At 38.5% G+C, this 72089-nt stretch overlaps 1 protein-coding gene across 1 annotated transcript; it reads left to right on the forward strand.

Moving 5' to 3' along the window:
• The first annotated feature begins 217 nt into the window (after window positions 1-217).
• KIF20B (kinesin family member 20B) lies at window positions 218-31620 on the forward strand. Its single transcript, XM_071439101.1, has 33 exons — window positions 218-292; window positions 1755-1911; window positions 2374-2460; window positions 2608-2724; window positions 2917-3055; window positions 3416-3600; window positions 5531-5579; window positions 6240-6434; window positions 7308-7419; window positions 7859-7930; window positions 8277-8423; window positions 8865-9027; window positions 10004-10258; window positions 11012-11151; window positions 11756-11906; window positions 12749-12974; window positions 13534-13595; window positions 13777-13896; window positions 15473-15638; window positions 18713-19907; window positions 21226-21364; window positions 21637-21759; window positions 22219-22279; window positions 22900-23025; window positions 23286-23422; window positions 24360-24515; window positions 25407-25583; window positions 26140-26304; window positions 26998-27201; window positions 27576-27653; window positions 28401-28548; window positions 29911-30053; window positions 31392-31620. The coding sequence occupies exons 2-33, from the start codon at window positions 1756-1758 to the stop codon at window positions 31467-31469; spliced, it is 5472 nt and encodes a 1823-aa protein (XP_071295202.1). The 5' UTR covers window positions 218-292; window position 1755; the 3' UTR covers window positions 31470-31620.
• The last annotated feature ends 40469 nt before the right edge of the window (window positions 31621-72089 follow it).

A 72089-nucleotide genomic window follows, 5' to 3' on the forward strand; every position in this document is an offset into this window, starting at 1 on the left:
CAGCCGAGGGCCCGCTGGCGCTGCAGGGCCGGGCGCTGGCGGCCCCGTGTGGCCGCGGCCTCCGCACAGACGCCCCGGGCGCTGCGACCCAGCGGGGCGCGGCCGCCGCCCGAGGGCAAACCGGGACAAGCTGCCCCGCCCCTCCGGGACTACACTTCCCATCGAGCCCTGCGCCGCGGCAGCGCCGTACGCCCAGGAGGCCGCGCGGCGCCGTACGCTGCCATTGGCCGGATTCGAAAAGAAGCCGCGGCCGGAGCAGAGCGCGAGTTCAGCAGCGGCCGGGGCCGGGCGGGTGAGCGGGGCTGGGACCGGGCCGGGGCCATCGCCATCGCCGGCAGAGGGGTCGCGGTGCTTGGGGTTCGGGGTTCGTGGGGCCATGAAGCAGCGTGGGTGGTCTCTGTGGCGGGGGCCGTTTCCCCAGCTCGCCCCGCTGCCATCCCGGTTACGCGGGAGGGGCTGTGGCGTGTGAGCAGTTTTCGGTAGGGCCTGGGTAACTCCCGCTGGGCTGCTGCCAAAGCCGCGCTGGTTGTGTCCCGTAAGAACAGGCAAATAGCGCAAAGCCTGCAAGTGAAAGGTTGATACCTAAAGTTTCCTTTATTTTATTTTATTTAGGTGCTAGGGCTGTTGCTTTAGCTTTTAGGCAAGCTGCCAGCCTCACTGTGTTTGGAGCTCGTTCTGCCTTTTGTTGTGCTTGCAGCACCACGGGCCATGTGTGAGCTGTCTGCTTTGCTGTGTGGGCCTCTGGGGACCCCCTTCTTTGAGGCGGTCTTCTACAGCTCTAAATTCTATTGCCACGGTTAGCAGGCTTGCAATAACACATCCCGAGACACGAGTACCTTTTAGTGCCTGCAGCTGGGCAGTACAGTTGTTCGCATGTAAATACCTGCAGTATTTACAGGGCTGTGTGACTCAACGAGGAATTCTGCACCTTGGGCTGGGCACCCTGTAAGGGCTTGAACCTCGCTCTTCTGACCGCTGGGCTGTGTGAACGCTTACAGTTCTGGCCTTGTGTACACAGCTTAATGTTTGTCTTGGACTTCTTAAGGAAAAAGATTTAGAATGAGAGCATAATCTTGACAAATCACACTTTAAGCTTAGATTTAAAGCAATTAAGATGCCAGTCATCTAATAAGTATGTTTCCTGTAAAGGACTGATAAGAGTTTTGCAGTGTGGCTTTGTGTAGCTGCTGAATAAGACCTCCAGACTGTGACAGCACAGGTATGTTTCTTTCCAACTGTGGCTTATTCACAGGTCAGTCTTTGTTCAAGCCATGATGAAAGCTCAGGCCAAGTTTTTGCTGGTTTTGATACACATGCTAGGCCAAAAATAAATTATGCTAGAAGAAACTTTCATTTAGAAAGTAAACATTGGTGCTTAGTTTATGTATAGCTTTATCTCATTTGCAGCCTGGTGGCATTTGTCTAACTGCTTAAAGTTGTGTCTGGCTTTTACATAGGAAAACTGAGCTCTTAAGTGTTTTGACACTGAAATGCAGACACATGTCAGCTTTTATGCTGGGGGAAATTGAAATGGGACTGCATTATAGGCCAACACTTTTCCTGAGCAAAAGAGTTGAACCAATCCTACTCTGCCCATTCCTTTAATGAACACTGCATGTTCTCCATTAGTATTTAGTAAAACAATTTATATGCTTTGCTGTAACCTAGGCATGGCAATGTATATTTTATATATATAAAGTATATTATATGTTATATTATCAGAGAGAACAAAATAGTTTTATGTTATTTTGCAGAATGGACCCGGTTTTGGATAATGGGAAGTTCTACAGACCATCCTATATTGCCAGCATTGAGCCATCTCCAAGAGCAGGACCAGTAAGTGTGGAAGACATTAAAACAGATCTCTCCTCTGAATTTTCTTTGGTTTCTTCAGGCTCAGACACAAGCCAGGTAAGAAAACTTTACTGTTTGGATATTTATTTTTTAAAACCTAAGTTTAATCCTTCCATAGATAGGAATAGTCAGAATTTTACTGAGAAGATTAAAAGCTTCTTTGATATTTTTTAGTTTGAAAGAGATGGTTAGGATTTAGACTAAGTTGTGTGGCAGTGCATTGATGCCCTATTGGGCACATCAGTTTTCTGTGAATGAGGCTGATTGCCAGTTTATAGAATGTTTTTGTTGGTCTGAATGCAGTGTTTACATAAATGTGCTGCAAGATTAACTTACCACATCAAGCTTCTGCAGGGGCTGAAGCACTTGTCAAAGCTGATCTAGTGAAGTAGTTTTGATTCCCATGTTATCAAATAAGTCTGTTAAAAACATCTGGATTCAATAAAACTGGTTTCATGTGCTAATTATCAAGACAATAACCAAATTTCTAACTGTTTTTTTCTGGTGTTTTCTTTTAAGAGGAGCAGTTTGGATTCTAAGGGACACATACAAGTTTGCCTGCGTATCAGGCCATTTACATCATTGGAAAAAGAAAATGGATCACAGGTGTGACATTTATTTAGTTTAAAAATACTTAAAATTTGTTTAAATACTTAAAATTTGTTTAAAATTGGGGTTTTTGTGTTTGTTTTTCCTGTAAGCTGAGCGCTTTATAGTCTCTTCATCCCTGTATTGCTTGTTTCCTTTTAATAGGACTGTGTTTCACTTGAAGACTCAACAAATATTGTACTGAAGCCCCCCCAACACTATTTGAGTCGACTGAGTGAAAAAACTTCAGGACCAACGTTACAGAAGTTCACTTTTTCACAAGTAAATAAGTTGCCTTTAAATGTTTGTAAATTCTTTCTAGTACAGATTGTTTTAACTTAAATTATTGAATACCAAGCAAACTGTATTTTTTAACTTTATAGTCTTCAAGATTATAAACTAACAGAATTTAAAAGATTCTTTAAAAGTCTCTGATAATTGCTCAAAATATAAGTATTTCTTGGTAATACTCAGGTGTTTGGACCTGAAACAACCCAAGAAGAGTTCTTTGAAGGTACCATGAAGCAACCAGTGCAAGATTTCCTAGATGGATATAATCGTCTAGTTTTTACATATGGTGTAACAAATGCTGGGAAAACTTACACTTTCCAAGGTAAAAGTAGATAATGCAAAAAAATAGCAAGTCTTTATCAAATGTCTGTTGGCCATGGGTGTTTTTTTTTTGTTTTGTTTTCCCTTAAGGCTAAGCTTGTGCAAAATACTCCAGTAGTTTTTCTTTTATGTTATACCCATTACTGATACAGAGCATGAACTGTTCCTGAAAGCCAAATACTTTTCAAAACTCTCTAATGATATTTCTGTTACCTTGAGACTAAAAAGTAAACTCCACTGCTTCATGCTGTAAGTTGTCTTCAAACTCTTTGTGTATGCCTTGAGATTTATATTATCTTTCTATCCTCATTTATCTGTATACCTTGTAATAACTGGATTTTTCTTTTGTATGTTCTTTCAGGGACAGAAGATGATGGTGGTATTCTGCCAAGGACTATGGATATGTTGTTTAAAAGCATTCAAGGAAAGCTGTACACAGCAATGGATCTCAAACCCTATCGGTGTAGAGATTATATAAAGCTGACTGAAAACCAAGTGAGAGAAGAAACTGCTATTAAAAATTCATTACTTCGTCTAATAAAAGAGGTAGAGGAGCCCTTCTTTCTATATTGATGGGTGCATGCATCTTTAGATAGCTCCATGTTCTTCATTTGCAGTGGGAAGAGAATACTGGCTGTATTTAACCATGGATGTGTCTATTTTCTGGCAGCCAACCATTCAGACTAGCAGTAAAATAAGCATTAGAGCTGATGGCCCCTGTTCCTGGGGACTTTTGTCTTGTGGCTCAGTATTTCATGGGCATGTAAACTCAGTGCCTCTTTTTTTTTCCTGTACCTTGGGCACTTGATAATTTATCCTCTGGGATTACTGGTCCTTAATAAATAAGGGACTGTTTTCATATCTGTGGGAATGCTAGTAGGTCTGATCCTTTAAAGAACATAGGGTCTTTCAGGATATTTGGAAGAAATTAATAATTTTGTGGTTGTTGCCCTTTCAGTTGGACAAATATCCTTAAAGGAAGCAAAAATCTGTTTGAAGCAGTGGAGAGATAAGGCTGGTGGACTTAACAGTTTGAATTAAAAGCCCAGCAGAAACCCATCTTTTTCTTAGTTCACTGTTGAGCAGTCCAGAAATACACTCCAGTTTTACAAGCTGACTGAAATTCTAAAGCTGTTAAGTCCAGTTACAGTTAAGGGGAATTTTTACTTTTTATAACCATACCTTTTTCTTGATGTCCTCTAATCCTGAAATGAGTGGAATAATGTAAAATAAAACTCAGCATATATGGGAATTTGGCACTAGAAAAGTACTTTTTTTTTTCTTTAGAAAAAGAATTAAGCATTTCCCTTGTGGTATGCTAAGTTATAATAGCTAGTGTTGAAAGGAAAAAAGAATGTGTGTATTTGTTGCCATGGTTTTTATCCATTGGGCTCCAGTCTGGAAGGTAGGTGGCAGCAAAATTCTGTGACTTCACTTCAGAAGCACAGGAGTAAGTTAAATCTAGCTTTGTCAGCCTTCAGAAGGGACTTGAGAAAAACTTTTTGTGTATGTTTGAATGCACCTTCTAGTTTCTGAAACTGTTCATAAGAGCAGCACTTAAACTTACAAATTTGCTGGCAAAGTTTTCATCTGCTGCAACAGAGGTTTGTGTGGGTGTTTTATATGTGTAAAACCTAATACCTAAAATTTTTATTTGAAAAATTTATTATGAAATATACCCTTGACAGAGCACTAAAGAAACATGAACCAAACCATACCTGTTTTTTATTTCATGTTAGGTCTCTTAAGCATACTTATTTCAGTAGATGAAGTGCCTAAGAAATGAAATCCAATTTGCGGTTCTATGTCTAAAAAAGTCCTAACTAACCAAAACCAAGACTGGGAAGGGAGTGTATGTATGAAGCTCCAAAGCTCTAGCTATAGTTATTTGGTTTACTTTTTTAATAGCAAAAGAAAATTGTCTTTCTCTTAGTAAACCTGGGCTTTATTTCAACTCTGTCATTTATTTCGAACATGTATCATGAAGCAGTGAGTTGCTCATTTCAGTTTTTGAGTGAATGAGTGTTCTACATTTACTTCTTACTTCTAAGGGTTAGCCAAGTAAGCCCAAAAAATATGAAATCCAATATTAGCAAAATTCCATTAGTAAAATATATTTCAGGTCCAAGGTTAAGACTAATGTTTAAACTGCAACTGGAGTCCTGAAATTATCCTCTTGAATCACCCTGTTTATGTGAGGAGTTCTTACCCCTCTTGTTTTCTGTGGCTAGAGTGTTTCCAAGTCAGCAAGCTGAACTGCTATATTCTGATGTAAGGGAAGAGGCAGGGCTGGGTGTGAGGTCAGAGCAGCCCTGTCAATAGCAGTGTGCAGGTGCACTAGACCTGGTGTGTAACCAGGGCCTTGCCATTGGCATACTGCACCCAAGCTGTATTCCCATCTAGTAATACTATAGAGCTGTTAGAAATAACTTTCCTGTCAAAGTTAGTGTATTTCAAAGTTTGTTTTCTTTTGCAGGTAGACCACCAGATTAAGACTAGGGACAAAGCACCTATGGATTCTAAGGGTATGTTTTATATCAAAGTTTTGCAGTTGAAGCTGGCACATAAGCCTTCTTAAGGTCAATAACTGACTTCTGGCGTATGCTAATAAAATGACTTCTTGTCATTTTCTTCTGTGAATTGGATAGTGAGCAAATAATCTGGGCAGAAAACAAGGATAAAATGGTTAGAAGAGTATCTGAACAGGCATTAAATGAGCTGAAGTTCTAGCAAAGAAATGTAGTACCTCTTATGCTGTGGGTCCTAGTGGTATCCTGACAGGCTTTTGGAGGACCTCTATGTAATTGTATAAACTTAATTCTAGCATTTAAAAAACTACCTAAATACCATGTTTACTTTAAAAAGTCAAAATAAAGTGTCTTGTCAGTTTAGTTTAGCTTAAAGATGTTGAAGAGATTTGACTAATTTTAACCAAGTTTTATTTGGTTGATAGAATTTAAAAGTGGAAAAGGAAGCAGTAGAGTAGGTGTCTCTTGAAAATATGTAAGTTAAGCATATGAGTTCCAGATATTTAAGAAATGGAGTGGGAACTTAAATGGATTTTTTGAATGAATTTTAGATTTTTGAGTGGTTTTTAGAAGGCTTCTTATATCAGTTTTTACTTATTAATTTTTTAATGAAGCTCACTAGGTTTATATGGGTTTGTAATATTTTGTACTTGGCAGATTTGGAAGATGTCTCACAAGACTTGGAACAATCTATCTCAACTGCAAGAAACTACATCAAGTTTTCTGTCTGGGTGTCATTTTTTGAGATTTACAACGAATGTTTTTATGATCTACTGATTCCTATGTCAAATGATAAGAAAAGAAAAACGTTACGCCTTGCTCAAGACATCAAGGGATGTTCTTTTGTAAAAGGTGAATAGAATACCTTGCAAATTGCCAAATGTAATTTGAAAAGTTGGTCTACATGTAATGATCTTTAGATTAGAAAACTCAATAACAAAATTATTACAATCTACTTACAGAGAAGTATCCCTGCTTTCAATACTATTTTGTCTTTTCTCTTGACTAAAACTGTTAAAAGCCTCTGCACTTCACTGCCTTGATATTTCTTTGAAATGGGAGAAATATTGGAAACAAACGGCAAATTTTTAGGGGTTTGCTTATTTCCGTTTTCTTAAAAAAAGAGGTCAGTGGTTCTTAACAGTATTTATAATTGGCTCAAACGTTTTTTAGAGTTTTGTTTCTGGGATTTTTTTCAGTATTCGCTGGTAGAGAAGCAGACTTTAGACATATGGTCATCATATTGCAGGCAAAAAGCTTTTGATTTTTTTCAGTTTAGTTGATGGTCCTGAAAGATATTCATATGACTTCCCCTTCCTCCCTTCCCCCCCTCAAGTGTGGTATAAATTGAAGAGGCTGTTCTTTATTTTACGATTTAGAAGGTAGAATTCTGCCTTGCTGAATATGACTATAGGGCTTTCTACTCATATTAGACCTTACTTTTTTGACTTCTCTGTGCTCAGGCTGAGGTTGCTCACTTAATTTGAATGGAACATATTTAACATGCTAATAGAATGATGAAATTATGTGATGTACTTGCCCTTCCTTTCCTATGAGAGGAGGCATTTTGATCTGATTTGTCATCACATAACTTCTGTCTGAAGCAGATGCAGTAAAATGTTTCTATGCCTCAAGTAAATGTCTCGTTGCTGTGCATACATTATCCCCATAATACTTATTTTGGTAATGTTATCTAAAAAATTGTCATATTTGTTCTTCCTGAAGATCTCCAGTGGGTTCAGATTTCTGACTCTAAAGAAGCTTTTAGACTTCTAAAACTGGGGTTGAAACACCAGAGTATTGCAAGCACGAAACTAAATAATTGCTCCAGCAGAAGGTAAGAAACATTTTGAATAGCACTGGGTACAGGATGATGGGTGGGAGGAAGGAGAAACTAAAACATGGCTTATGGTTTCTAGGAAAGGAAGAGGCTTTAACAAGGTCTAGATTTCTAGCCTCAGGTTTGGTGTTCTTTAGAGTAGTGTGTGGCACAATGGCTTAAGCTAAAGGGATTAAATTCTTAAGTAGGGTGAATGTGTACTCAAGCTCACACTATTTTATCAAATACTATACAAAAGCACTTATCTAAATATCTGAGGAAAAATCAAAATACATGCTACATAAACATCTCTTTAAAAGTTTGTATTTGGTTGTGTATGCTTAGATGTATTGACAGATCAAACAACATTTTGAACAGAAGTTGTGGAGGCTAAAAATACTTTGAAAGTATTGATCTACTTTATCACTTCTCTGCTGATTTCAATTTCTCCTTTTAGTCACAGCATATTCACAGTTAAACTACTGAAAATTGAAGATTCAGGAATACCAAGGGTGACCCGAGTCAATGAGTAAGTTCAGTCTGTCTCTCATGGTGCAGTTGTCAGTTACTCCATGTTGGTGTGTTGGTGCTGCACCCAGTGCTCACTGGCAGAGCCTCCTGCATGCTGCTCAGCACAAGGTTCTGCCAGACTTCTTTACTCCTGAACTCATGCAAGTCCCCAGAAGGAAGAGGAGGAAGAGGTGGTGGCTGAGGTGGAATAGGAAGCATGTTAGGCAAATATTTAGCGGAAAATAGTGGGAAATTTTTTTAGGGAAGCAAACTTAAGAGGGATAAGGAAAAGTGATCATTTTTACAAGTGAATAATTAGTGCATCTTTAGGGTAAATACAGTGATTTTTCCTTGTCTGCTTTCAGATTGTCATTGTGTGATCTTGCTGGTTCTGAAAGATATACCAAGACCCGCAATGAGGGTGACAGATTGAAGGAGAGTGGAAATATAAATACCTCTCTCCTGACTCTGGGCAAGTGTATTAATGCACTCAAGAACTGTCAGCAGTCAAAGTAAGTCCTTTTATGAATTGCCAACTGGTTGTGTTTTTTAGGTGTTGCCTGCATTGTTTAAAAGCTATTGTTTAAAATATACAATAGTAACACTTAAATTTTTGGTAGAAAAAAGTATAGATTTCTGATGTCTATACTGTAGTCTTGTTGATATACAAAAGTTATCTTTAAACTTGCCTTGTTTTGCTTTTTAATTAAATCACTTAAATGATAACATCCTTTAAACATGCTATCATAGAGGTTAGTGATTTTACTTACTTGTTCTGAGCTTGGCTTATCAAAGAAACTTTGGAATAAATATAAATTTTAAATTTATATTTAAAACACCTTTGTCACTAGTGCCATAGTAAGAGTGAAACTTTGAAGTCTTCAAGCTGGATAGTGCCTACACTGACTGGAATTTACTCAATTTCTGATCACCTGTTCTTTTGTCTTTCAAAGGTTGCAGCAGCACATACCCTTTCGGGAAAGTAAGTTAACTCATTTCCTTCAAGGATTTTTCAGTGGAAAGGGGAAGGTGTACATGATAGTAAACATCAGCAAATGTGCATCAGCATACGAGGAAACACTCAATGTGCTGAAGTTTTCAGCCATAGCACAAAAAGTAAGTGTGTTGTAGTCTATCTTGTTGATCAGTAACTTTGATTTGCTTTAAAAAGCAAGTTCTCTCCCCTTTAGGAATATAAATTTAGTTATGAGATTTGTCTCATTCTGCAGTCGTATTTCTAATTACACTGGATTGAGCTTTCTCTCCAACAGCTTTTAAAAAGACTTTATTGGGACTTTGTTTTCCTTTGGAGTATGGGAGTGGAAGCATCTACTGAAAATTTGTAACTCCTATGAAACATCCAGCCTAATAACAAACTTACTGTATTTGGAAGAATTTTCCTGAGATCTGAGTACATTTCTCCTGTACATACAACATGCTCTTACTTCTAGCTGTCCTATATGCTACTGCTATCTTAACTTGGAATATTGCTCATCTGAAGTACTGATAAAATAGATTGAGCACCAAAGTGTGAAAGGTCATCTTTATGTTCAGAGACTTCAGTGGGAAGGTGGAAGCAGAGTCAGTAGGAGTAAGTGCAGTGATGTAACTCTGGTAAAGTTGGAAGATGTAAGTGTGGAAGATCAGTGCTGTAGCTTTAAAGGAAGCTGTGGAAGAGTCTTGTTGGCAGTCAAGTCCATGCCTTTGGAATTTGGGCAGGTTAAGTACAATACCAGAAGGAGCAGACTGTAGTGGTTATAGAGCTGTGAAAGAAATGGATTTTGTGGGATGGTGTTCATGTAATGCAACTGGAAACTCAAAGTGCAGGAAATGAACAATCTGTTGCTGCCTCTTGTAGGTTATCCAGTGAGTGAGACTTGGTGTTCCTGGGATCCAAAGAAGAGTTAGGCTATAATGTGACAACTTTGTACTCTAGCTGGAAACTGGTCTAAGAGTGACTCTGAACAGAGGATAGATAAGCTGGGAGAGTGCTCTGCTCAGGAAACCTTTAGGAGAGTGCAGCAGGTCTTCACAGTGCTAATGGAGCTTTAAAAAATACCAATAACTTTTTGTTCTTGATTTTTCTGGGTAGGTTTTAGTTATGGACACATCTGTTCTTCCCCAAGATCAGTCATTTGGCCAGAAATTGGCAGGAGAATCATCACTGCTTAATGTCACTAGAATGCCAATCCCAAGGAAAAGAGCTACAATCCTATGGGACAGAACCTTGGAAGATGTGTTTGAAGATGATGATGATGAGATGGAGGAACAGCTCAGTGTGTCAAGAGAGGAAGCAGTGCAGGAAAGTGAAGGAAATGAAGTTGTTATTGCAAAAGAAAAATACATGGTATGTGCTGGGGCTACTTTAAGAATAATTATAGCATGGAGCCTTGAGGCAGTATATTCTTCTGGTTTCCTCCATCTCACCCTTATTTTTTTTCTTCCCCCCTCATTACCTAATTCTACCTAAATCCAGTGTTTGGAACTACAGATGGGATTGCTTGGTGCTTATTGTGGGGAAAATATGAAATTTGTCAAAGTGCAAACTGAGCAGTAAGAATTGCAGATTTGGCTTTCTCTTCTTTTGGTGTCCTGTGGTCAATACACAGAAGATATTACCTATTTTTGAGCAACACAAGATTGTTCCTTTGTTACTTTATACACAAGAAAACTCTGGACACTCTTCTTCAAGAAACAGCAATTTTAACCACTTCTGGGCAAGACAAGGAGCAGGGGAAGAGAGGACTAGATACCATTTTGTGGAGGTTTCATTAATGCCCAAAAAGGGGCATCTGGAAAAATGAAGGCCAGGTTGTGTGGATTTTAAGTCTATCTTTAAAGATAACTTGATGAATTTTTGTTATAAACTTGGCATTCTTTGGAAATACCCCCACTGTGCTAACCTAAATTGCTGTGTTAGTACCAAACAGGTAGTGCAATCTACTCATAAATCCTTCTGTTTATGGATAAGCTAATAAAAGAACCAGAAAAACTATTCCCAGCTGCAGAGTAAAGTGTTGTAATGTTTGAGGAATGGGGAAAATCTCACTTGTGGTAAAGGATTTCTTTATGAAAAGCATAATGCTACTTGTAATTCTAGATGCTGGTGAATCTGGTAGAAGAGCTGAGGAACAGACTTATTACTGAAAAGAAAAATAAGTTACTGCTGGAAATAAAAATTCGTGAAGAAGTAGTACAAGAATTTACTGATTATTTTGCTCAACGGGAAATAAATTTCAAGTAAGCTGACTTTGTGATTTTAAAGTTACTTGTTAACAAAGTGAAAGTAAATTTACTTATTTCATAAATCTCTGTTGTAAGACACCACAATCTTCTGCTAGATCTGATCTTCCACTGCATCAGTTAGTGTGTTGGTTTCTGTTTGGATTATGAGCTCAGGAAAAATGCTCTTTAGAAAAGGCTTTGATTTTTTTCTGTGGGATGAGTAGGAATGTGTTTGTGTATCATTTTTAAATAGTGGGTTTTTTCCTGTAGAACTCTTTCTAAGGGAAGAGCTGCTTTGGTAAGTTGTAGAAAGAGTGGCATTTACAAATTCTTTGGTTCCTTTTTGTTTTAGTGATACTCCAAACATTGCTGTCTCAAGCAGCTTAGAAAAAATGCTTTTTGTTTAGTGCTATCCATAATCTGTGTACTTGTATCCCTCTTAGTCTTCTGGTGTATGTGAAAAATACTTCTGGTTTAGGGTAGCAGCATTATTTTGTGTATTGTTTTGTTGTGCCAAAATAAAGAAGAAAGCATCTCTTTTAGTAGGCAACTGTGCTAATAACTTTGTAGCCTCTCTCATGGCTAGATTTCAGCTGACTTTGTTTTTTCTCTACTCTAGTAAGTGCCTTTCTAATGAACGAGAGCAGCTTGAAGAAAATGCTGAAAAACGCCTGGAAATCTTCAAGGAACTTGTAAACAGTTGTGCTAAAAATGCAGATGAAAAATGTGAATTACAAGATTGGCCTTGCAGTGAGCAAGCTGGACCTCTGGTATTTTTATCTGTCTGCCCCAAATGTCCCTTTTACTAACTACCTGTTATGGTCATGGTATTTCTCAAGAAATACCAGGGATGGTTTCAAGGAATTGCACACAATATGACTGTGTCCTCAGCAAGATATATTTATCTTACTTAATATAGATGAGACTGCTGAGCCTTGGGATTCAGGAATTTTTGGGGTTTTCTGTATTTCTCCAGCACAAAAGTGACAATTACACTATACAAAGAAATTGGGAGAAAAGCTGCAAATTTTTCTCTCTTAGGACAGTAGTAGCTACAACTGGAGCAATGAGAATTTTTCATCCACCTAAGCCATATCGAGACTCTTAACTTGAGTCTGTCTCTTGAGAGTTTGAAACCCTTTTAAAAAAACAGAGGCAAGATGTAAAGTCAGTCTTTTGGGTATAACTTACTATGATAAGTTACCACAGACTTACTTGACCTCACAAACTTTTCCTGCCATATAAAAATTTCAGATATATTCTTTCTAAAACAGTTTGCTTGCTCTGTTCATTCAATGTTCTCATTGGTTTAAAATGTGCTAACTTTTATAGTAAACTTGGAGGGGATGTTTATGTGGAAATACAAGGGGAAATGTAATGGTAGGTAATTAAATGTTATGAAAATAAAGCAGCTCTAGCTTGATACTGGAAACTGGTGTGTGAAGGTAGACAAACTGGCAGTCAGTGCATATGGACCCACAAGATGGTTTTGAAGTCAGAATTATAACTGTACTTATATATTAGGATTCCTAACAATGTTCCATATTTTCTGTAGAAATAATGGCTTTTGTATAATCCTTCACCATTTGTAAATGAATCTAAATTCTTTCAGAATGAAGAAAACAGCACAGGCACAGATGCCTGCATTGATTTTGGGGGTGTTATTGATTCCCTGCAAAATGATATCACCGATATCAAAAATCAGGCAGAAGCAGCACACCAGTACATTGTGTCCTTAGAAGACCCACAGGAAACAATTGGTTGCCTTGAGAAACAGCTGGCAAAAATAACTGCTGAACTAGTTGAGACCAAGGAAGAGCTGGAAAGGAAAACCAAAGGTAAACTGGGTCTAAGTGTGATATGAAAGGCACAAAAAAAGAAATTAAGTACTGTAACATAGAAATATTAATCTCATTGTATGGGACTGTGTAACCAAATCATATGTCTAATGGTGGTAACCCATTGTTTTGTGTATGTTCAGGTTAAATAATTCTATAGGCCTTATTTCATTTTTAAGATTAAACTTAAAATTGTCAACTGCAGACTTGAGAATTGTGGGGTAAAGCATTAAGGTTATTGATCTCCTTGTTGTATTGTAATCCCTGTACTTCATGTTTTGATGATGCAGTGTATTCAGGCATCATGTGCAACTTTGGAGAAAAAACTAGCAGCACCTCATAATGATCTCAGCAGAGATCTTGTGATGTGATCTGTATTTGAATGGGTTGCAAGTCTCAGTTGTCCAGTTCAGAAAATGTAAAGAACTTTTGAAATGTCCTAGTAGAAGTCAACTTGAAAATAAGTGTATTCAAAAACTACTGAAGTACCACAAAGACATGGATTACTGAGTAAACTGTGATGGCTGATGAGGTTATGCAGGCTTTTTTCCTGTTACAGGTTTTGAAACACAGAGGATTAAGTTGGATGAGTCTGCTGAGCAACTTAAAGAAGCAAGTGAGGTAACTTTCTCAAAAAAAACTTGTGCAGAATTATTTACTTTAATACAAAATTCAAATGACTTAAAATGCTATTAGACTATGCTTCTAGCCCTTTTTTTATATCAAGCATAGTTTAACTGATCTTGCTTCTAAAAAGCATGATAGAGTTCAATGTAACGCTGAACTTTCTTTCTTTTTCAAGAAAATGAGTATACAAAATGAAAGGATTCAAGAACTGATTGACATTGTGAAGCAAAAAGATGAAATGATTATGAAACTACAAGGTCAGATAGCCCGTTCAGAAGAAACCATAAAAGACTATGTAAGTCTTAGACATCTTAATTGTATTGATACAAAAAAATCTTAACATGTGTTTATAATGGACTTGACTTTGGAAAATTGGAATTTCTTTAAATAATTGCTATTTACTTCAAGTGATAGCAGGTCAGTTGGCATTGAAACTAAAGCCACAGCAAAATATTAGCAAGGGTGTGTGTAAATAATGAGACTTTCAGAAGTATTGATCTGAATTTATTATTGGAGGACTCCAGATGAGACTCTGAAGAGCCATTAAAAAAAAAAGACCTCAAACTCTGAGGACATAAAATAGTGGAAATAGAGGAAGTGCATCACTGTCTGAATAAGAGGAAGAAAATGAGGTTTTGGTACAACAAAAGGTCAATTTTAGTTTAAGTTAGAATTTAATAATGTAACAAAAGACAATAATTATGTAAATTGGGGGGGGGGAAAAATCAGTGCATTCCACCCACCCCCAACATGCTTGCACACTTTCAAGGGAAGGGTGTTAATGTGAATATTTTGAGCAGAGTTTGAATTAAGAAGGTATGACATGGGTATCTCTGTTTTTGATGTGATTAATAAAACTTGAAATTGTATGGTCTAATGATATCTGCTGAATGCTGGAAGCTAGCTTGGCTAAATGTATACAGGTAAAAAAAAATCAAAACACACAGTAAGAGGTTTTTTTGGGATTTTTTTATTTGAGCCTGATGTCCAGTAACCTGATGTAGTTTTGAGAATGTTTGAAGTGAAACTTACTCAGCACTCTGATCCATTTCTCTTACACTGTGAACTCAAAGCTTTGACCATAGTTTATCTTGTGTTCTGTCTGCCTCACAGCTGTTTAACTCATCAATAGTATGGAATGCCCCAAGAGTGAGTGGAGTGTGTTGGCTAACTATTACTGCTCCTTCCAAGAGCAAGGCTTTAACTATCCGGTGTTCCAGGAGACTGTTTGGCATGAAATTTTAAACATGACCATAAACCTCAACTCTATAGTCTATTATAGGTTTTTAATGAAGCACTTATAGATGATTAATTGGTCCTTGACAACCACATGGCTTGTCACTTGTCATCTTGCAAGTAAACAACTTTTTTCTTAGTCAAATAAATATCAGAAGTACGTATAGCAGAACTGACTAGGCTTTCAAATGACATCAAACATGTCATGACAAAAATGATTTTTGGCTTTGCTGAAGGCTGTTAAAGCTCTCAACTCTGACCATGATCAGAATGTGATGTATTTGTAGAACAGACTGTATGCCCTTTTAAAAAACTGGAAATTTCATCAGCTCTTTTAACACTGGAAATAGTTTTTGGATGGTAAATTAAGTCCTCTTAATGCAAGTTGTGTATTTTGTAGGTCTCTAGTCTCTTGCTCTGATTCCTGTACAATGCAAAGTACTGTGTTTCTTAGTATCTGAAGTTGCAGGAGCTCTTGGTTTAACTTACTGATCTGTCAGTGACTCTTCCTCTGACACCCCCTATGCCCCTTACCCGTAAAGGTTTTGTAAAAATATTTGTATAGAAAAAGCTCCTAAGCCTTTTAAGTGTCCAATTCGTACAACTTCTAAGCAATTGATCATATTTTAACACAGGAGAAGACTTTGACTACCAGTAAGAGAAAATTAGCAGAAAAGAACTCTAACCAAGTGATTGAAAGCAGCCAGTTCAAGGATTGTGAGGAAACTGTATTGGAAGTGGGAAGAAAGCGTGGCTTGGAAGATAAGCCTACTGCAGAAGAAGAACCACCTACAAAGAAAGGTACAATTTCTACCATCACTCAACAGGGGGTCTTCAAAAAAAGCTTGGTTACTATTCCAGAACAGAAGAAAAAAGCTGGGAGGTGTAAACATTATGCTTTGAGGAGGAGATCTGCTATGTTACACTGTAAAAGGAAGTAACTGTTCTCTAAATGTAATCCCTTTTGCAGAGGGCTGGCTCTATATCATTTACTCCTAAATGATTGAAATAAAATTTTAGCTTTTAGACTCTTTCCTTTCTGCTGCCTTTCCTTATCTGTGTATCTACCTGCATACCCAGCTGTAGTTCTTAGGCAGTTGCTTAGCAGTTGCAGTACTAAATTTTCTGTTGCTGGACTTCTGAGAGGGGTAACATCTCCTGCTCAAGTGTTTGAAAATTTCCTAAGCAACCATCAAAGGTGTCAGTGACTTACTGATTGTTCAGTCATACAGTATGTGCTGTGAACCTTGACATTTTGTTCTGTGTATGTGCTGTGAACACACCAGCTCTGCTCAAGGTGACGGTGCTGGCAAAGGAGAAAAATTAATTTTACTCCCATTCAAGTGGAAAGCTGAAGTCCACAAATGGTGTATTTTGTACAGTTCTCATGCTTGCACTTTCAGTCTTTTTGCTGTTCTTGCTTTATCTGTGAGATTATCAGGTGAATAAAATACTAATAAGTGAGACTGAGCTATATGGGACTTGTGCAAAATGGTATTTGTAAGAGCTCTCTGCCTCTAACTTGACTTCAGGACCCAGCTTAGCTTTAATTTCTCATAGAACTATGGAAAACATATGCAATAGGAAGGTGAGAGGCCTTTCCGTTAAAGGAGAATTATCAAATTCCCATGATCACAGAAAAATGAGGATACAGTGAATAAACTGAATATTAAACTATCATTAATTACATAGTGCAGTTAAAGAACAAGGCAGCATTCACTGGGGTAGATCAGTTTTAAGTTTATGGTGCAAAGAGTTCTAGTAAATGGGGGGTAGCATTAGGCTGGCATCCAGACACTGCTGTGGGGCTTCCCAGAGCTCCATAATGGGCCCAGTTCTCTTCAACATCTTCATAAATAACTTTGATGCAGGACACAAAACTATCCTAAGTTTGCCAGTGATAGCTGTTGACTCCCTCAAAGGGTGGGAAGCCCTGCAGAGAGATCTAGACAAATTACAGAGCTGGGCAATCACCAACCCCCTGAAGTCAACAGAGACAAGTGGCTGACTCTGCACCTGGGGCAGGAACCCCTGGCTCTAAGTACAGACTAGGGAGTGAGAGGCTGGAGAGCAACCCTGCTCTTGATGGTCCTTGAGGGTCCCTTTGAACTCAGATCTACTATGATTCCATGAACAAGCCACTTTATGAAGAGAATATGGAACTTCTGCTGTTTGCTGCCCTAGAAGTTGGGAGAGGCACAGGTATTCAAATTCTCAGATGGCAGACAGAGGTAGATCAGCTAACAGCCAACAGGTACATATATGGATACTGAAAGACTTCAGCAGGGCTGCATTGTCTCAATTCTTCCATGTCAAGAAAGGTCTATAGAAAATGGCTTGGCCTGCCAGTAATAGCAAAAGGAGGTGAAAGTATTAGGCTAGGTCAGCTGAGGCTGTGTCATCCAGTAGGGCATTTCTGGTTTTGTAAAACTTCAAGTGTCATTTGAAACCAAGACTAGGCACTTGGACAAACCCTGTGTTAAGATACCTCAGCCCATCTTGCTTTTAGTGAAGCTTGCAAAACTCCAGTCCAGGGAGAGGAATGTGTTGTATTTTGTCTGATATGTTTTCTTAGGACTACACAACTGGGCTTTCAGTGAAAACCATTTCTAAATACGAAGTTTTTAATCTTGTAGGATTTACAAATAAAACTTTATATGCTACAGTAAGGCTGCTGTTGTGGTTGAGCTAGCAGAAGCACTTGATTTATCTTATAATAGGAAAACAATGGACAAGCAGGAGAAAAGTGTCCTGTTGACTTTCAAAAACCAAAACACTATTGCTAATGCTTCAGAATGGCCATTTGTTAGTGACTCAAATTGACTGCACAACTTGTTGGCTCTGTTCAGAGGATGTTTCCATGCAGTACACCTGTGCTTAATGGTTCAGTGTGAGACTGCCTAGCTCTACCTTACTATAGGTGCAGTACTCATCAGAATCCATAGTATCTCCCTGCAGTACATGGTTGAGATAGATAGTCAGACTTGATTTAATACTAAAATATAGCATGAATGTTACTATGCAACCCAATTGGATTCAAAAACACTTGTGTGAAATACAGATGGAGTCAGTTTTGAAGGTGATGAAATCCATGTGATTTTAGTTAAAATGGCTCATTAATTCAGGAAAAGAGTCTTATGTTAATAAAACATGGAAATTTTGGGTTGGAATGACATGTTGTAAATCTTTCTGGAGGACTTTACATGTAACATATTAGGTATGGGCATTAATGAATCCTTTTATCAAGTTTAGAAATGTATTGAATACAGAAGAGAGGAAAGTTCCAGACACGAAGCAAAAAAAAAAAAACAAAATCAAAAACTTGTGCTGGACTTTTAGCTTTGTTTTAAAAGTAAGGTGAGATAGAGCATGCATGAAACTTCTCAGAAAGGTGTATGACACCATTGCCCTCCTAAATGGAGGATGGCTAATTGCTGGCTGTATTTAAAGGGATTGTTGAATCAGTGGAGGTGGAAACTGGTTATCTCTATGAATGTTACCTAGCTTATAGGTGTTGCAAGTACTAGTGAAATTAGCTAGATTTTTCTCCTAGTGGGGCAGAATAGAAGGTTGGACTAGAACTGTAGCAAACTTTTTTTTAAGTCTTCTGAACACCTCTTTCTGCAAATTATGCCTAGAAGCCCAAGAGGCATTTTAGTGCATATAAAATGTCTCAGAGGGTTCTAACAACTTGAAGAAACTAAAATGCTGTGGAAGTGTGGCTTTCAGGTGGTGCAAATTTTCCATACAGCAATTACAGCTTGGTGTTGCTAGTGACTTGTTGATTTTAATTAACCTGAGCTAACTTGTTGATTTTAATTAACCTGAGTATGGGGATTTATTTGTTCTTGATGTTGTTTTGGTTTTGTTTTTAGGAGATAAGAGAGAGAGTTGGGAAAACTACTGTCTTGATCAAAAGAGAACTAATAATTCTGAGACCTACATGGAAATATTGGCACTAAAGCAAAGAACTGAAACCTTGGAAGGTCAGATAGCTGTGCTTGAAGAACAGTGCCAAAGAGAAAAAACTGAAAAAGAAGAGTTAAATCAGCAGATAGCAAACTTGCATCTGAAACTCTCTGCTTCTGAAGAAAAGGCTTCTGGCTTAAGTGGAGAACTTCAACAATGTCAAGCTGAATATCAGGAGGCTCTTTCTGAATTGGACAAACAGAAAACTATAAATAAAGAACAAGAAGTAAAGATTATTCAACTAAATAACGAAGTAACAGATGCTAAACAAAATATAATTAACAAAGTGTCACAAATTAAAGCAATGCAGTCCCAGGTAGATGAATTGTATAAATGTCACTCAGAATCTTATGCTGTGGATATTGAGTTGGTTAATGTAAAGGATTCCTTAGACCCTCAAAAAGATGAACCAGAGACAGCTCAAACAAGTCCTCTGTCCATGCAGTTCCAAACTGCTTCTTCAGCAGATCTGAGACAGGAGAGCTCCTTTCACCGCAGCATTGAAAGCATTTGGGAAGAATGCAAAATTATGATTAAGGCTTCCTCACAAAAAAGTCATCAGATCCAACAACTACGTCAGCAAGTTGAAGACTTAGAGAAGAGACTTCATGATAGTGACAATTACAATAATCAACTAAAAATAAAATTAAATGAAATTACAAATCAAGAGCATCAGTCTGTAAAGGAACAAGATCTGAATCAGTTACAAGAGCAAATCCAGAAGAAAACCCAGGATTTTGAAGAACAGGCTGCAGAAAATCAGAGAGTAATTGCACAGTTTCAGGAAAAAGTTGCCAGCTATGAGGGAGAAATAAGAGATCTTAAATGCCTGTTGGAGGCTTCTAGGACTAAAGATGACAGGATGAAAGAGTTAGAAGAAGAACTAAAAGAAAAAGAATCGACTATTTTAAATCTAGAAAGTAATACAGTAGCTCTGCAAGAGAAATGTGCCAGTGTAGACAAAAAACTGAAAGAACTCAATGATCGAGAAGCAAATTTGAAGGATGAAGCTGTGCAGTTGATGAACAGTTTGGAGACCGTGAAACGCGTTCTTCAGGAAAAGGAGAAAAATGAGTGTGAGCAAATACAGTCTATGGAACTGTAAGTAAATCATGAGATTATTCCTAAGCCTTTAAGAATAAAATTAAGTTAAAATTCCCTTATATGAACATCAGTTTGATATACCACACTTGCATGTTTATAAACTTGTTAACCAAACTGCTTCTTTGTGGAATTTTTATACACTGCTCAAATTTTACATTTGCATATTCTGCAGTCTATGTTTTCCTCACCTGTTTGTATATTCTTTCAAAAATATACATCTAAATCATGTGGAACTATTGTGCAGGGAAATAGGAGCATACAATAAAATCAATTATTTGGGGATTTCTAATAATTTTGTTGCAGACCCTTTCTGAAAGAAATTGGATAATGCAATATTATACCCTGTAACTTGTATAAAAGTAGGGCATGTTTTCTTTGGAAAGGACTAAATGGTAAAAGGAAAGGAGGAAAGGGGAGGGGGGGGAAAAGCCTAGGGAGTAAACAGATGGTTTTGATAACAGCTATTCTGAACAGTCTACTGTAAGACCTAAGGAAATAATGGGTGTAGAGGGTAGAACTTTACTCACCACCCTCTACTTTTTAAATCTGCAAGAAATAGGACATTATGTACATCTGAAGGATGATATTTGCAATATGGGAAGGAAATTGCAATTATGTCAGGATAGCTTTAAGATGTTATGTAGCCCTTCACCTGAGTATGGTTTCTTTAGTGCTGTATCTGTGGGTACTGCACATACTCCAAAGTACAGTTTAGCATGAAGGTCTGATGGTCCCCAACCCTGTGCTGGTGAAGCTTTCAAAGATTTCTCTTTGTGAAGCCTTGTATTGTATTGTCATTGATAGGACCTGAAAAACCTTCCTTTAGTTAGTTAAAAGTCCAAGATGTCCTACTGGAAACTCCTTGAAATAAATGTGATCACTTAAAAATAAACCCATCAAACTTATTCTTTACTTTGCAGAACTTGTGATGGCAGGATTTATTGCAGTGTTACTGGGGTTTTTTCCACTTTTTATTCATCTTTATACTTAAATGAACTGGGATGTAGTTATCAACTTTAAACTTACTTGCTTTTAACCTTGCACTTTTCTAATTTTTAAGGTCACCTAATGATAAAAATGATTGCTCTACTGTGCTTAAAAAGATAATATTTTTGAAAATTGAGTGTTCAGAAGTGAATCTGAGCAGTTTGTTACTTCAGGCTCATATAGTAAGACATTGAAATCCAAATGTAAAATTCTAAAGCTTGTCATTGATCTGATAGAGCTGAGATTCTATTTGCTAATAAAACCAGCTAAGAGCCTGAGCTAGCATGTAAAACTGATGTTATTTATGTCTCTTAATTTCTAACCCAAGGCTACGTAAAGATCTGTCTGAAAGCTCTGCCCTTGTACAAAGTTTGAAAAAAGATTTGCAGAGGAAAGAGGAAGAATACACAGATTTGAAAGAGAAGTTTTCTGATGCCAAGAAACAAATTCAGCAAGTACAAAAAGAGGTTAGTAACCATAGGCAAAATGTTTCTTCTGCAAGTTTGGGCTTCTGTTATTAAACCTGTTTTCACAAACCTCAGTCTATGGATGTTAAAAGAGATTCATAATAAGGCTATTTGGAGTGATACATTTTAAGTATCTTCCCTTGTGCACTACCAGCCCCTGAAATTTAATGAAGACGCTTGCCAAAATTTAAGTAGTTGATTATCTAGATAACTTACAGAGATTGTAAAAGGCTTATAACTAAATGTAAATTTTGCTGGCTCTCTTGTTGCAGGTGTGTACAATGCAAACTCAGGAGAAATCCCTGAGGAAACAAGTTGATGAACTTGAGAAAATTAAAAAGCAGTTTAGTGATGAATTAGAGTTCAAACAGCGCACAATCTTGCAACTTAAAAAGGTATTTTTTAAATAAAATTTTACTTGCTCTTAATTTTTTAACTAATCTACTAATGAGACAAGTTATTGAAGCAGCTGGAAAAAGCTTACAAAGCTGGGGTAAAAATAGGAGTAGCCAGCTGAAATGAGTTTTAACAGATAAATGAAAAATGTTTAAAGAAATTCTCATGCAGGACTTATTTAAAACAATTTGAGAATTAGTCTAGTAAATAAATACTTAACACCTGCAGAGTTTCTGATTAGTTCCACTTAGATATGTTAGTAGTAATGTCTCTTTTTCTTTTTAAATAGCTGGAATGCTTCTTTATACTATATGGAGAACTTATTTGTTGGGACTATTTGTCTTAAATGCCTTATTTATTATTTATTAAATTCAAAATAAAAAGCTATTTCTAGTATATGTATTTGCTTCTTTCAGCATTTTCTAATTTCTTTAATTTGCTTTCAATGTGATATTTAGGACCAGTTGGATAAAGAAAAGCTGGAAGAAATCTCCAAACAGTATGAGAAAACACATAAAGGTCAGGAAGAACTATAATTGTTCAAATTTTTTTGTGTGTGTGCAATGACAACATAATGAGTGATCATGTTAATAACAAATTTGAAAAGTCTTGTGTATTTATATTTTAGAGACACTCCAACCTGGATGTTGGAAGCTCACAGTCAGAAAGTAATTTTTATAGAATTGTTACTAGATATATTTGTAAGGAATAAACAGTCTCAGATTAAGAAATGTAAGCAGAGAAAATCTTAGTGTTCATTTAGTCAATACTGGCGTTTATTTGGTTTTATTCTAGTTGTCCATTTTAGCGAAAGCATGAACCAGCACACTATTGTGTATGGTAGCACAAAGTTTCTGCAGATTTGATAAATGTTTAGGGGTTGAACAGCAGTTAATTTCTCATAGCCACACAAGCCATGTTTTGGTGTTTTAACACCAAAACACACATCTAAGGTCAACTGGTGATAATAGAATCACTTAAGAATTTGGGATCTGGAAAGTTCTGTATAGATGTTCTATTTCCTTGTAATAGAGCTTTTGATCTCAGGGAGTGGAGAAATGACTTGTAACTAAGGCAGTTTGGGAGAATGGTGGGAACTAGGAGGAGGCTCATCTGTAAATTAATTTTCATATTTTCAGATCTGTGTGCAAAGGAGAAAATAATTCAAGATATGCGGATGACATTAGAAGAACAAGAACAGACTCAGACTGAACAAGATAAAGTGCTTGAAGCCAAATTAGAAGAGACCAACAGATTGGTTTTGGGTAATCTCTCCATGGAGAGGGAACAGGGAAGGAAAATTGTTTTGAATGTGTATTATGATAGCTGCTTTACATTTCTGGTTTTACATATCAATTGCTATTTAGGTGTTACTTTTACATAACAAATAGCAATTTCCTAAAAGGCTTCTGTTGTCTGTGATCATAGCTGGTAAATCCAAGCAACTTTAGTAAAAGGATGGGAACATGTTCAAATACATGTTTAAAATAAAGCATTATGTAAACTCATTTTGTGTTCTTTCTAGAACTGGAAGCATGGAAGCAGAAATATAGAGAGCTGAATAACCAGTGCAATAGTGACTGGCAGCAAAAGATGAGCAAAAATGAGGAGAAAACCATAAATGAAGCTGAGGAATTAATAAAGCTGCAAAAAGAACTGGAGGTAAAACACAATGATATAATTCATACTTAAATCTAAGGCCACAACACCCATTTAAGGAGTCTTAAGTATTTTTTGTGTCACTGTCTTCAAGAGGCTAGGGCATGATATGGTAAAGAAAACCTCCTTGGAAGTATCTTTTCCATACAGCATCATTGTTGCCCTGTAATGGAGTGCACCCTGCCCTACGTTTTGCTGCTGCTATGCACAGGGCTCTGTAGCTGCTTTCCCCTTACAGCTGTCTTAATCCAACACCTGATATCAGTTCCAGGGATCTCTCCTGTCAGTTGCTAAATCAAACTCTCTCTCAAGATCTTGCACTTGCTGCACGGCCTGTAAGCCCTTCCTGTAAAGCTGAGGACTTTCCTCTAACTCTCCTTGGATTAGAAAGTAGACTCATTTTCTAAGCAACTTTTCAGGTGCTTCCTGTCTTATGCGGTAAAATGTCTGACAAGAGGTTTGTGATAGAAAAGGAGACAAAGTTGCTGTGGATTGAAGTGACATTTAGGCACATGCTGTCTCTGCCTACCATTCAAACCGTCCTGCATTGTTTCCCTTTCAGTCTTGAAGCAGAGATTAGTTTTCTAATGTGTCCTTTAAGGCAACATAAAAGCTTGGGGATTTGTAAAGTAGAAGTGTCTGTTTACCATTACTTTTGACATATGTGTCTGTGATTGACCCAGAATGCTTTGAGGAAAAAAATTCTATTCCACGAAGATGTGCCAGTCTGAATAAGAAATGCTGAAAATTGATAATTTTTGCAATACAGAAGAACAAGTATTCTACAATGAGTAAAATACTTGTACCTGGGAGTATGCTAGAGTAAAACTGTGCTACTGTTTCTGTTATGTTTTTGAAATTATCCATTCAATGATATTCTGAATTTTAAGTCTTTTTTTTCTCTCTACTTACGGTTTTATTTCTGGTTTCATCCAATTAGGAAAATGAGGCAAAGTATCAAACTGATAGGAAAAAGTGGCTCGAGGAAAAAATGGGACTGATAAATCAAGTAAAAGAAGCTGAGAACCATCGCAACAGGGAAATGAGAAAGTTTGTGGAGGATAGAGAACATCATGTGAAGCAACAAGCAGAAATTGTAAGTGATTTTGTCTCAGCATTGTCCTGTAGTGTCTTTTGTGCAGATAAATCACATAGCAAGTGTTGAACAGTGGGGGCACTTGAGAGTAGCTGGCCTTTGTCAGTTCCCTTACTTTCTCACATGATGAAACCTGGATGAGATGTTCTCAATATGAAAAAGGAAGACTAGGAGGCTCATAAAATGAAAAATCTTTACACATAATGGAAATTACCATGCCTGTTCCTTCCTGTTCCATTACATTATGAAGTCTTCAAAGTTCATACTATGTGTAAAACACCAATAAATAACCCACACTTAAATGAATTGCTCCTTAAAAGCTTAGAAAGCTTACTTTGGAAAATACTTAGTCAGTATGCTGTGGTAGTATGTGCTAGTGCTGGGGAGACTGATAGTTACTAACTAAGGCACCTTACTTGATCACTGGACTGCAGCAAGGTTGCAATTTTTTAATCAGATGAAATTATTATATGAACTTCTGCAATCTAAAACTACATTTGCATCTAGAAGTAGTTAGCAATGCCTTTGTGGACCTGCAATCAGTACAGGAGGATGTTAGGAGTTTACAAATAATTTTACTTTATCTGTGACTTTTCTTGACTGAGAACTGTAATTAATAAAGTCTTCAAGCGAGCAAACAGGAGCTGTGGTTCTCAAAAAGAAAATTCTCTTCACAAAGAGTATAAATACAGCTTTTCTAGTTGAAACATGGCTTACTTTTGCATATTTGTCCTGAAACTAGTTCTATGTGGGCTTTAATAAGATCTGCGTAGGCTCTTAAGCTATTAAAGTTATAAAATAGTACTAACTGTGCAAAACATAACTAGCAGAAGAGTTCAGATACTGTGTAGAAGTGGTGTTCTATTCTAACCTACCTTTTTTAATGTTTAGGAAAGACTTGCTGCACAGCTCATAGAGAAGGACAGCAATCTTCAAAAGTGGCGTGAGGAAAGAGATGAGCTAGTAGAAGCTTTGGAAGTACAGCTCAAGACTTTGGCTTCTAGTACCATAGAAAAAGATAAAGAAATAGAAAGGCTGAAACAGGCTGCAGTAATGGCTTCAGAAAAGGTCAGTTTTCTCTTTTTCCTGTGTGAATTTTTGAGAGTTTTTTGTTACCCATTGATTCTGCAAAATATTATAGTTGCTCTTTGCATTCTGGCTCTATCTTTTGTTCTTAAACACCATCGTATTGGAACCATTTGCAGCTAATTTAACAAGAAAAGCTTTGCTTGTTTGCAACTGAATTTTTAATGGTAATTAGAGCTTGAAAATATTTAGTAGTTCAAATAAACACTCTTGTGAATTTGGACTGGATATCTGAAACTCTCACATTTTTTGTCTTTTTCACAGCACCAAGAACTTCATGAGCAAATGGGAGGTGAACTTAGAATTCTAAAAAAGCATAGTAAAATAAAAAGTTTTGTGTTAGGTTTACTCAGACTCTTACAAGGCTTTTCTTCACTTTACATAAAGGCATTAAATTATTGTCTATGTATTGGATACCTGACTGGTTTAGCCTGCAGTTTTGAAACTGTCATGACCAAGTAATCATAATGATGCTTGTGATATATTACTTTCTCTTTACAGTCCTGAAATTTATGGCAATTTTTGCTATGTTTATTAGGATAAGGAAACTGACATAGAAGATCTCAAAAAACAGCTGGCAGAGAAAGATGATTTTATAAAGGAAATGAAACAGCAGATTAACCATGAAAATCCTCAGTCCTTGGCAGAAGTACCTTTACCTGAAGAAGGACAAGATAAAATTGATCAATCTGTAAACAAAGAGGTATGTTTGTTTATGTATCAATGATATGTTAATAATTCTGTTGGTTTTTTAGTATATATTTCTGTATATAGTTCTGAAAATTCCTGGGAATGCAGTGCTGCTGGGATTCTGGGTGGGATTCCCTCTCAGAATCCCAGCAGAGCCTGTTGGAGAACTACCTTCTGGCTTTCCATGAGCTTTTATCATTTTCTTTTTTAAGAGGAAGGAGGTTTCACCTTCAGGGTGAAGGAATGTAAGAAGGAGCAGCTGGAATTCTCTAGAAGGGAAAGAAAGCTTCTTAAGATACAGAAATATTATACTTTTCTTACAAAAGCTGCTATTACTGTCTAGTTCCTAAGGAGCAACAGAGTTAAGACGGAGACAATCACTAAGGGCTTCTGCCCTTGATGATAAAATACTTGGCAACAAAGTATCAGGAAGGAAGTAGTATGAGGAGTTTTCCTCAAAGTATGAGGAAAATTTCTGTGATCATAGATACAAAAAAGTTCAAATTAAAAAAAAAAAAGATTTTAGATTATAAGGCCTAAACTCTGCTATAGTTGTTTCTTCACTTCTGTTGTCAATGTTCTGAAAGCTAACAGCTGGAAAATAGAACACCTACTTTGCAATCCACTGGGAGGTGGGGGGTGGTATGTATTATTTAGTATTTAACTCATAGTTTAAATCTTGTTTTCATACATTTTCCACCTGCAGGACCATTCTGAAATTGTCCTTGATTCTACTGAAGTGTCCACAGAGGATGGAAAAACGAGTCGGTTCCCAGAACCAGAGATGGAAATCCAGTTCACACCTCTGCAACCCCATAAGATGGAGGTGAAGCACCAGGGCAGCACCTCACCAGTTACAGTTAAAATGCTCAAGCCAAGGAGGAAAAGGAAAAGTGTAGAGATGAATGAGGTGTGAACTTGACCAACTGACAAAATCTGTTGTGCAGCATTTCAGTTTATTACTTTGATCATTTATTAAAACTCTAACTTCTTATTTTCTGCTGAGATCCCAGGGATATACATAGGCTATTATTTCAACCCCATGTCTCCCAAGTCCTGGATCTCTGGCCTATGTTGAATAAGACTTCAGCTGATCCAGACACTGTCTCCTTGTGCCTGATTTTCACTTTCTCTTTACCTTTTACATTTCTCTCTCCCAGACAGTGCTATTTCTTGCTGTCTCCAGCTCTGATCTATGAGATTCCAGATCAGTTCTATAAAATAGTTTTTTTTTGGTTTAGGTGGTCATTGGTATCAATTATAATTTCTTCTAATTTTCTTTAGGATTTTGTGAAGAGTGAGAACAAGAGAAATGCAAAACCTCCCATGGCTGACTCACCTTCTTCAAGCAACAAAAAAATGGTTTGATTTTGTTCCATTTTTGAAGTCAGTTTAGCCTTTTCTGTAAAAGTAGACTTGTGAAGAGCAAATATTCTTATGCCAAAGTATCTTATTTTACTGATGTATTTCAACAGGATTCTTCAACATTTATGGTGTCTTTTACTAAACTCTATAAGCTGAAGGGTCTGTATTTGCCAAGAATGTGTAGTGTCCCAGCTGCAGTGTGCAGTGATTCAAAGGGGAAGGATGTTGCATATTGAGTAGTTAAAAAGACTAGTTTGAGCATGTTATTAAAGCGTGATGTTATAGGCAATGCCTTTGAAGTAAAACTAAAGTTTATCCACATATATGGCAACTATAAAAAGATTCTTTTAGGCCATAGTAGTCACCTGGGCAGGTTCAGAAGGCGAGGCATTTATTTGCCACATCAGATTCTTTTATTTCTAATTAATACAATAGAATTATCATTAGCTTGTCAAGTAAAATACAAGTTTTAATCTGCCTTTAAAAAAAAGAAAACTCCTCTGTTTACTGTATGACTCATGCTCTTAAGTGTATTCTGTGAAACTTTGGTGATTTTCTTTGTTCTTGATGTAAAATGAGGTTGTCTACATTACTTGCTGTAGTGATATCATTACTAAATTGAACAAAGGTGTTAGTAGCAAAGCTCAATGTGTCAGCTGGAAAATAACATTGAAGTAAAATGAAATGAAACTTGAGGATTAAGTAAATTTTCAGCTTAAACAATGATCCTGTATTTCTGTACAGATGTCTACTGCACAATCTCTTAGAAAAGAATACTCCTTAAGAAGGCAAGAATCTACTCTAAATAAAAAGTCATCTAAGAAGAAGGATGGGACACTACAGAAAATTGGTGATTTTTTCCAAAGTTCTCCTACTATTATTCATTCTAAAGGTTTGTACAGTAGAAATAAGGCTTATTTCCTATTCTCTGGCTGCTGTAGAATGGCAGAGAAGAAAAGATTGTCTTGGTTGTGAGGACCACATAATTCTAAAACTTAGATTAAGTCTGAAATATCAACCAGGTGGAATGAAAGATGCAGTGTGAAATATATGCATATTTATCATCAAATCAGTGATAACTTTTGGGCCCAAAATCTTGTAGTTACTCTGTACTTATTTACATGTAAAGGCAGTTTTAGAAACTTGCCCAGCTGCTTTGAAAAAATCAAGGATTAAATCCAAACTCCAAATCTTACCTCGTTCTATAAGCAGTCTCTTGTTGCTGTGAAAACTTTATTAATGTTTTTTGATGTATGTTAATTTTATGAAATCTGAAAGCCAGTGACTCATGAAAATATTTGGAAGATTTCATTAAACTGAATACAGAGCAATTAATGGATTTTGTTAAGTTTAGGTATAGCCTTGGGAAGATGAATTGCTTGGACTTTCCGTTGAAGGATATGTTTTTACTCTTTCCTACAATAAGAATGATCTCTGGGTCACTGTGCTTTTAAAAAAGATTAAAATTAGCAGGGACCACAGGGAATCACCAGTGTTTAATTCTAAACTACACTATTATTTATTTAAAACAAAGTTGGTCATTTTTTAATGTGGACAGTTAAAATAAACTCCTGTACCAACCTGAAAGCTTGTCCTGCTACAGAGTACATCTTAAATTATCTGACATGATACAGTCTAGATAATAACTGTGTGAAATTTTTTAAAATTTCTGTCGTATTGGTTCCAGGAGCATAGTATGTGTTATTATAAATGGAAGCCAAACTCAGACTAATAAAAATTTCATCCTTAATTTGAATACTCAATTTGAGCAAATGACTTCTGTTTTGTAACCTTTATTATCATGTCCTGTATGGTTTCCCTCTCTTTATAACAGTATTGCATATTTCTTATTTTTCTCTTTTTTTCTAGTACATATACTCCTCTGTTTGTAGAGCTAGTACTTGTTTGATTAAACTATTAAAAGGTATAGAAGAAATTGACTGTACACTGTGCTTGTGTCAGCACAAAAGTTAAGCCTCTTGTTCAACTTAGTAGTCTTAAAGTGAGATCTGAATCCTAATTGATTTTTAATGTGCTATTTAAGTGTGTCCTTTAAGCTTTTGCACCTGAAGCTACAGAAAATTGCTTCCAGCTACAGAAAACTGGTAGTCAAATACCAGTTCTGAATTTTTATACTTGAACTTTGGTCTACACTGGTTTAATTTTTAAACTGTTTTAATAAAGCCTACTTTATTCATTAATTTTGAGGCTCACAAAACCATGACATGTATTTATGATAAAATTTGTCTTCTAGCAAAGAAGCTTATTGAGACAATAAGCTCTCCCAAGTCTGCAGAACAAGAAAATGTCAAAGAAAATGAGCTCAAGCCAAAACGAGCTAAGAGAAAGCTGTATACAACTGACATTTCTTGCCCTCTGGATATCCCTAGTTCTTCAGTAAGTGATTAAGATTCCTCTTTTCCCCACTGTAGTGTTTTTCTGTAATCTTCAATTAAAATTAACTATTGGGAGAAAAAGACAAATCTGAAGGTCTGATCAAGTTGCAGAAGACGTTTGAAAATACCAACTTACATATTTTTTCTACCTAACCATTCCTTTTGGTCTTTTATTTCTGCTGTTTTACTAATTTTTTTCTGTTTTCTCACCTTTCTTTGACTGCCGACTGATTGTATAGGTGATACAGCAATCATAGAGATATCTGTGAATTCAGATGTGAAGGTATCTTGTAGTGTGTGCAGGATTACTTTTTCTCTGCTACAGCAGTGAAGTCTTAATTTGTTTTCCAGTAGTTGCAGTTCATCTAAGTGTGTAATAAAATATACATATGTATTATTATATTTATATATATAAGTAAGTAGCATAGAGGGAGAATAGAAATAGAGAGCAGGAAGGCATCCACAGGTTTGGAATGACATGATTGAAACACAGTAGTTGTCTGCATGTACAATTAACTTCACAGGTGAGCACCAAAGGTATTTTTCAATTCCATTTATGCCCAGGTGTTATTTGGGCATAGCATGTGGATATATCCGTGCTTTTCAAAGCACAGTCTAAATAGCCTTCTGGATGTGTTTTAATTTTGTGGCTCTGTCTAAACCAGTCTAAGAGCCTTGAAGGCCAGAGTTTGATGTGTTGTTTCAGAAATCCAACTTTATAGTTTAGACAGTAACTGTAGTGCTGAGCATTCTTCTGCTCTGCTGGAAGTACATCTCTTCATTCTGTTCCATCCTTTCTTCCCTATGCTATGGTAAGCATTTGCCCATACTGATTTTTCTGTAAATTGTATGAATGGATGCAGCAGAACCCACAATGCTGTCCAGAGGAGGAAGAAGAAAATGTCAGAAGTGCTGAGCAAAATCAGCTAAGAAGTTTGGAAGTGAAAGAAAAAGTGCAAGACTGAATCCTGGGGGAGTCAGAGAAAACTAGAGACATTTAAGCTTAAAATTTTAGCTTTCTGGACACTTCCTGTATCAGAAAATGAATATTAACCCAGCACTGCTGGGTTAACTCCACAAAACCATATTCCCAAGGTCTACATCCACACAATTTTTGAACACTTCCAGGAATGGTGTTTACACCACTTCCCTGGCCAGCCTGTTCTACTGACTGACCTCCCTCTCAATGAATGGGTAAATTTCACCAGAGTGACTCAGGCAAAACTCTGGAAAGAAATTCTGGGAAAAACTATTCTGTTGGGCACACAAGTCTAAAAGGTGAATGTCATTTGTCTCTGAAGAAATGCTGAATAACCATCATTTAATCCATCTTTTTCAGATCCTTGTAGAACAAAAAGAGAAGGAAAGTGATCATCTAATCATCAAGCGACGGCTGCGATCAAGAATAGCAAAATAACCTTGCAAAAGTGTGTTTATATTTCTTAGCTAGGGCCTGTTCCCATTGTATTATTCCAGCTTGTTCTATGTAGGAAGAAATACTTGGTCATGCTTAAAAATCTGTATATAGTTGTATAGAATTGTTCTGACTCCATTAAAATTATGAAGTTCAAAACACCTTGTGTGTGAAACTTTGTTTACTTGAAACAGCATCTTTGGAAGTGTTCATAACTTACTCATAATGCAGTAAGAGCTGTGCCTGTGTGGAATGGTGTAAATTGCTTTTTTTAAGGCAGCCTATCTACCTTGACTTTGAGTGGAAAGAAATGAGTACACATTGATACTTGTATAGCCTTAAATTCTTCTAAAATATTGAAAAAATTGCTTGCCTCCACTTCAGCTCCTTTTTGGTGAACTTTTTTTTTCATCCTTATGGCACTCCAGTTACAGGCAAAGTAAAGGCTTCTGGAAGGAAAATGTGAGGACACTACTTCATAGAGGTCAAGCCTTTATCTTTGGCTAAAGAAAACAAGGAGGAACAGTGGCACCATTTGATCGGAGAGCTGACGAAGAGGGTGTGACTTTCTTGAGTTAAAGTGTGAAAGAGGGAGCTGAATATTTTTGGGATGATCGTTCACTAATAGGTCAGCTTTCCGTAGGTAATGCAAGAGTTTGAACATGGTTGACAGCTGCTTGGTGCTGTGGGAGAGGAAGCACTGGAGCGCTTTGGGCAGCGGTGGCCGCGGGGCCGGTGCCCGGGAGGTGGCGCCGGGACACCGCGCACGGGCAGCGGCGCTGGCTTTGCTTGCGCTCGCCCCTCCGATCCCACGCAGCCGAGCTTCGCTAAAGAAACTCCGGAGCGGGGCCTTGCAGGACTATATTCTCTTAGCCGAGCCCTCGCCCTGCTCATCTTTTTCCCTGCTCTGCCGGCTGTTGTGCCTCAAAGCAGCAGAAACGATTGCACGGGCTCTGTGCAAAACACCAAACACTGATCCTCCTCCCCTCGGCGACCTTGAACGCTTTGGCTGTGTCAGATGAGCCAGTTAAAAGGTTCTTGGCTGGCAACATGTCCCTGTGCAGTCTCCTACAGTTTCAATTTCTTAAAGAATAGAAGCAGGGAAGTAAGCTGACATGAGTGAGTTCCTTGAGAGTGTCTGACAGGAGCCCTAAAAGCAGCCGCAAATAGAGTATGGTTTTATTTTCTGAAGAAAAGAGAATCACGCTTGCTGTGCAAATTAGTGTTTCCTTGCTTGTAGACTTGTGATATCGAGGTTTGTGTTCCAAGGAAAAAGGATTGGTGAAGAAAAAGAAAAGTTATAAATTTATATTTAAATACCTCATTAAGTTTAACTGCTTGGTGTTAATCAGATACTTCTGCATGCAGATGCCAATGTGGAAGTTGGTACTGATCTCAAGAGGGATCACAGAATCATGTTCCAAGGAGAGACAGGCAGCTACTACACAAGTACTAAAGCAAGGAAGTTATAGAAGTAGATGCATTTGAAATTAGCCATACTGGAGGTTTTTTTAACCTGTTCCACGTATAACAGTTACAATATGACACTGTTTGAACTTTGTGAGAAACAGATTTCAGAAGTCTGAATACTGTAAGAGGATGCATCAATCTTTTATTCCACTGTGAAAAGTGTGTGCTGCATCTATCCTATATTACTTATTTTGATTTGGGTTTTAGGACAACGCTGAAAAGGGGGGAAAAAATACTAACATGGGAGGCAAAAGTACCTAGAAAAAAATAATCTGATCAGATAAAAGCTGCTATCTCCTTCCAGAGTAAATGAGACCTGGATGAGTGCTTCTAGGAGACAGCAGTGTGACTCAGGACCAGATTGCAAAATCAAACACTGCAACTTGAAGTGATCACAAGGCCATTGAAACTGACTCTGATTAACTGCATTCTGTGAATTACTTAAGCTGATTTTTCCATTCCAGAAATCTGAAAGTTATTGACTATGTGACATTGGAGGCAGGGGCATAGTAGTGAACAATCTAGAACAAGACATACTAGTTGGGTTTCACCTATATCTAATATTTATATGTGATTATATCACAGAAGAGCTTTTTTTTTTTTGTACCCCCATTTTCATCATGAGAACAGCCTAATTACTCTTTTCCACTGTGTAACACCTCTCCTTCCCCACAATAGTGTATTTACTTATGCTCTGCTGCTACAAAATTGACCTTTTACAAAGGTCAGTGTTTGGTGATTATCAGACTTATTGTGTGCATTTTCATAATGCACAACCGACAGGGAAGATAAGTTCCTTCACTTAAAAGAGTAATTGAACATTTAACACAGGAGTTTCATCAGTCTGACACCCTCTGACACTTAACTGCTGTGACAATAGGGTATCATCCAAAGTTATTGGCAATTTTGGGAGACAAAATTGTGTTCAGTGAGTTCCATCGAGGCTGATTATTTGTGAGGTGATGAGAGCAAGAGACATTATCATTAGACAAATTCTTTTCAGCACTGCTCTTTTGGTAGCAGAAGCCCCTAGCAAACACCAGTGCTGGCTCCTCTCTCCCTCCCTATTCCTCTGGGCTGCTGCAGTGTTCTCAGCCAGAGCCAGGCTGTGGGCACTGCAGAGCAGCTGGCCAAGGATCAGACAAACTGCCTGGCTTGTCATTTCTACAGAGCATCTGAGCTCTCTATTGCCTTATGATAAGTGGAATAAAATTGCCCACATTTATTCCCAGATACATCAGCCTTTTAACATTTAACATGATGTTACTTTTCAGGTTTTGATGAATTATTTAGACCATGATTTCATTGGAATTGAGATTTTGCATCTAAATGCAAGAAGTGTTTGGAGGTCTCAGGCTTTGCTCAACACATATGAGGTCCCAGCTTCTTTCTCTGAAAGAAATATTACAATCACAGTCCAAGTATTTCCTTATTGGAAGAAACTTTTTATGATCATCTGTGGGAAATGAGGTTTCAGTGATTGTTGAGATGCTGCTGCACAGGTTGACATTCTCCCTTCCTCCTCCAAGAGGCTCTGGCTTTATCACCATGATGATTTGCACATGTTTTATCTTTATCTTTATATCTGGGATTTAAGATCTTCATGAGGAAGAGATAAAAAGGACCATGCCTTTAGTCTCTACAGAAGGAGCATGCTACTTGTGTGATAGGGAAGTCTTTGAAAAGTGGCTTTGAAGGAATCTTATGGTTTGAGCATTTCTGGGTTTTGAAATAGAGGCAGTGACTGAATTCCTGAGGAAGTCAGACACCTCTGTGCTCACAAGTATTTGAAAAAGTCACTTATTCCTCTTTTGGCAGGAAAGACTGTCACTAGGCCTGATCTGATAGCATTAAATGTGATGCTCATGTGGGTACTTGAATAAGATGTGTTCCTCTTTGGAAAAGCACATAGCTGTGCCTGTTGGATGTCCCAGGAAATGCTTCACTTGTTCAAATGTTCCTGTCTTTCCTTAGTTGTGCTGAGAGGTCAAGAGAAAGACTCTCTTTTAGTCACCTATTTAAGATTTCCTGTTCTGAAGTGTGAATCACCCAGGACTCAGATTGCAGAGCACTGGGCTTTCTGCAGCTACCAAGAAACAGTCTGGGGCTGCTTGCTTTGGGTGGTTCAAAGAAGAATTTTGAAATTAGGGAAATGAAAGCTTGGTGGAAACTCTGTGAGCAAGATGTTCTGGATGTCTTTCTTTACAAGTGGTTTGTCTAGCTAAAACCTATTACCCAAATAATAAATTTGAATGATCCTTGCTTTCCAAACAACAATTTTAATTGTTTTGAAAAAAAAAAAGGAGATTATGCTTTGAGCTTAATTTATTTCATATTTTTAAGCATATAATGTCCATGTGTGAAATACCACATGGTATTTATTTCCACTAGCATCTCTTGGTAATGTTAAGATGATCAGATAGATGTTCTCATCACTAATATTGACTGTTAAACCTCTTGCTTATGAAAAAACACCAAGTGAAATGCTGACTCCTGCAGACACTGCTAATGCAAAGCTGGAACACTGATTTCCCAGCAGGAAATCACTCGGACAGTCTCACACAAAGTGAGTTTTCTCCTCCTTGTAGATTAAATTTCATAGTCAGACTCTAGTGATGCAAATAAATAATAAAAAATTAAATAGCAAGTACAGTCAGTCTCTTTGATTCTCATGACAGCTTTTGAAAGAAAAGTTCTGGAGTTGAATTTCCCTTAAGGAGTAACTCTTGTTTACTAATGCAGTAAACATAACCGATGAAAGAAATATCTGTTATACAGATATTGCCAAAATACAAAGTTCTTCGTAACTTAAACATTTCAGTCTTGTGGGAGGTAGAAATCTCTGTTCCAGTAAAAGATAGGCAAACCATACTTCATGGAAGCTGTATTTGCTTATCATTTGCAATTTACAGGCATTAAATGTCCTGCTTGATTCAAACACAATCATAATATTTAATCCTCAAAGATTGTCACCCTGATTTTTTAAGTTTTTCTAAGCCTTCTGATGTTTGCATTCTTGTAATGAATGTTCTCACACACTTTTATGTAAATAAATTATTGTTTTGCATTCTTTTATGGAGGAGGAGAAATTTAATGGACTGTTGGTTTGTCCTGTGTCATTGGAGAGGTGGCACTTTCACCCTCTAATCCACTGTCATTTTTGGAAATCTATAAATATTGAAGTCAGAAAAATAAAGGTCTCTTTTTTACCTTGGAGATTCCAGTGTCTGCGTCATTTTATTTTGTGTTCTATAGTGACAAAAGATGTTGGAATCTCATGTTTAGTTACAAAGAAATTTTCAAAAACCTGATTAAAATGACCTTTCTCACCTCTTCATTGCTTATCATAACTACTAGGGAAAGTGTAAATTAAATCTGCTACAGCATGGTCAGCAGCTGAAATTTTGCCAGGTGAACCTTTGGTTTGTGAGACCACAGGGCTGATTTTGGAGCATCAGAGGGGCCAGTCCCTGTTCAGCCAGGCTATGGCTGCACTGCTGGGCTGAGCCTCTGAGCAGTTCTGCTGTCTGCTCTGGGGGCAGCAGCTCCTGGAGCCCTGAGCCTGGCTGGTCAGAATAACAGAATAACAGAATAACACCATGGCTGAGCTGAGCTGAGCTGAGCTGAGCTGAGCTGAGCTGTCCCGGGCTCAGGTGCGCGTGTGTCACCAACACTGACCCCAGCCTGGGCTGGTGTTTCCTGACTGGCACCTGAAACTGCTGCAGAGGCTGGCTCACTCCCTGCTGAGTTCTCCTGCTCTTGTAGGTGCCTGTAAAGGGCTGAGGTGGTGCCATCCTCAGAGCACACAAGTCTCAGTGCACATCTTCTCTACCCTTCCTCCTTCTCCTCTCTTGCTCATTTTCTGTCACAGCATTTGAAATAGAGGCAGGGTTGTTCTGCTGTTTATCTGTTCTCTTAGGAAGATTTATGTTCTTTATCAGTATTTTGTTTTACAGCTCAATAAAGTATCATCTACGGTAAAACAGCACTTGAGGGTCCATTTTACTCCAGTTGGAATGGGCTGAATATTCTCAGTTCCCTTTTGATCTAACATTATTTCACTTCACTCCTTTTCTCCCAGCCTACGTGCAGAATCACAGCATCAATCTTGGTTTTGTTTTTAACTTTACTGAGAGAGATTTTATTGCTAAAGCATAATAACACCTCTCACTTTTTTTTTTAAACATTTAATGTTTGAGATTTTGAAGATTCTGTTAGTTAACAAAATTATCTTATTGTTTAGTTCAAAAACTGGGTTCCAGATCCAATGAGCCCTTAAATAGTATTTTTAATGTCAACACACAAATGACTGAAAGCTGATTAATTTATTACCACATGCACAGCACTGAATTGAATTAAAAGAGTAGGCAGAGAACTTCAAAACTACCTTTTACTTTTTCTTTCTTTAGACATATTTTTCTCTTGGTTACTGTCAGGTGGTTTTTTTGCATTAACTAAAGGCACAGGAAATACTAAAACTAAGCACAAATGGTTGGGAACAGATCATGATACATGCAGTGTTGGACAACCCACTAAAACTACATTCAGAAATGAGATTCTGGAGACCACCAGTTATGACAGAATCACAGAATGGATCAGGTTGGAAAGGAGCACAGAGGGCCTCCCCCTGTGTCCAAGCAGGGTCATTCCAGAGCACACAGCACAGGATTGTGTCCAGATGGTTCTTGAACATCTCCAGGGAGGGAGACTCCACACCCTCTCTGGGCAATCTGTCACCTGCACAGTAAAAAAGTTCTTTTTCCTATTCAGGTGGAACAGCCTGAGCATCAGTTTCTGCCTGTTGCCTCTTGTTCTGTGCACTTGGATACCCCAGGTACTTGGATGTCAGCCAAGCACCCTGGCTAGGCAGAGAATACTGATATGAGAATTTAGCAATTGTAAAACTTTACATAAAGGAATCATTCTTTCATACTCACAACTTTGCTTTCCACTGCTGCCATTCACGTTTGCACACACTAAGGACTAAAGCAGAAAGAGGAGACCACATCATTGTGTTGGAAACATACATCCCTTCTTGTTAGAAAATCCTATCCCAGCCTGGAAACTGATTTAATTTGTAAATCAAATTGGAACAATTTGCATGTGTGGTAAATAAAATGTCTGTTTTAGCTGCTGTATTATTCCAGCTGTCCTGACTGACTTCTCACAGTGTGCCAAAATCTGTCCTTCAGTGTAAGTTAATGTGGTTGGGTTGGCTTCCATGGACATTTGCCTGCAAGCAGAATTTATCCCTGTGGTTTGATGAGGGATTGTAGTAAGAAGAAAATACTTTAGGAGACACAGCCTATGAGTTCTGAATGAAAAGTAAAAAACGTGTGGCTTGGATTATGCCAAAATAACAAAAAGTTACAGTTTCATGGATGCTGATCAAAAAAAGACTCCTGAAGTACTGAATTACTTGCTGGTGTTATCAGAGATTCATTGGCAGGCAAGTGCTGACAAAGTGATTTTACTTTAACAGGGAGCTGGAGAAGCTGTTGGCAGCTGGTATGAAGAGCAGAGCCTCAAACCAGCAGAAGCACAAGGCTTAGACTACCTCTGATATTTTAATTAGTTTTTTCATTGATGATGCTTAGTCTCTTCAGTACTTCTTTGTAGAAATCCAAACAATGAAGGGATGAAAACCAAACAAATTAATCTAAACTGCCACATTTCCAGCCTTCTGCCCTTAGTGAACACCACAAACCTTTGACAAAAAGCAGTTCTGCAAGTCTGTCTCCACAATTTAGCATCAACCTTCTCTTGCATACAGTTATGGTGTCAGTGCCTTTAGGAGCAGAGAAACCTCACAGAGCTCCATCAGTAGCCAGTGAGAACAAAAACCATCATGGCAGAAATCTGAATTTCCACTTCTCCCCAGTTTAATCTGTATTCTGTCAAAAACATTCCATGAAAGCTGTGAATTTATCCATGAATCTAGAAAAGATAAAAATGTGAGATTATACATCTGAGATGGTATTTATCTAAGTTGCCCATCAGCAAAAAGACTTTCTAGAGTCAGTGATGTAATTTTCCTGTAATAGAGATTAGCAGTGTCTGCAGGACATCAGGTGCTGTCTCTGGTAGAGAGGTACAACAAAAGCAGGAAATAATAACATATCTCTGGAAAGGATAGAGCTAATTCCTAATTTCAACAGTAGCTGCAGTCAACTTTTATGGGAAACAATCCTCAGAAAATGCCCTACATTGCACATCCCTGTGAGATTTATTTTTCCCTTTTAAATGATATAAACTTCAGAAAATATCCAGGCATAAACATTTCACATTTGTTTTGATCTTGCTGGCTTCAAATGCCTTTTATGTACTTTTTTTAAAATTTATTTTGACTGTTTCAATAAGATTTGCAACCAAAAATAAGGGGGAAATAGGGTGGATTGCATCCACAAAAAGTTAGGGAAAGGATTAGTGAGTGGAATCAAGATGTCTTGAATAAAGGAAAAAAAAAGTTATAGGAATAAAAGACTGGAATAGGGTTGGATCAGATGGGTTTTTCATGAATCAGGTCTGCACCCATAGCAGACAATAGCCCAATTTGGTACCAAAGCCTTTCAAAGCTGGAACCCAGGCCCTTCTGGAAATCTAGCCCAAGAACTCTTTACCCTCAGGTTTCCCTGCCCTCTGGATCTCTTTGCTGCAATATCAGTTCATTAGTCCTTGTTCTGTCCTCCCAGGATACAACCCCTTTGTAACCTTACTTCAGTGCATTTAAAGATCATCTTTTGCACTCTGTGATGTTCAGGCTTTCTTGAAGGACCACATCTTGAAAGGCCACATATCCTACATGTCTGCTCATTCCCTGCTCTCTCCTTTTGTTGTCCTCATTGTGGGGGGGTTCTCCTGGTCACCCTCCTGCCTCACCAGCTGCTGCCTGGCTCTGGCTGGAGGCTGATTTGGAGGTGGCTGCCAGCAGGTTTCTGCCCAGGGAACTGAATCCCTTGTAACCCTGACATGCTGGGCTAGAAGGGGTCAGGAGGGTGAGGAGGGTCAGGGTCTATGGCCCTGGGGCTGTCACTGTCCTGCCCTGTGCTGCAGCAGGGGCACTGCCCAAGCCTGGAGGCATGAGAAGAATTGGCCACTTCACAGGGGACTGGGTAGATGTCATTTAGCTTAGATGTCATTTTGGCTCTGTGTAGCTTCTTGCTTTAGTGGAGCTTTTATAATCTCAGGGGAAGTTTAAATCTGTTTTCTCTAGAGACAAATATTTGCTATATGTAATGAGATTTATGTGCTTGTAAGGAAAAAGCTAACAAAGTAATTTTCATCTGCTTTTAACTATGAGGCTTCAGGCTCTCCAGGGATAAATAACAGTAAATAAAATACATAAATGAACATAAAAATTCTCTCTATCAAGAGATGGATTATTACTTTGTGTAAACTGGACCATAATTTTGCTCTGTAGAGAGAATAAACAAGAATTGTTGCAAGATGTGCTCCACCTGTAGTTTTCCCGTGTTGGCACATAAAACTTAAGGTAAATTTTTTCATCAGAAAAAAAAGATCAATTGTCAAGAAATGCTGTCATCAGACTCCTCTAGAACAGAGCAAGGTTATTGTATTAATTATAGTTCCAGTCACTTGTCTTACTAATGTCAGTCTTTATCCACAATATTCCACCTCAATGAACAGCTGAAGACAAGTGGTGGAACAGCATTACAAGATTCTTGTTTCTGCTTTCAAAGACAGAGTGAGCACTGTGAATGTGTCTCAGCAGCTGCAGGGTGTCCTCCAGAGCCAATCCTGGTTTGTGCTGAGATTCAGGAGGTTTCATCTCAGGGTGCTGTGGGCACTGCTGCAGGAGGCAGGTCCTGCTGAGTTAGGGAGGAGGCTCAGGTGGTGCAGGGCCCCCAGGTGATTTGAGAACACAGGGACACAAGGGTGGGTGCGGGGATGGATGGATGGATGGATGGATGGATGGATGGATGGATGGATGGATGGATGGATGGATGGATGAGGGATGGATGGATGGATGGATGGATGGATGGATGGATGGATGATGAATGGATGGATGGATGGATGGATGGGTGGATGGATGGATGATGAATGGATGAGGGATGGATGGATGGATGGATGGGGGATGGATGGATGGATGGATGGATGGATGGATGGATGGATGGATGAGGGATGGATAGATGGAGGATGGATGGATGGATGGATGGATGATGGATGGATAGATGGAGGATGGATGGATGGATGGATGGATGGATGGATGGATGAGGGAGGGATGGATAGATGGATGGATGGATGGATGGATGGATGGATGGGGGAGGGATGGATAGATGGATGGATGGATGGATGGATGGATGAGGGATGGATAGATGGAGGATGGATGGATGGATGGATGGATGGATGGATGGATGGATGGATGGATGTCTTCTAGTGCCTGGTAGTAATGTGCTCTGCTTTTTGAACAAGGCTGGCATTTCACAGAGACCACAATAGTCAGAGGCACATCCAGCCAAATTCATCCAGTCTGTTGGGGGAGCAAGTGGTGTGAAATGCAAAGAGGATGAAAAAGCCAGAGGTGAGGAGGAATGTAGGGATCACCCTGTACCAGTCATGTTTTCAGTAAAAACTAACATGTCCCTCTAGTATGGCCAGACTTTTCTTAGTATGGTGTATCAAACATAGTGGGAGGAATATTGCTCTGAAAAGCTATTACAAGGCTGTCCCATTATGCCTGCCCTTTCACCTTTTGCTTAGCTTGATTTAAATTCCTGGATTTATTTTTCTCTCTGTATGTCTCTATCTTGATATCTGAATTGACTCACACTAGAATTTCAGTACCAGTTTCACATAAAAAAGGCAATAAAATTTTTTGCTCTTAATTTCTTGGTGGTGGATGGCTAGTTGTGCCCTTGGCATCTCAGGTGTTATGGAATGAATCCTAACAGGATGTTAAAGTGCAGAAAAGAATCCTAACAGGATGTTAAAGTGCAGAAATGGTTAATAAATTAATGTTTCTGAAGAGCTAATATGCTTGTGGCATACTTGGAACTGTAATACTCTTTTGGAAGTGGAGGTACACAACAGTATGTGTACTCATAATCTTCAGGTAAATACTGATATATTAATAAGTTTATAGAAACACCAGAAACATTGGAATGTAATTATGAAACAATGAGAACTAGATTTGTGGTAAAGAATACCTCTGAATAGCTTCAGACAGTTTATTATGTGAGTACAGCATTTGTACTGTCCTCTATAACTCTGTTCTGGGGAGAAGTCTCACAGAATTTTTGAACCTGTGGTTTGCTCAGTTCCTGCAGCATGCTGGAATCTCAGAATTCACACAGCTTGAGCTTCTGTCCCTCTCGGCCTCCCTATGGAGATAATCTGAGCAGTTCTGTGAAAACACAGCAAGCAGCCAGCAGCCGACAGTCTCTGAGTATTTATCAGTGCTGAAGGCACATTCTTGTCTCCAGGGTGAGTGAGAACTGCTGATCTCCCAGTGCTTAGCAAACTCTTCTGGGGCTCCCAGACAAATCAGTTTCTGTGCAGCCCATCATTGGTCCCTTCATAGATTTACACTGGCCATAAATCAAGAGTTTCTCTTGTGCTTCCTTCACCACAGCAACGTAAAAAGAGGGAGCAATTGCACTAAATTCTGCAATGAAAAGCCTTTCCAAATGCAGTTTTTGCTTTAGAAGAAGTATCTACAAAGCAAGGAAACTCTTGCTGATGCTGTCTGATAACTCTGGGCTGAGGGGTTGCTTTCTTGCAGTGTTTGGGGATGGGATAGGTACCCCTTTTTCCTCCTTTTGCTTCTCCTTGGTTGCCCCAGCTGCTGGCTGGGGCTGTGGAAAGGACGATTGAAGAGCCTGTGTGGCCCTGCTCAGAGGTCCCCTCTGCCCAGCCATTGATGGCTGCTGGTTTGCTCAGGCTGAGGACTGGAAAAAATACCTTAGTGCCTGTGGAGCAGTGTTGACTGCAGAAAATCATATAAAGTTGAAAAAGTCCCTTTCATGTCACAAATTTCTAGGGGGAAATATAAGAGCTAGGGTCTACTACTACTTGTTGACTCTCAGCAGAATTATTTATTGAGGTAAATTGGTTCAAGGTGTGAGAGCTCACAGGGATCTCTGCAGGGGTAATTTGCTGCCTGAGGGGTTGCTCAGACATTGGTGATCATGAGATGTATTGAGGACAGCTGGAGGGAAGGGATGTGAGCTGAGGGAGTACGTGGCACTGGAGGGTAGAAAAGGAGGATTTTTGAGGAGTGGGTACTGGTTTGCTCCACTGAGCACAGGTTTGGAGCTCTGCCTGCTGAAGACATGGAGCAAAATCCTGTAGCTTCAGTTCTCTGACAGGTAGGAGCTGGATGTTTATGTTCTTCTTTCCATCTTTTATCAAATCTAAAGAGGTTAATACTTTTCCTCACCTGCAAAGTGTTTCTGCTGTTTGAGAGGTTATTGAAGAAGACTTCTGATGTTGGCTTTATCTTCTGTGGTGCAGAAAGAGATAAAAATACTGAAGGTGTTTCAGATTCTCTGATCTTGATTTAGCCTGTGTTTTGTAATGCTTTATTTCACTTCAAAGAGTGCTGTTGTGCTTACATAAGAACTGAAGTAAATGTTTTAAAGAACAGTTATTTCTGAGTAGTTGAAAAGATTGTGCTTTTTCTGGTGTGTTGGGCTGTGTGCTCAGTGCTGGGGAAGTGAATACTTGACTAAAAATTCCATTAAGTTTGTGATAATCTTTGGGCTTTCAAAAGTGCACTGTGTTGGTTTTTTCTGTATTTTAGCTAGCAGATTTTTAAATAAATGTGTAGGTAACTGTTATGGTGCTGTTAAGGGATAAAGCATTTGAATGTAACTAAATATTAAACAGAAGTGTTTGTTTTGCTTTTTGTCACTTAATTGTGAGTGGAAACCCTGAGTTTTGCTGACCAACCTTGTGGTGAGTTTGAGCAGACAAATCACTTCATTTCTTTACTTGTATGAAGACTGCCTCAGAAAAACAAATTGTAGTAACACATCTGAATCAAATGCTCTCCTAAAGAAGCAGGCTGGAAGCAACTGCATGATGTTTAAATGATTTGGGGGTTTGAGGTTTTATAGCTGACTTTGAATGTGGTTTTCTGTTAAGAGTTCTGTCAAACCTGCTTGATTTTGTAATTCCTTCGACTCTCATTGTAAGTAGCCCAGGCTGGAAGTAACAACAGGCTCTCTTGGAATGTGACAATACCAGGTTGTTTGCCAGAATGTGGAGAGTTTTCATGAAGAGTATGATTCCTCTCACAATTCCTCATTAATTGTCATAAGAACTTAATTGTAAAAGAATAAATAGCAAAGAACTGGAATCCAAGCCTTTGGTGGGTGGGGAATAAAGGACAACTCCACTGAAGTCAGCTGTGTTCAATAGCCATGATTGCTTTCTACAGGTCTGGTTTATGTCAGTTTGGGCCCTGCCAATACAAAATCAGGAGTTTCTATTTGGATTCTGATCTGTGTCAGCTGTGTTTCATTTGTGACACCTGTGGATGGTACTTTCAGCAGGTGGCTAAAGCAAAATCTGTCTGAAATGTTAAGTGGTACCAAGAGGAGGAACTACAGCCAGGAGCAGTAGCATTTTTCTTGAAATCCCTGATTCCCTGTGAAGGGACAGAACTGACTCTGAGTGTTTTTGCCTGCAAGTTGTTTCTATCTACAGGTTGGTACAAAAGGCTCTGTTGTTTGCTTAGATCCATTTTAATTCTGTCATTAGATGCAGTAATGGTTTGGTAAAAGCTTAAATTTATTCACAATACTGGTTTCAGCAAGAACCAAACATCTGAAAATGCAAACATATACAGGGATTTGTACAACTTTACCTACACTCTGAAGGTGGTGGTGGCCAAAGAGGATGGCTGCAAGTCATTCTGGGTGCATTGGGTGTAACTGTGCTGCCAGATTAGTTGGGGCTGTGTGGAAGTGCTGTGAGACTTGCAGAAAATGAGGAGCCTTAGGGTCTCAGCTTACTGGGTTTGTGCTACTGTGCTTTGCACCTGAGGAGACCCAGCTGGCTTTGCTGAGCACCAGCTGCAGTTCCTCTCTGCAGGGATGTGGAGGTGAGCATCCTGGAGATCTTCCTCAGGTGGGAAAGTGGGGATCAGTGGGACTCCAGAGGTAATGACAGAAATTGCTGCAAAGTGGGCTGATGGCACTGTGGGAACCAGCAGAACCTGGAAGCTTTCTTGTACAGAGGCTTTTTGCTGTGGGTGGGGGACGTGGGCACTAGAAATGTCAGATGTTGCTTGAAGAGACCAGAGTTCAGAGAGGGAAATGTGGTTTTTCTACTCACATACTGCTCACCTTGCCATCCTGGAGCGATACTAAAAATAATTTGGCACTCATAATTTTTAGTTAGTAAAGCTGTTTAGATACCTTTTAAAGTACTTTTTTTTTCCCCTTGAAAAGTGTAAGATCTTAAGCTCTTCTAAGAAAATACATCCAGTAAATCATTGCTCTGTGTGAGTTTAAAATGCAAAGGTTAGAATGTGGGTTTTATGTGATTCATAAATATCCCACCTTGCTCACACACATTGTCCTCTCTAACTGCAGAGACTGACACCATCTCCCCTCTGTGGTGACAATTGCACAGTTTTATTTAATGGCTACACTGCAATGTGAACTGTGCCTGCTGCTCCTGAGGGCTGCCTGCTTTATTCTCAAGGGCCAAAGAATTTTCTGTGTAAGCACAAAGCATTTGAGATGCAGCTGCAATTTGAGAGCTGCTGTTTGGTCTGTATAGACATAATTTGTGTCTCTGAAATGTTAACAATTTTCCCAAGTTGGAGCACTGAGTTTTCTGTGGAAATCACCATGGAGGCTGTCATGACAGAACTTTTGAAGGCTGGGGAACAAAGCAGAGTAGCAAGGAGGGTTAGGAAAGGCACCAAGTGTCTGTCTTTAGTCACAGCTGTGCTTGGGAGGGGTGGTTGTGCTGTCAGCTCTGCACCTTCACCACCTGGCTCAGCTTTCCTTGTACACAGGATTTTGGTCACTTGGGAGAATTGTCCCTCTCCACCTCCACTCTCCACTCCCCTGTTAAAGCCACCAATTTCTTCTCATACAGAACTCACTGCTGTGGCTAGGAGTGACAGCATTGCCAGAGGGAAATTCTTAACAGAAGGTCCCAGTTTAAAAAACAGACCTGGTGAGAAAAGGCTACCCAAGCACTCCCAAAAAAAGGCAACAAGAAAAATCATTCAATGTTCAGCAAACTGGAACAGGACTCCTGGAAAATGCTTACAAGCCGGTTTCAAAGCTATAATGTGCATTTGGGTAGTAACAAACTAGGTAGCTTCTGAAAGAGTTAAAAAGGATAGGTGTGTCCTCCCTTTGTAATGGCAAAATAAAACCAAATCACAGTGATTGGGTGAAGATTTTAATAGGCTTTAATTTGAATGTTCTAAATAACTAAGGTTTAGGCAGAGAGCCAGACAATGAAATTGATTATCTGGGATTTAGCTTAAATGCAATGATCATTCAAATAAATTGATATGACCAGGCTCATACCAAGGCATGACCAATGGGTATGAGACAAGTTTTTATCCATTTTTAGTATCAGTGGGATTATCTGCTTCCATTTTCCACATAATTAGGGAGACTTTTCTAGAAAGTTTAAGTGGTCAAACCTTTCTCTCACCTGGCTCCAAAAGCCTATACACTGTCCTATTAACATTCTTTTCAGGGTCACAAGGTGTTGCTTCAGACCAGATTGAAGGTAAAAAAGGCAGAATTAACAGGTGACAAAAACCTTCTGATTTTTATTTTCATTGCTTGTCCATGGCAAACAATGCTGAACTTACTGAGCCTCACTGACTAACTCACCAAACTTAGTGAGGAATTATGTCCTCAGTGTGTTACATGATCCAATTAGCTCAGTCACTCTCTTTTCTTGAGAAAATGATAGTCTGACTAATTCCTTTGTTTTTCTTGAGATTTTTACAAGTAATTTAACATCTTGTAAAGATTAATGTCTCAGAAATGTCATTTTGTTCTGTTCTCCAATCTGATAACTTCTACTTTCATTTTGCAGTAAGAACAAATTAGTGAATTTCAGTTAATACAGCAATTTGTCTTCCTGGATACAGATTTGCCTTTGAGGATTTTCTTTTTAGGCTGAAGGATTTTAACAATAGTAAATATTAGTGTTGAAGGAATCCAAATTCAATCATATTATTTCTCTGCCTGGAGTACTCCATTAGTACTCCACAAGTTTCAAGAGGTGATTGATTTAACTCTTCCATTAACTCTGAAATATTTCAGTGCACACTCCATTGGATTTTTAAGATGTATAGTCCCCATCAATTTGACAAGCTCCTCAATGCTCTTAACAGGTTTTCATGCTGTGGGAATTTTATTTCTTGTTTTGAGTTTTCTTTGTTTTCGGAGAAATATAAAATGCTGACATGAATAAAACTCATTCACCAACTGGCTTTAGGCATACAAGATATAAATCATTCAAATGTTATTCACTGTATTGAAATAATTGTGATGCCTATTTTGGCCCAAGCATTAATTTCAGGTGCCTTAAACATTTTGTCATTCTTAATACATGAAATGTTGTTTGAGGTTTTTTAAATCATATTTTCATGTATAAAATATGACATTTGCCCCTTAAGACAACACCTTACAGGCATGTAGTCACAATTATATTATGGCTTTAATTAAAGGGACCTGAATAATTTCTGAAAACTCTCATTTGTTTTTCCTGTCCCTGTACATGGATGAAATCCTAAATAGAAGAAGCAGCAGATGTTGCCTGGGTAACTGCAGAACTCACAGCTCTGAGTCTAAAGGATACTTGACCTTACAGTTGCTACTTAACTCTAGGATGAGAAGTATAAATGATAATGTTTCTGGTTTGGCTTGGGTTTGGATTTTTTTTTTAACATTGCAGTTTGCCTGAGCTCTCTGCCTATGTCCTTTCCTCTTCACCTGGATACCCGTATGCATCTAAATGTGGGTGACAGGAGTGCTAAAATGACTGATGGGCTAAAGAAAGGTGTCTTCGAGTGTGCTGGTGCGGTGGAAGACAGAACTGTAACTTTCTGGTTGTCACAATGTATGTATTTAATGTAGGTATGGTTTTACTGGGGATTGGTAGTGAGAATTAAGCAGGTGCACTTTAAAAATATTACTACTAAACACAAAATTAATCTAATTAAGTTTAGGAAATGGAATCATATTGATTGCATTTCCTCTTGGGATGGAGTTGCTCACATCCATATCAGTAACCCCTCTCTTGCCTCTTTCTGTCCTCAAATTAGTACTGTGTAAGAGCACTCATTTTTCATCACTAGCACCATTTGCAATAAAACTGGAGAAAAAGCAACAAAGTTTGTCAGCTGTGTGAGGTACAGGGAGCCAGAATGCCAAGCAGCTGGTAGTGGCCAGGTAGTAAAAATCTAAAATGGAGCAAGTCTGAAACTTTCCAAACAAGGAGGAGCAATGCAGAGGGGAAGAGGGGGTCGCTTTGTTTCTCCTGCTCATGAATTGCCATAATCTCCTGGTCCTCTCAACATCAAAGATGACAGCATATGTGCATTAGTCTGTGGAAGAACTTGTAGGTGTTCCACCACTGTGATTCTGCCCCTGCTCCTCCTGCACCTTTCTACTGAGAGCCTTGGTCTGCCAGCTTTTGAGGTGTACAGCTCTGTACTGCCCTGGAAATTTCCTCATTGGGCATTCATTCTTCCCCTGAAATTTAACTCTCAAAACTGAGTTTTATCAGCTTGATGTATTTCTGGTCTAGAGGTAAGGAAAAAACTACAGTTGTTTTTTGTGTTCTCTTCCTCCTAAGTAATGTTATGTTCCCTAATGGATCTGGTGTAAGCAACACAGCTGGTCTTCATTTACATTAATAAAATGTAATATAAAATAAAATTATGCATAATATATAATCATTTAACTGGTTATGAAAAAATAATAATTTGGGGTGTGCTATGAAAACTGCTGAAGTAAAAAATAAAAGCTCCCAATGTAATTTGGAGCATAGCTGGCAGTTTTGCACAAGAGTAGTTTATGCAATGAATACTCTAGCATTAAACTCAATCACCACAGATTTTCAGCTGGGTCTTACTTGATTAGTTTTTTATTAATTTTTATTAAACAGAGTGGAATTTTGGTCTTATTAAAGTGAGTGATGAAATAAGATAGTTCCTTTTTGTTTGATGCCAGGAATAGCTTTACTCCATATCCGTAGGGACTCCTGCTGAAGATCCTGCACAAGTCAGGAGAAAGTGATGGCGTGGTTAAAAGGGAAGAAGCTGAAGGGCTGAGGCTGTAGAGTTTGGTAAAATGATGACCCCATGTCCCCTGCCAGTGTCCAGAGCTCACTTCCTGGGAAGTTGATCTCACCAACATTCTGCTCTGCTGTTTCCAGGCATTCTTAAACTTGGGACCCCTGCATGTGTGAGGAAGTGTTGCTTTGCTGCCAGTACCAAGTCCTTTCTTATAACCCTTGGGCTCCAGACATGTCCTGCCAAGGGAGTCTGCAGTGATATTCATCTCCCCTTCCTGTGAAGGGTGCTCTGTATAATTGTGTAACATATTAACTTGACTCATGTCAAGCTTTCAATTAAGTAATTTCCTATCACAGCTCTGGATTTTAGCCCTGCTGAGTAAGAGCAGCTCTGTCAGCCAAGTAATACCAATTTATAACACGGTGGTTCAATTTTATTTTGGCCTGGAATTTCTATTCTGTCTTCCCCAATTTATACCGAGTCTTTGCTGTATTGAACATTACTCACAATCCTGTGCTTATCAGTCTGAAACTCACCTTTAAATCCATTGCTCCAATGCCCTGGCAAGGGTGGGAATGTTAGCCCCAGTCAGGAGACTGTAAATAATGAGCTACTACTACTGTATGTAAATTTTATGCTATTCAGCTAGCAAATGCAACAATTTGTACCACTAGTAAGATGAAGCACTGGAGAGTCCTGTTTGGTTTCTTTTTCCTTAGCCCTGTAATGACTCGTGCCTTTGTCATGCCAATAAAATTATTGCTGTTTACTTTACTCTGCAAGACCCACAAGCTGGAAAAGTAACACTGCAAACACAGTTCTGACTCAGCCTGGGCTTTGTGGCCATTTCCAGCAGGCTGGTAGGTTTGTACATTTCTTGCTGAGCTTTGTTTTCAACATCTCTGGGAAAGAAAGGAACAAGGGGAAAAAAAACCAGCCTAAAAATATCCTTTTCAAAGCTCTTTTACCTCAGAGTAATTTGATCCACCACATTGCCCCACTTGAATGGGGCATGCTGCTCCTGTGCTGCCAATGCCCTGTCAAGAGACTGTGGGGATGTGACGTTGTTGGCACCAAGATGTGACACTCAGCATGCAGAAATTTCAACATTTTGCCACTTTGTCAATGTTTTCCATTCTTAACCTGAACAGAAATTTCCACCACCTCTGCTTCATCTTTGTGTAGGAGATAATAGCACAAAGAGCCAACTTGCATAATTACCATTAAATGTGAATACTCATTTATTTTGTTCTTTCAGCGTGTTCTGAAGCAGTTATTAGAGGGGCTCTGTGACTCAATAAATAAGTCATAAAATCATAACGCAAAAACTTCCATTTTTGTATGTACCTATAAAAAGTAAAAATGAAAATAAGTTGTTGTGTTACCTATTTTTAATAATTTTAAAGTATCAATTGCACTAAGATGTTCTAAAGCATTTGTCATATTGCTGTTCCAGACTCCCTTTTTTTCAGCTCCCTCCTACACATCTCATTATTTTAAGTCTTAAATGCTGGCAGTGACAGTTAACTCTTTGGTACAGCTCTATCACTTCAAGGACAAACAGACCACATCCATGAAAATGGAAAAATAAGTGCAAAATAATTAGGTAGAAGAATACTATCAAAGATGAGTAAAGTAATAGGGCCAAAACATGTGTGAGTAATCACTTTGAGATAATAGGAAGCTACTACAGAATTTTTTCTGCTGTAGACAAGTCCAGAGCCAACTGGCTCTGTCTGGTAGCATTGTAATGTAAATAGGTATGAACCAGAATACTAATAGTAACAGGGAAAAAAGCTTTCTGGTGTAGTGGTCAAACCTCTAGCTCTGATTCCCCTGAGAAATTAAAGGGAATGGTACCTCTCTGTGGTGCTTGAGTTCAGGGAAGTAATGTCTCTGTTGTGGGGAAAATGGACCCTTTTTCCCAAGCATATGACACAGATATTAGGGCTGAGCTTTTATTAAGTTTTCTAGTTACAGAGACTGTTTTTTAAATAATCACATGATGAATGGAAAAGTTAAACATGAGCAAGAAAACATTCAACCAATGGAGCTCCATATACAACAGGCAGTATTGGATGCCTCCGTATTCCATCTTAAAATAGAGGGTCTGCTCATGTTCTCCTGCCTGCCTTCAGCAAATGTGTGGAGCTCCAGTAAGGTGGAAATGGCCATACAATTGCCATTTGGGATCAGTCTTATTGTTTCACCTCTGTGCTAGCCCCATTTTTCACATTATGTCATTGTCTTTGCCTTCTCAGTTGTTGGGTTCTGTCATCTGTTCTTCCACCTCTCTCCTGTTCTCCTCCCTTTGTCTCCTGGTGAGGCTTGTCTCCTACCCAGAATATTCTGTGATTCTATGAAACAAGCTACTTTTATTTTTTGCCATTGCTCTCTCTCCCTTGCTGCATTTTGGTAGTTCTGAGTGAGACACTATTTACCTGGACAGTTAGTTTTATGTTTCCTTGGAAACAATAGCTGAAAGCACAGAAGAATGTGACAAATGTACTAGTTTCACTTTTTCAGTATTTATATTTAAAGTAGGCCTGGAAATACACCTTTTCAGGAGGCAGTGAAATTAAAATTATTTTTGCTGTAATCTCCTGATTTTGGTTGGCTGTATTAAGAACTCAATAACAGGACCTTTCCAAGAGAACCTACTCAGAGTGAGGGTTAAAACCTGAAAGTTTAAGCCTTGCCTTGCATCTTTCTGCCTTCATCCTCTGTGAACAATATAATAAGAGATAAAAGTCTCTGAAGTTATTGTTCATTAAAAATATAGAGAAGGTTGTGACTGCTGTTGTAGCTTGCCTACAATGAACTTCTCTTTTAAGAACAATGAAAAAGTAAATCTTTCTACCTGGCTTGTGATGGTGTGAGGTTTTTGTGGTGAATTTTGGTTTAGCTTTTTTACTGTTGGCTTTCTCTTCCATCAGTCATTCAGGAACAGAGTGGGATGCCATCTGTATTCCATGGGGTACAGCAAACTGGACCTGCTGTCAGATTGGGCTGGTGTCTGTAGTTTACAGTCTACAGGTGAGATGTCAGTCGTTCTGAGGTCTCTGGGCAGTGAATAAATGTGTGCACTGCTGTGGATGGCAGCTCTGAAGTCACCTCTGAGTTCTTACCTCCTTCACAGTGGAACCTATGGCTGCTGGAGAGCAGGCTCTCAGTGCTGTAAGGGAAAACTTATGAATATAGAAAATTGCAACCTATTGCCCACTGAAATAATTTTCAAAGCTACTTTGATGTTATCCTGGCTTTTTATGGCTGTTTTTGGTATCTCTTTTGTCTTTAACTCTGAATTTTCAAACAATTTGTGCAGAAATATGATGTCATGTTTACCTCAGATAGTGTCAGATTACTGCAGTCACCTGGAAAGTGTCAGGATGCACCCTCTGATTATTTAAACTTGATGGCTCAGAATGTTTTAGCAAATGAAGTTTTTCCTTTGGAAGTAAGTGGGAAATACACTTAAGATTTTCATAATCTGTGATATCGGATGAAAGCTTAATGCTCAAGAGTTGAGAGGGAGGAAAAGGTCATGCTATGCTTGTCATCTTCTTGACAAATATTCTTTGCCAAACACTTCCCAGCCTCTTATCTGGAGGCATGAAGACAAACACAGAATATTTCTGTTGCTGAAAATGAAATGAAATACAATAGATTTGCACACAGCTGAGCTGAACAAATGGTTTCACAATTATATCCTTTCCAACAATGCAGGAGAAAGTGCTTTGGAAACAGATTGGGAAAATTAGTCAAATCTATATAAAGAATTTGAAGAAATGAAAAATAAGGGGGATTATAACCTATGGACTATTTTTTTCTGGCACCTGATTCACTGATGAACACAAATCTTAGCTCCATGCAAGGGTGTATTTTCTACCTTTGAATGTGAAGACTAATTATGTGTTTGTCCTGTGTGGACATTTTACAGTCAGTTTTGGAATGATTTTGTTGGCTTTTCTGGTCAGTGTGTGTGTTTTTGTGTGGTGGTTTTATTTTGCTTCACTTTGTTTTTATTTAACAAAAAAGCAGTCTACAATTGTGCTTCTTGATGTAAATGAAAAGACTTCGTGGGGCTGGATGTGGCCTTTGCTTTTGCCCTGTTTGAGGACAAAAGCTGCCCATGTATATAAGGGTTTGCAATTTGCAAAATGAATATATAAAATGTAATAGCAGATGTTCATCAAGAAGAAATTATTTTAAAGAAAGCTTTGGGTTGAACACCAGAGCATCTAAAAATAGATATAATCAGTAGTAATACTGTTTAAAAAACAAACAAAACAATTAATTTGAATTCATTATATCATAATTATTATATATTATAATTGTAGAATATTATCAACTTTTAAACATTTTCTAAGTAATTGTTCCGTGGCAAGGCAAGAGTATGGCAAACTCTAAAATGGCTGACTTTAAACTTGCATAAAATCATCAAAACAAAACTCAAAAAATATTACAAAACTGAAAAATAGAATGAGAAGTTTTAATTTCATAATCAGCATTTTCAGTCATACAGTCCTGGAAAAATCTGACATGAAGTATTTCACCCTGGTTTATAATAAGCCTTTCATTTGTTCAAGTGAAAAATCATAAATGATGATGGATTATCAATTCAGGGAGCAGAAGGAGTAAGGTTCTTGGAGGATTAATTAGTAGTTAAAGGTAACCTGTGTTGCCTAAATAAGATTCACTTAGAATAAGTTATTTTCTGCTCTATTGGAATTGTCTCTGAGGAGATGGGATTGCAACAGCAAATATCACTTGCTGTCATGCCTGGCTGTCTGGTCAGGAAATGCACTATTCTACACAACTCACTGGAAAATTATTCTTCTTCTGGTTCAAATTTTCTACTGAGCCTCATGGTGAAATTAATTGATAATCTCAAACTCTATTACATAGGGCTATTACTGAGTGAGTTTTTTGATTAAGTCAGATTCAGCTGAGGCATTTGGAACACCATTTGTTCACGCTTTTGATTGTGAAGAAATTGACTTTTTGTAGGTTGTAGTCTTAGAGGATATCAACATATATATATCTTTGGTATTTTAATGATACAGAAATAATGCATATGTAAAAACAACAGCAGAAATAAAACCTAAACAACGAATAAAACAACCCAATAACAAAGCAAACCACAAGACAGTAACTCTGAAGGCTTCAGCTGAGTTCGTGCACCTTAGTAAGGTAAACCTGGGTGAGCCTAGTTTGTTAAAAGCAAGAGAAACAAGCTTCAGAGTTAGCTGTTGCAAATCTGGTCTTTCAAATGATTTCTTTGGTTCAAAAAGTAGCTTGTTGCTTTGCTTTCTGTTTTGCTTCCTTGATTTATGTTCCAGCTTTAGTGTGTTCTGCATGAGAACGATCTGGCCTTTTCCTCTTACTCATTTTTGTGCACATGTGTGAAAAGCAGTTAACCCTGATAAGTTACAAAACTTCCCTCCTTTAAAGGTGGACAGGAACTTCATGTAGATGGCACCAAACAGAATAATTTATGTACCAAGTAGGCAGAGCAAAACTCATGTCCTTGGATGACTTTTTCCTGCCTTGTCTGATAACTGTTATTTCTGAGGAAAGGCTAATGCAGGCAAGCAGGTCTTGCTCACAGATGTGAAACCAGTTGGATTATTCCAGTCCCTCCACCGGGAGCTGTAGAATAGCAGGTTGATTGCAGGAAGAATTTTTTACCATTCTCATTCAAGCTTTAAAATTGGCATAGAAAATACTTTAATCACTACTTCCATTCTCTAGCTCTTGTGCGTGTGTAGGGTTTTTAATTTTCGTTCTCTATTTTATTTTGTATCTTTCTCAGCAAAGACAGCAAAACAATGTTTGGGGTTTCAGAATTTAGGCACAAATGAGTCTTTGTCTCTATTTAGTACTATAGGCTATAACCTGTTTACTGTTCCACAGCTGTAACACTGGGAGGCCAGCAGTTCACTTCAGATAACAAAACAGTCTTCATAAGGGAAAAATCTGTGGAAGCTCTAACAAAAATAATTGCTAGATTGCTGTTTAAATTGGTTCTCAAAGAGTTATAGTTTGAACAAATTGACCAAGCAGCCACAGATGCTGTGAATAAACACAACAGTGGACTCTCAGTGGCAGCTCAGCAGAGGTGGGCTCACAGAGATGTGGAGTCAGATGAGATTAATGTGAACTCTGGATCAACTGAGATTTAGCTTCTGTATGCAATCAAGTTTTATAGCCACTATTTGAGTTTTACAGCCTGTATGTTTATGAGCTGAAGAGCTGCCAGGAGTTGAACATCTCACCTTGACTTCACTTTGTGCTTCCCTGGCTCCCCATTTCCACCCAGCTGTATTCATTTCCCATGACTATTACACCTATCAGCCACATCTAGCCCCTAGCAAACTCCAGTCTTGCATGTGTCATTTTTCATTGTATTTGTTGCTCTGAGCTCCTTTCCTTCCATCCTATTCCTCCCAAATGCTTGTACTGAGAGCACTTAAATATTACCTGCTGCTCTGTCTGTGATGCCTTGCACAGTGGAGTTCTGTTTGGAGTTGATGCCTTGCCCCTCTTGGAGTAGAAATGAAAAGTAGCAGTAAGAGGCAGCAAAAATGTAGTTGGACTTGAAGAGAAGTTTACCTTTAAAGAGAGCTACAGAGACAATGTAGTTAAGTGGACGTGAGAGGGGAAAAATGAGATGAAATGTGTATTTTTACTGTGCTGACCCCAATTTCCCTCTAAACAAGATACACCAGACCCCTCCAAAATACTTTCTCGTCTCTTAGTTCTAAATTTTTAAACTACTTTTCATAGCTATGCTTTATCACATAAATGTTCTCTCATGAGCTTTTCAGATTTCTAATGTTTTTGTTACTTTTCTGAGGATGTATTTTCGATGGTAGTGTTCAAATACTTCTGTTGAGACTGCAAAAATAAAGTATATCTCTTGCTGCTTTTCCATTTTGAACTTTGGCCTGACATAACTGCAGATTATTTCTACTTTTGTTTCTGGGAGATTTTTCTGTTTTCCTACCTCAACTGCACAGTGCCTCACACCTCTCCAGGGCTGCAGCTCCTAAAATGTGTAGGTTCAACCTGGAGAAAATTTTACAAGAGCAAGAGCAGCCTTAGGTGTGAACAAAACAAATGGGCACACAAAATCAGAGAGATGCTCAAGCATTTATGTGCACTTTGCCTGTGTTTCTCTCTGCTTTAAGCAGCAGTGGCCCCAGTTACTCAGGACACTGTTTGCTGAGTGAGTGTTGGTCTGTTCCAGTCACACTGATCTCAATTTTTTTGTAATTCACTGCTTTGAAGGGAAGCAAAGGCAAGATACTTGATTAGACTATGAGTGTGCCTCTGGTTTTTTTTTTGTCTCCCTCTGTGAAGGGGGGCTGCAAAGGGAAGCATGACAATGGGCAAGGGAGATTGCCAGCTGGCTTTCACCAGTGCCCCAGTCAAGTTCAGCCTGGCCTTGAAGCCTGAAATACCCTGCCTGCCTACTGCCACTGGACTGGAACGTGAATATTTGTATTAAAGTAGGTCAAGACCTCAGTGAGGACACAAAAGAAGCTCTGCTGGCTCTGTAAATCTATTAAGTAGGCTTATATTTCTGCTTAAATAATTTTGAAATTCTAAATTATTCATGGATATTCTGAGATTCGTTGATGCAATTTTGCCTTCCTGCTCTTGCTGTTTCTGACATCAGTTCTGGAATCCCAGATGAGTGTCTGGACCCTGTTCTGGGAGCAGACATAGGAGCTGCAGACAAGTTGTGACAGAGCTGATGGCTCCTCACACAGGTGACATTCCCCAAGGGCCATTTCAATATGCTTTGTTTGACTCTGTGATTACAGGTCAGGATTTCCAGCCTAGACAGATGAACCCCAAATTTCTACTACTCTTTTCTCTTCACCTGCCTTTTCAGGGCTCAGATTCATTTACTGTGGAAACTTTGCTTGCTTGGTCCATCCCCTGGTTTTGCCTGGAGATTCTGCCATAAATTGTTATGGTCCAGAAGGTGGGCTCTTCTTACCTCCTTGGCTGCAATGCTGGGACCCTGTGCCCAGCAGAGTCCCCATCACTGACCATGGTGCATTTTAGGACAGAATTCGGCTGTGATAGAATGGGGATCATGCACTGGGAGATGTGTGAACACATTTGCTGGATTAAAGAGAAAATAAAATTTAAAAGTGTATCTCCTTTATCATGTTAAACCAGTCCCAATGCTGAATAAACCTTCTTGGTAGTTATTCTGGAGCAGTCATTTTGGTTTCAATCAAAGCTGTTATTCTGGGGTAACTATTCTGATAAGGTTCCAAGGGTAGACAAGTGTTAATAAATACAAGTCTGTCATTTTGTTCACACAAGTTACACTTCCACAATCAGTGTTCTGTTTGCCTTCTTGGCTGCTTTGTTCCATTATTGGTGTCATCCAAAAAGGCTTTTTGTACTTAATTTGCTATGGTCTTTTGCAGACCTGTTGTGTAAATGTTATGAAAACTTGCCTCAATTTTTGGAAGGGAAAAGACTTAAATGTTAATAGTGAAACTAAAAGCAAATGAAAAAAGCAAAAACCCAAACACAAACGAGTTCAGAGACATCTTCATTCCTGATGGAATCCAGATATTCTGTCAAAATTAAAGTACCATCTAGAATTTAGCAAAACTATTCTGCAAGTGTTTTCTACAGCTCAAGTGATCACATGATGTCAACAGATGGTTGAGATGGTTTTTAAAAGCTCTTTTGAAACAAAAAATGTAATTTTAATTCTGTGCCTAATTTTTTCGGTGTCATGTGTAATATTTCAAATTGCTGAGACTGGACCATTTTTCTGTTTTTCCCAGTTTTTCCTTAATTGATCTTTCCTTACATGTGTGTATTTTCCCCTTTTGAATTGTCTCCTAGAATGTGACTTTCAAACTGCTGTCTTTGTGCCTCAAGTGTGGTGTGGCTGTGGTGCAGAAAATGAAGCATTTATAATGGGACTTTAAACAGGTGACACAGGGAGAATTGATCTGAGTATATATATATATATTTGATAATGATCCACATTTTTTATATATTTGCCTATGTTTTTCAGTATTTCCCACAAAAAAGGAAGCAGGGGGGAGCCCTGAAATTTCTGCCTTGTTAGCTTTGCCTGCTTTTCAAGAAGGAGAGAAAGTAATTTGAAAACTAACAGTTCTTCTAGATTAACACTTTTTTTCCTTCTGGGAAGAGCTGAGCCAAAAAGCCTCAGCTGAGCTTCAGAAATCAGGCTGTGAGCAGAAGCAAGCATGGAGTGAAAATTTACTCTTCTTAAATAAAATCTTTCAGATGCTTTCCAAACTGTGAATGTGTTGCAGGAGTTGTCAGTCTCAATATGACCATGTTTCTTTTTAAACACAATCACATAAAAGTTTTACTGATCTTGGACAACATTTGGGTTTTTTTTAAACTGAGTTTAAAGGAAGAAAATCACAGCAATCATGACAAAAGAAAAAGCTCCAGTGTCTTTGTTAATGAAGATAAATGTATGGATTTGCTAAAATAGGGGAGGTTGGCAAAGCTGAATTCCAATCAAGACAGTAATCATGGCATATAGAGGGCTCTTTTTCAGGAAGCTGATTAGTCAATCAAAATGCAAGTAATTTGCAATCTGCATAATATTTGGAAGTATTCAGTTTATGGATACTTCTATCAAAGTTCCCCTAAAACATTCACTGTTTGCATTTGAAAGCTTGTGGCTTGTAAAAGGATTAGTGAACCAAAGCAGTGTGACGTGCTTTGTCTGGTAGAGGGCAAGTGTTTCTGTGAGCCTTTGTGTAGCCTCTCTGTGGACAGAAATTTTTAGCTCACAGGCTTGTCCCTGTTCTTTCACATAAAATTGTATTCACTGTGCTTGGAGTCCTTGGCTCACAGCACTCCTGTGAGACCTCAGCAGACCCAGCTGGGAAATCTCTGCAGGTCCCATGAGCACATCCATGGGAATAAATTAATTTATTTTCCAATCCTATCACAACCCCCAGGTCTGTTGTGGGGTGAAGAAAAAGGAATCAAAGGCAGTCACCCAAAATAGATTTTAATCAATCTATGCATGTGTCCAGAGCTGGTGAGAAAAACATGTTTTATAGCATGTGGGACAATTTATGTTGTTGCATTTGCAAGAAAAGACAATTAAAATCTGTGTTTGCTGTGCTGGAGGAACAGGCTGCTCTGTTTTATAACTATCTGGTAGTGAAGGTGATTACCTGACAAGTGGGAGATTTGAGATGGTGTTCTTCCTCTGCCTGGGAGGATGCCCTACCTTCCTGTTAGTCCTGTCCTATCTTGTACCAGAAAAATTAAACATGCAATCAGATGGAAGAAGAAAAGAAGAGTTTACCAGCCCGCTGGCAAGGATGTGCTCTTCAGCTAGGACATAGAGCTTTTATTCTCTGCTCCAGTAATTTTATTACTTATTCTATTCTTTCTCTATAGACCTTGGCTTGTGTACAGGAGAAACATTTCTCAATAAACTATATTGTGTATGTTTGGAGAAGGTAAGCAAGCATAAAGGCAAAGCATTGATACTGAAAGGATTCTTTGCCAGGACCCCTCACTGCATTCCTGCATTCAGGGCTTGCTAGGATATGCAAGGTGTGGGACAAAATCCAGCCAAATGCAGGATTTTAGAGCTTGTACCTCTATCAATAGTGCATGCCTGCCTCACTCAGTGGACCTCCACGTACCTGGGGATAGCACTGTTCCTGGTGTCCTCTGTGGAAAAAGCAGCCCCATGTGTTTGGGGCTTGTCCCTGGCAGTGATCAGTGCAGGATTATGGTGAGCAAGGGCTGCCTGCTCAAAACTGACCACTGCCTACTTCAAAATTACTTCAAAATATCTGTCTGTGGAGTACATGAATTTCTCATACATTTGTAACAGTGCCAGTCTAAGCCCTTGTGTGTTTTTCTCTGCTTGCTTTACCTCACTGAATCAGGTGCACTTTGTCCCCCAGTTCTCCAGCAAGGGCAGTGCCTGTGTGCAGTGGGCACTTCCCAGCTGCTGCAGGGCTTTGTCCCAGTGCCTGAGTCAGGGCTGCCAGCAGAGCCCATTTGGTTGTCTCTTGTTCTGGGAACCTGCTTTGTGCATCCCTGCAGAGACCTGTGGCAGGAGATGAAGTTAAACAAGCAACCAGACTGGATCAAGGCCTTATTTACCTGTGAAGGCTTTGTGCTGATTTTTTTTTTTTTTAATATTTAAACTGGAGTTTAACTTTTTTAGCATGTCAGTAGTTGTAATGCACAAGATAAGTTATCTCATGTGCATTTTGTGGTTTGAAGCACATAAGCTGCAAGCTAATAAAGGGTATAAGTTGCCAGTTTAACAGGATGGACACCAAACAAGCCAGCCAGTCTCTGAGGAGCACCAGCTCTCTTGAATGCTCTCCCAAATCCTGTGTGTAGGCACCAAATGCTCTCCTTTATATCAGCTGTATTACTCACTGGGCAATAATTGAAATGATGCATAAGTGCATATGTATATAAAACAGAAGCAAAGCATGAAAAATAATAGAAAATCCTTCTTCAAAAATACCTCTGACATGAGCTAACTTCAGCCCTTTCAGAAGTGCCAGCTTTTCTTTATTCCATCCCATTGTACGGATCACTGCTTGAAGGCTTTTGAAGAGTGACTCTGGTGGTCCATTCATCATGTTGTTTCTCTCTTACTAACAATCAGTTCCCATAATGCTGGGAATCACTGCCAGTAAAGGACCTGAAACCCTTGCCTACTTCTGCTGGAAAGAGAACATGATAGCATTCCCCTATGCTGTGGGCAATATCAATAATTTCCTTGCTCTGCATAATAGAATTATTTATTTGTGTTAGTATGGTGGGGAGAGGCACTAAAAGAAGCCAGAGTTTGAGGAAATTTATATAATCCCACTAATGAATGCTGGCATCATGAGTCAAACCCCACATTTTCCTGAGTCACCTGGGAATTTTGCCATTGAGTTCTGTCAGGCTGGGATTTCTGTCAATGCTTGAAATTAGAGAAAATTTGTTTGAGGCTTTATTTTAGCAAAAGATCTCTTTTACAAAAAGCTAACCCTATTTTAAATTCTTCTTGTAAAGATTGGCAATTGTTATTCTAAATATAACTAATTGCTTAAACAGAGAACTCGGTCTAATGAGCAGATAAATGAGCATGAACAGAACAGTTTATTTGGACAGTGCCATCTAGTTGTTGTAAAATGTAGCGTGTTTTTCTTTAAAATTTAATTACTATTGCAAATCACAGCTCTATAAAAAAACCTTCAGTGTAATTTAAGGCTGTTCTCATCCATTATCCACGTGCTTATTTCTCTGAAAAAGGACTACTAATGTAAAGTAATGACTGCCTTAATTAATGGAATTTGTGGACCTGGCAGTAATGTGATTTTCCTGTGACACTCTGCATTGGAAAGACTTTATTTACAATGTAAAAGGTAATCTATGAAAAGATCTAATAGCTTCCTGGTTTTTTCAGAGCATCTCCCCACTTCTTTCTAAATCTCCCCAGTAATCTCTCCTCACCACAGTTGTCAGTGATAAAAATTGACCAAACCTAACTTATGTGGATATTCTTAATCTATCTGTGTCCAGACCAGTCAAGGTCAATAAAAAATTTAGATTTTTTCAGTTACACAGTAAGAGGCCAGATATCAATGAATTCTAAGGAATTTTTTTAAAACTTCTTTGGTATTTCATGCTTCTTTTACACTTGCCCTGTTATATCTTATTCTTGATGTGAATATTGAGCAAATGTTAATATAGTGATTACTTGCTGCCAAAGACTGCAGTCTTCTCTGTTTATAATAACTGAGCACTCTTGCTTGTCTGAATATGGTGCCAGAGAAAGATTAGGAACACAACAGCTATTTATGGGGAAAGTAAGCCCTGTGCTGGTGGAACAAATATTATGGAAAATGTCAATATTAGTGAATATATTGGAAGACTGAGGTCTCTAAATTTATACTTGCTGTTTCTTTCCTATCACACTGCAACTGGGTGCTTTCTGAACATTGCCTTATGGTTGAGACTCTTGGTAACACACAGAGCAAGGCTGCAATCTAGAGGTTGGTATTTGGCATCATTAGATCACATTTACATTCCCCAATTTCTAAAGTATCCATCTCACATTTCTATAAACCCCTTAATAAAAAAAAGGCAAAAATAATCACCATCTATTCATCCATTATAGTGGTCCTTTTCCCCCCTACATTATAGATTGAACAATTTTTCTTGGAGTGAAAACTTCAGGTTAAAAAGTTTCAGCTAGCACCTCCAGTATGCAAGGGAGTCATTGAGCAGAAAGATTTCTGGGATAATAACTGCTTAAATGAAAACTTCTAGCTATTAAAATAAGCTCTAGGTGTACCTCTGTGGGCTTGGAGCAGAGGAGCCTGCAGTTCCCTAAGGCTGTCCCAGGAGCAATCAGCCATGGATGTGTCAGGCAGAACACACTGCAGTCATCAGCTCGCTTCCAGCAGGTTATACAAGTTATTATTTGAATATATGATAGAAGGCAGACTGAAAAATGGGACTGGTGGTGAGATGAATCCAATCCTGAGTTGGAAGGAGCAGCAAAGATCAGAGAAGTCCAGCTCCTGGCCCTGCATAGAACAGCCCCAGAATTACACCACACACCTGAGTGTTCTCCAAAAGCTCCTTCAGCTCTGGCAGACTTGGTGCTGCTCTTCCCTGTGGACCCTGTTCCAGTGTCCAACCACCCTCTGGGAAAAGAAATTTGTTGTAGCATCTAATCTAAACCTCCCTTGATACAGCTCACTACTTTTATATAACGTGGGTTTGTTTGTTTGTTTGGATTTTTTGGGGGTGGCGCTTTTTTGTTGGGTTTTTTAAGGAGCTTGAATCACAGTATTGTGCTGGGAAAGGAAATCCATATGCTAAAAAATTAAGTCATTTTGCAGAAACTTTATTCACACAGCTTTGTAAAGGTTGAAATATTCTTCCTTTAAAACAGTGCAAGCTCTGTTTTGCAGGGCTGTTGTGTATAAGAGATACAGGTTCCATCTCTTGCTTGGCCTTGGGGTCTTAGAGCTCAGGGCTGAAAAAGTTCTTAGGACATCTCATTGAGACTCAGAGAGGAGTGCAAGAGGTCAGCAGGCATCCTTACATGAAACTGCTGCTGTGAGTTCTGCAGCAACAGCTATCCCTTCAGCCAAGAGAGCTATCTGCACATGTGAATGACACTGGGAGGGCAATGATGCTCTAATCTTGAATTTCTGCTCCCTAGGGGAAACACTGCATCATGAGCAATATTGTCGTGCTCACAGAACTCCCAATGAAGCTGCAAGTATGCAGACAAAACTGTTATTACCATAGCTTGCCTTCTTCTTGGTGGTTTATTTTTACTAAGCAAGCCTCTGCCACTCCCTTTATATTCCCCTCAATTTAATATTGCACTATTCCTGTCCCAGTATAGAACTCTCTGTAGTGTAATTCCAACCTTCCTGGTTCTGAAATATTGCTTTTACAAGCACTTAATTTGTAGTGATAGTTCCTGGTATTTGTTTAAACTGCACAGTCAGAATTGAGAAGTTTTGCAGGCTTTTAGAAGAGCCCAGAACTTACTGGGATGAATAAAATAATTAGTCTGCAGTAAAGCTTGAAAAGTAAGAGTAGTTTTACTGATATTAATCAGTTGGAAGAAGTATGGGACAAAGAATCATTGTGCATAACTATTTTAAAAGTACAAAGAGTACTTGTACAGTACAGATAGAAATTGTAAAGGTACAGGAGCAGTTATGGTTTGAACTAAGCCACTTTGGTGGCTCCATGATGAATTTATTACAGTACTCAGTCTTCAGTGTTTAAAAAGGTGATTGTTCCTATGCTGTAATAGCTTTTAGACAAAGCATCAATCTCCAGTGGCATTGCCCAAGAGTGTCATAACAGCTTTCTCGGCTTGCTCTGATGAGATGCAGTCATAGCATCATTTTTAAAAAATCTGAAGTATAAATTTTGTTGTGAACTAGGGGCAACCTAAGGTTGAACAATGTTTTCTTCACACATCAGAGAATTTGCCAGCTGAAATCTATTCACAGTGTAATTTTTTTTTTAGTCTTATGCAGAACTTGTATAGGAGGACATAAAAAAGAAGCCATGTTGTCAGCTGAAGCATATGCAGAGAAATCTAGTTGCTTTACCAGAACATGCATAATAACAGCTGATGCTGCAGAGTGTGTGGGTTCCACAGAGGCATCAGTTGATAAATTCTGAATCTGATTTTGTATTTTTAGTTACTAATTGATTTATCCTACTGGGAAGTAGCTATGATGATAATTTTTCTTGCGGTTATTAAAAAATACAGAAATGTCAAACTATCTTACAGCAGGATTCAAAACTTCTCAGTACATTAATTTTTGGTTATTGACATGAAAATTGCCAAGTTGGGGAGGGATTCAAGGTAGGGCATAACTTTTTTGATGCATTATTCTTTCCCAGAACTGTTTCTGACAAGGAACATAATAACCCAGAGTATATAATTGTTCCAGGCTCTGTGTGCCTATTTCAATTTCAAATGTGGTTTCTGTTCCTAAATCATGCAGGTAATTTCAAAAATCTAATTTTCCGTGAGGAATAACAAAAGAATAATTCCATACAAGGCCGTGTTTCACTTGGGAGCTGAGGCTGCTTCTAACCATTCGAGATGAGAAAGGACTGGAAAAAGTGTCTGGAAAAAGGAATGTTCGAAGCATGAATAATTCATTTCTTGTTTTAAATGAATGAGCATTCATCGTTCTATTTTAATTGAGAAAATTAGTTTTCAATGCAAGGCACTAAGAAAGGCTTGGCAGGATCTGTTGTTGGTTTCTCGGTGCGGCGCGCGCGGCCGGTCCCGGGTGACCCTGCTGTCAGCTGGCCCTGCAGATGGCACGGGGCTCCAGATGATGACAGGCTGCCCTGTGAAGTGGAAAGTGTAATTGCTGTGTTAACAATGCATAATGTTGGATTTACTGATGGTACTAAAGCAAGGGAAATGGAATTGTGCTTGGCTAAAATCTCTCTCAAGGAAAGGCAAGTTTTTAATGCAGGGAGAATGGCTTCACTGCCATCCTTAAAAACTTTCAAGGGTTTCCAAAAGTGTATTTTCTTCTTACTTCCTATCCATCAGCATGAGCAGTCATGCCCAATGAACAGAAGCAGATTCTCATCCATTCTCCAACCTTTTTATTACCGGTTTTAAGTGTCAGTTTTGCACACAGCCATCTGAATGGCTGCTGAAGGAATAAAGGTGGCAGAGGAATGTGAAACATGATTCCAACTGAGACACATCCAAAACCACTTTAAACCATTCTGAGGTACTGACAGAATGACCTAAGGCTGCGAGGGTGAGCTATGACTGCTAATAGCTTAGATCACCCAAGGAATTTCTAAATTCTTTTCTAATCTCCTCAGCAATTTTTTAAGTCTTTGCATGTTATGAAGCAATGCATTGCTAAGATAGTGTGGTATTTTATAACTATTTAATTTATATATAATAAAAATATAAACTACATAACTTATTTATTACTGTGATTTCTATCTTGTATGTGTATGATGAACACACATATATAAATACATATAAATTTCAAGATCTCGTGGACCAGTTTAATAAAAAACCTAAGTGTTCTGCTGAGACAGTTTTCAAATCATTCTGTGTTATTAAGAGTATCCTCACTGGAAAAGTTTAGGAAGATTCTGAAAGTATGAACTACCTTTAGAATGCTTGGATTCTGAAGTCTTAAAAATTTTTAATGAAGTGCATATTGTGCATATGGAAAAACAAATGTATTTGGGGAAGCCTCTTGGTTTGACATCATGTCTACATATTTTGATATTTAGGGCCTAAATAGGATAAATTTTGAAAATAATAATTATCTGTCTAAGGCAGCAATGACTATAGCTTAGTGAAGAGAATATTGGCCAGAACCTCGGATGGCAACATCTCCTCAGTGCTAATGGAAATATGTAGCCCAAGCTATTCTTGATTATAAATTTGCTACCACTTGTTGCCTATTAGAACAGCTATTAGAATGCAATTTTATATTCCTCCTCTCCAGAAAAAGGCAGGCAGGTGCCTTTGAATTTACTGAAGTAGAAGGAAGATGGGCAGTAATTTAAATTTCATCTAGGTACTGAAACCTCTTAACTAATGCAAATGTATGCTAAGTTAATATGGCATGTTTACTACATTGATAATGACTGTGATGATGAACATGGTTATGGAGATGGGTTTCAATAATCAGGACTCAGCCCAGCTCATGTCTTCATATCTGCATTTGCTTGTTTTTCTGCACACAATAATGAGATGTGGCTGCACAGCTGGAGACAGGGCCAGTTGTGTACCTACAGGTGTGTGCAGGACTGATGCCTGAGAGCCAGCCCCAAACTGTGTGATCACTGAAGTTACACTTCCAAATATATGGTGCTTTTGCAAACTTTGTGGACTTGTTTCTTCCAAGTCATGGTCCTTCTTGGACTACCTGTCCTGGAGTCCAGAAGACACAGATTTTGAAAATGACTGAACCATATGAATAACCAGGGTCAAAGGGATGCATCTCTTGTTTTGCCTTCAGGTAGTTGAAATTGGCTGCACTTTTTTGTTCCTAAAATACTACTTGGTGTAAATTAGAAGTAATGAATCTTTGCCATGGCTGTATTTTCAAGTACATAAATTCCTTACACTGACTTATGGGAACCACTCCTCTCATGGTTATGAACCTGTCTTCAGCTAGACCTTGTTGGTCAGACATGTTTATCTTTTAGTGTGTCATGTGTGCTTGTGGTGAAATGGAGAGCAGAAAGCTGCCCATTTTCAGAATTATCCTTAAGATTCTCCTCTTACAATTCTTCAGTTTTATTGATTTGTGTTTGCTGTCTGAATTTTTTCTCACTGCAGCACCTTCCAAAACTGTCACTATTCAGTGTGCAGGGTAAACTGAATGGACAGAAGTAAAATTCTGGGCAGGAGTTGATGAGCACAATTGACCTTTAGCTCATTTTTACAGCACTTTACTTTTTTATGTGGGTTTTGGAAATGCTTTTGGAGACTGTTTTCAAGTTGAAATGGCAGAATAAGAAAAACCATAAAACAATTCTGAATATTTTATGTCTGGTAGAGTTTTGTTGCCAATTTTGAGCAGTAGCTGCTCAGTGCCAGGAGCTCTATGCCTCTGCATATTGTCTATTATCTGAACTTACCACTGCCTGTAGATGCATAAAAAATAGTGAGCTGTAAAGCAACCCAGTGGATATTCATGGATCATTAACAATGTGTGTATGAAGAGGATACTTCTTTAAAATTATTATTTTGAAATTCAATGAGTGTGAACTTGGCACATCCAGGGTAATCTAATATGGGCAGCCTGATGCATCCCTGTTGGGGAAACACTGATTAATTTAAACTTTGAACATTCTTGGTATGTGAAAACATTTCCTCCTTTTGTTATTACTCTCTTCTTCCTCCTAGTGACCTTTCAAATAGACCATAATCTTGAATACATCCAGAAAAAAACCCTAAAAATAGAGAATTTGTATAAAAGTTTTTACGTAACTACCATGAAGTATCTAAGCTTTGGTATGAAAGGACTAGTTTATGTTGCAGAAAAAATATCAATAATCATGGAAATATTTAATAACCAATGTGGTTAAAAACACTTTATAATCCTTTTTATTTAATCAGATAAGTTTGAATTGATCTACATAAAACTTTTTTTCCCTTTTTCTTCTCTTGGAAGAAAAAGTATCAGGGGCTGCACTGAGGAGGTTTGAAGAAAGAAGACATGCTTGTGCTTTAAGCAGGAAATGAATTGCATTTTCAAGCCAGGCTATAAATCTTGAAACCTCAATATAAAAGCATTGATGGTGTATCCATGGGGCAGAACAGATGTTGCCTTCTGAAGCATGTATTGAATATCTCAGGCAGTGAGGCAGTGGCAGCATCACTGTGGCAAATGCTGCATGGCCTCAGGAGTTAATAACTACTGTCAGTGCAAAGCTGAAACCCTCTACAAAGGGGGGTTTCACTTTTACCTAATTTTCAGCAGTTTCTAGCACAATAGGAGAATGTAAAGGATAAAGTGCCAAAGCCTGGCTCACTGATATGTATCTCTGGGTAATTCAGTGTTTGACTAAACAAAAGGCTACAGGCATTAGTGATTTTCCTCTTGCTCTTCTCTCCTCTGGGTGACATCTGACAGGCTTGGGCATCATTTGCTTTTAACATAGCTTCTGCAGTTGACTGAAAAACAAAATTGAAAAGAATGCCTGTGCTAGTTAGTGCAACACATTTAAACCATGCTGTGTTTCCTTAGCTCTACTACACTTGACCACATTCATTTGGGATGCTTGTTTGTCAAGATCTATCCTGACTGTGTGCCTAAAAAATAGGAATAAAAAAAATCACTGTTTTCTTTGGCCAGAAAAATAACCTCTTTAAAATGTTTCTCCCTTATGTCCTTGAGTTCTATGTGTTAAGATCTGCAAAAATAATTGTTGCATTTTGCTTAATTATACTGGGATACTTCTGTAGACTCAGCTCAATACATTTAATTCAATATTTTCAGTATTTCTAATTTCCACAAAACTCCTATTCAGATCAGTTCAATAGAAACTCCTGCTGATCAGTTCAATACAAATCAGCATTTCCTTACTCATGAGAGAACCACCTATTTTTTATTTGGAATTGAATATTGGTGTGTTTATGTATATGCATTTTTCCCCAGCTGCTGCTTTGCTACTAAATCCTCTGATTTATGACAGTCTCATAATGGCTCTGTTTTCCCTACATAAAACAGAAAATGCTGTTTACTTTCATCCTTGATGACTCTTATTGAAATAAACACATATAGACATTGCCAGAGACAAGGGAAAATGATGTTCTGCAAACAGCAGTGACCCCAGTAATTGCCATAGTAGCTGACAGGCAGGCACAGTATGCAGGGAGCAGAATGTGCCCTTGAATGTAATAATAACTTATATTGCTAACATATTTTGAGGTCTAGTTCAAAGAGCCAGTCAACCTCCAACTTGCCCTGTCAGGCTCCCATGCTGACTAGAACAGTGCAGTCAAAACAGTGCAAATGCAATAATATTCCATGTCCTCTTTGTAGAAAAGGTCCTGTTCCACCTTGCATATTTGGGGAGTTCAGTCATGACAGAATGTGAGCTTAGTGAGAAGCAGACTTCCATCAGATGCTGATGCAAGATGTGGAGTTTCAGAGAAAGCTGAATGTGCACTCCCTTTCAAAGGCTCAGAAGGGCATCAACTGTAAAAGTGAATACTTAAAGCTCCAGAAAACTCTGTTCTTTTTCCAAGGCCTGCAAAGGACAAAACTTTCCATCTTGAAGTAGTTAAAGAGTCTTTTTTTTTTTTCTCAACCAGTGAATTTACCATTAAGCTGGGTTTTCATGTGAGAATACTAAGAAATTGTTGATTTCAAAAACACAGAGCACAGATATGTTCTTAGAAACTGTTTTTCCTCAGACTTAATGGAAAATATGATTCAGTGTGCTGTCAGATGAGAAGTAAAAAATGTTTTTTTCCAGGCTGCATCTTCTAGAAATGCTTGTTGGCCAAACTTATCTAGAGTTAGGTTTTTCCAGATGCTTAATGTCTGTTAGAACTGTGTGTGCATACTCTTTTCCAAGATCTTCATTATTTAGCATTTTATAAGGAAGCAGATTTCTCTGGATTTCAGATCTGGTTCACTTCTAAACTGATCTGTAAACTTCTCCATGCATTCTTGACAAGTTGCTTCATCCCATTCTTTTGATTGTGGAGAAGGAAGTGATACATGTTTCATTTAGAAAAGTCTAGATGCCCATGACAGATGTTGGCAGAGAAGTTGCAATTGTATTTTTATTCCACAGGTCAAATCATCTTGTAGTCAGGGACTCTGAAGATTTCTGTCTCTCTAATTAATATCAACAAGTGCATCACCCTTTAGTCTGTTTCTGAAATCATACTTACAACATGCATTTTCAAAAAAAAAATTGTTTATTACTACATATTCTGTTCTAAGGCAAAATATCTCAATGCTTTCTGTTTTTCATTTCAATATCGTTGACTTTTTTGTGTGTACAAAGTGTACTGTACATTGCTGAGAACACCCACCTGTCTCTGCAGTCTGTAGATGTGTCCTATGACTACCCCATACCACTGATACCTTAAAATGAAGCTGTGTCTCCTGGAGAAGGCTGTGTACAAACTGTCTAGGCAGAGCTGTTCGAAGGGCAGGGTCAGGAGAGGTCACCAGATATGCTGCAAAAATCCATATATGTGGGTCTGTTTTGACAGGGAAGTGATTTTATAAATTGTTCTGCTCAGCCTCTTGAGTTTCACTTCTCTCAGCTGAAGCAGGGGATATCTGGTTGATGGGACTTGTGCAGAGGGACAGATTTACAGTGGATGAAGGGCTGAAGAGGAACCTACAATGTTGTGCTGTTGAGAAAGGAAAAGGCTACAGAGAACTTCTGAATGTCTTATAAAGAAATGCTGCAGGAATTGATACCTAATTTGTCCAGAGACAAAAAGACAATTTTGGTCTATGGCACTGCAGTTTTCAGACAAGTGAAAGGTAAGAAGGGATTAAACCTCTCTCTCTGTGTGTACAAATAACAAGCAGGTGCTTGAATTAAAACAGGAGTAATTTTATTAGGCTCTGAGAAAAGCTGTAAGGAACAAAAGGAAAGTGCTTTATTTACCAGCCGAGGGGGGCTGTTAAATCATGATGTCTGACACGTTCTTGAAGATCATCATCATGCATCCATCTGGAATGGCATGGTGCTATTGGTTTCTGCTTTATGACAGAGAGACAATTTTCTTCTGTCTCCTATGGAGGTGGAAAAAACTAGGCAGGTTAAAATTTCAAAGTGCAAATAGATGCAGCATGGTGAAAGTGGAAGAAAGCAGTCATGAAGAAATGGGCAAATCTGCAAATGTGTGATGTGCTAAATCAGTAAGCACTTGTAGCATCTGTTCTTTGTAAACCATGCACCAGATCTGATATTGAGGCAACAGAGCAGTGAGCAGAGTATTCCTGTGGACATGCACAATGAAACCAGGTCCAAGTCCCCCAGATGTTGCAGTTACAGCAAGAATGGCACACACCCTGGATTTGTATTACAGAAAAAACCAAAAAAAAAAGAGTTCCATCAGATGCCTGAAAACTGGAAAGCTGAAAAAGGTAGCAGCTTGATAATCTGGTGCAGAAAGGCATTAATTAGTGCCTTAGCACCAGAGCTTTGGGGGGACAGAGGCTCAGACAGCAGGACCCTGGTCAGCAGTGAGAGAGGAGCTGGCTGAGGATGTCACCGAGCGTTGGTCTGATGGTGACTGCAGCACGCTGGGCCAGACAGGGCCTCTGTGCTGAGAATCCAAACTGCCCAGGGGCTGGGCCGCTCACTGTGTGCTGCATTCACTGCCACAACGATGGACATTTACAGGGATATCCTCTGCATGCAGGCTCTTCTCTAAATGCCAAAGGAAACCAGCCCCATTTTCAGGATTTCATTCCACTATTATTCAAAAAGCAAATGAATTCTCAAAATTCAATGGCTAAATTCTTCTAAGAAAGATCAACTGCTTTGGCAAAAATGGGCCTTAAAATTGGCTCAGATTTTAGTGTTCTCCCCATTGATTAAATCCTGCATATGCTGTTGAAAAGGGACTTCCATAGCATAACTCTTTAGCAACATATATTTGCTGCATCTTGAGATAAATACAGAATCTATTTATCTATATAATAGTACAGGATGATATCAAAAAAGAATCTTTTTCTTAATCCTCTGCTCAAAAATGCTGAACAGGTTTAAACATTCTAAAAAGGATTTCATGCTGTCAATAACAAGATCAAGAGATTTAGATTTTGGATAAGGACATCCTTTCATAAGGGAACCTACTTGGTGCTGGAGCTGTA

The sequence above is a fragment of the Agelaius tricolor genome, unplaced genomic scaffold, assembly GCF_023055355.1.
Source record: "Agelaius tricolor isolate 1412-34295 unplaced genomic scaffold, bAgeTri1.0.p SCAF_13, whole genome shotgun sequence".
Lineage (NCBI taxonomy): Eukaryota > Metazoa > Chordata > Aves > Passeriformes > Icteridae > Agelaius > Agelaius tricolor.

Bases quoted from the DNA above. Each gene is read 5' to 3' on its own strand.
- KIF20B (XM_071439101.1), top strand. From the start codon at position 1,756: ATGGACCCGGTTTTGGATAATGGGAAGTTCTACAGACCATCCTATATT. The intron at 5,580-6,239 runs GTATGTTTTATA...TGTACTTGGCAG, and splicing joins AGCACCTATGGATTCTAAGG to ATTTGGAAGATGTCTCACAA. The intron at 23,423-24,359 runs GTAAAACACAAT...TCATCCAATTAG, and splicing joins AGCTGCAAAAAGAACTGGAG to GAAAATGAGGCAAAGTATCA.